This window comes from Dipteris shenzhenensis, chromosome 25 (assembly GCF_047967505.1).
Source record: "Dipteris shenzhenensis isolate YYH24624 ecotype China chromosome 25, Dip_SZ_1.0, whole genome shotgun sequence".
In the NCBI taxonomy this organism is placed as follows: Eukaryota; Viridiplantae; Streptophyta; class Polypodiopsida; order Gleicheniales; family Dipteridaceae; genus Dipteris; species Dipteris shenzhenensis.
This window is the reverse complement of record NC_141620.1, coordinates 37784680-37856768: the sequence shown is the minus strand read 5'-3', so window position 1 is coordinate 37856768 and position 72089 is coordinate 37784680. Positions and strand designations below refer to the sequence as shown.

At 41.3% G+C, this 72089-nt stretch overlaps 1 protein-coding gene across 1 annotated transcript; it reads right to left on the bottom strand.

Moving 5' to 3' along the window:
• Positions 1 to 36823: 36823 nt before the first annotated feature.
• LOC147885853 (paired amphipathic helix protein Sin3-like 3) lies at positions 36824 to 63806 on the bottom strand. Its single transcript, XM_087396453.1, has 23 exons — positions 63093 to 63806; positions 62749 to 62898; positions 62467 to 62641; positions 62241 to 62339; positions 58411 to 58566; positions 57967 to 58288; positions 57635 to 57768; positions 57405 to 57480; positions 56899 to 56928; positions 56481 to 56746; positions 55747 to 55901; positions 55496 to 55623; positions 55129 to 55383; positions 53778 to 54434; positions 53548 to 53627; positions 52699 to 53400; positions 52473 to 52573; positions 52170 to 52308; positions 51929 to 52081; positions 51658 to 51818; positions 39307 to 39418; positions 38937 to 39122; positions 36824 to 37695 (listed from the first exon to the last, which is right to left on the bottom strand). Exons 1-22 carry the CDS (start codon positions 63161 to 63163, stop codon positions 38964 to 38966), a joined length of 4281 nt encoding a protein of 1426 aa, XP_087252579.1. The 5' UTR covers positions 63164 to 63806; the 3' UTR covers positions 36824 to 37695; positions 38937 to 38963.
• Positions 63807 to 72089: the final 8283 nt, after the last annotated feature.

Sequence of the window (72089 nt, the reverse complement as noted above, 5' to 3'; positions counted from 1 at the left end):
ATGCATATAGATAGTATAGTATAGTACTTTTAGTATCTTGAATATTAGATGCATATTGTATAGATATTATAGTATAAGTACTTTGAATCCTTTTTAAAATGTTTGCATACTACGTAGTGTTTGTGAATAGTATCGAAATTCAATTTACACATATGGAAGTACTATGAACTCTAACTAGTACTAGTATTGTAGTATTGTGAATAAAAAAATGAGTGCGGTACAATGAATATTGACTAATAGTAATATTGCAATACTAATAATACTAAGTAGTACTTGTATTGTTGTAGGTTCTCCATGTCCTTCATTGACTATTTTGGTGTGTGTAAACCCTTTCAAAATCTCCAAAGAAGTCAATTTTAGTAAGTACAATATTCATGACTAGCATGAATGTAACTGAGGTAGTATTAGTTCACACTACTGTAGTCATAGTTTTATTTACAATGCTGCAATACTTGTAGGAGTTAGAGTTTACAACATCATCATATGTGTGAACAAAAATAGAGCTATATGATACATATAGTATTCAAGGCACTGAAAGTATGTATGCATACAAATAGAGTTCATCTAATATTCTAGATAATAAAAGTATGTATGCTATTCACAAGTATACTCCATGTATGCATACTGTTGAGATATCAAGCTCTACCCCCGATATATCTCCTGGATGACTATCATTTATGTCACCGCCTATGTTAGTTGTACTCGTGGTGTAGTTAGACTACCATGTATGTTTTTGGTTTGGGTTCACATATGAACCACGTATTCTAGGTTTGACATATAGGGTATTTCCCTCTTCTATTGTATTGTTGTTGTGTGCAAAAGTGAACAAAGGCTTCACCCTCCAACCTTGTGTCCTCTCTCTTGTGTGTTGTGAAGAAAGCTGAACTTGAGTCTCCTATCTCTCTCCCTTATTCTTTACATGGTATCAGAGCCTTGTTCGTGGTAAGGAGCTCAAGAAAGCAAGCCAAGTTTGTGGTGTCCTGGTAAGAGGACCAGTGTAGCTTTCCTATTTCGAGTTTGGGAGCAAATCTCTGCAGGTAGCACAGCCAGAAGTGCAGGAGTGCACTGATTCAGATTGAGAGGCCCTTCACGGTGTGGCGAGAGCGCAGTATATGCTGCGGGAGAGGGCAAAGGGCCCGTTTTGAAGGCGGAAGTTCTTCGCAGGCACTCAGAAAAAGGCCCTGTTTTTCGCTGTGCGACCACTGCGCGGCTAGTCGGTGGAAAGGTGCCACAGAAATTGCATGTGCAGAGATATTGGGAGTTGCAGATTCATGCCTGTTGCCTGTTGATGCAAAATCATCACTAGGAAGTGACTGTGTGGTGAAATACCACTTTCGTCAGTGTTGCAGATCTGCCCCTGTGAGGTTTTTTGCAGAAGTTTTGCTATTTGCCCTTGTGAGGCATTTGCTGTGTTTACAGGTTGCTGTTGCAATTGCTGTTGCAATTCGTGATTTGTAAAATGTCTGAGAATCTGTCTACCATTGTCAGTGAGAAGCTTGACAAGAACAACTTCCAAGCATGGAAGTTCAGGATGACAAACTTCCTTATGGGAAAGGGAGTTTGGGAGTACATCAATGGTGAAACTGCAGAACCAGTTTTGGGTGCTGCTCCCACTCCTGCTGAATTGAAGGCCTTTAAAGAATGGCATGAAAAAGCCAGAAAATGCTTGTATTGGCTATCAGTTAGCATTTCAGATTCTATGATTGTGCATATACAAGATGTAGAGACGCCTAAGGAGGCATGGGATACATTGGTGAAGCTGTATAGCACAAATGCCAAAGCACGAAAGATGCAGCTAAAGCAGGAGTTGCACAATGTGCAAAGGAAAAATCTGAATATAAATGAGTATTCCTTGAAGGTGAAAGGCCTTGCAGATTCTCTTGCCTCCATTGGAGCACCTGTTGATGATGAGGACTTAGTGTCCGTGACCTTGAATGGTCTTGGGAAAGATTATGCACAGTTTCGGACATCCATTGGAGTCCGTGAAACATTTCCTGATTTTCAGGAACTTATTGCTCTCTTGCTGAGTGAAGAGCAAAGGAATGGTGGTTCAGCCACCTCAACTTCTCAAGAGACTGCTTTCTACTCGAATACAGGTAGAGGCAGGGGTAGAGGAAGAGGCCGTTTTGGTGGCCGTGCAGGAAATCAGAACCAACAGCAACAATAGGAAAACCAGTCCTATGGAGGAGGACGTGGTAGTTCTAGAGGCAGGGGGAGCCAAAGAGGCCGTGGTTCATGGCAAAGGAACCAGCAAGTAAATAGCAGCACAGAATGCTATTATTGTGGAAAGCCTGGACACAAGGAGAATACATGCTATAAAAAGCAGAATGACATCAAAAGTGGGAAGTTGCAGCAAAGCAACTATGCATCATCAAGTGGGCATGGTGACGACAGAAATGAGCACCTTTTTGTGATGCAGCATATGGTAAACTCCATGTCAGGAGATGCTGCAGCTTACAATGATGTTTGGTATGTTGATTCAGGTGCCTCTAACCACATGACCAGTCATGGTGAGTGGTTTCATGATGTTAGAAATTTGGATAAGCCAGGTTATGTTGAAACAGGTGATGATACTGCGCACCCAATTACGCAGGTTGGTAAAGTGCCATTGGCTATGCAGGATGGCAAAACGAAGTACTTGGCAGATGTACTTCATGTTCCAAAAATCACTAAGAACCTGGTTTCAGTTGGCCAGATGGTTGAGCAAGGTCTGCAGGGTTAGATTTAATCCTGATGGATGCTTTGTTGAGGACTTGAAAAATAAGTGCCGCTTGGTTGCGAAAGGCAACAAAAATGGCAGAATGTTCACCTTGGATGTTGATATGCTTGAGGTGAAAGCTGCTATGTTTGCGCATGGGAGAGGTGTCATTGCAGATATTGAGATATGGCACAAGCGCATTGGGCACGTGAATATACAAAGGCTGAAATCTATGCAAACGAAAAACATTGTTGCAGGTTTGCCTAAATTCACAGTTGAGGGAATGCAAAAGGTATGTGAAGCATGCCAAATGGGTAAGCAGGCCAGACATGCATTTTCCAAAAATGCTAAGGTGAGCAGAAGACCTTTGGAAGTGATCCATTCAGATGTTTGGACAACCAAAGCTGCTTCTATTGGTGGATGCCATTATTATGTGACGTTTATTGATGACTACACTAGGAAGGTGTGGATTTATTTTATGAAGCACAAAAGTGAAGTGTTCAGCCATTTCAAGGCTTTTAAGGCCATGGTTGAAAAAGAGAAAGGTGTGCATATTAAAGTGCTAAGATCTGATGGAGGGGGAGAGTACTTTTCAGAAGAATTTTGTGAATATCTAAAAGAACAGGGAATTCAAAGGAAGTACTCATGCAGGTCTACCCCTCAACAGAATGGGGTTGCAGAAAGGAAGAACATGCATATTGCAGAAGTAGGACGGGCGATCCTAAATGAGAAAAACATGCCTGATTATTTTTGGGCTGAAGCAATAGCAACTGCTGTTTATATTATGAACAGAACCCCCACTGCAGCTGTCCATGGCATGACACCTGAAGAAATGTATACAGGCCAAAAACCAGATATTTCTCACTTGAAGGTATTTGGTTGCATAGCTTATGTTCATGTTCCTGATGAGAAGAGAACAAAGCTGGATCCAAAGGCAGAAAAATGCATCTTTATTGGATATGCTTTGCACCAGAAAGGGTATCGCTGTTATAACCCTTCCACCCGCAAAATGCAAGTGAGTAGAGATGTTGTTTTTGATGAAATGAGCAGCTGGTATGCACCAACTGTTATGGTAGGAGATGCAGATGCAGGAAATGGGAATGCTGCAATAAATCCAGAGCAGCAATCTCGAGCCTTGAGTGGACCCAGAGAGTCCTCTACTAGTGGATCTAATGCATGGACAGGGAGATTGAGATCTAGTGAATCGTCACATGGCAGTCCTGATAGTGTTGTGCAGGTATCACATAAGGGAAAAGAAAAAGTGGACCATGCTCCAGTGTTTGATGTGTCTGCTGGTAGCTCTCATGTTGGGGAGAGTCAAGTGGCTCTGAAATGAGCCTTGATGAGGAACTTGGGATTCCTTCTGTTGTTACACCTGGTGCAAGGAAAAGCAATGATTTAAAGACTCCTGCAACTGATCCAGTTGTACGGAGGTCCACTCGTATTAAGTATCCAGTTGACAGGCTGAGATATGATGGGTATACAGCACATCACTATGCTTATATGGTCAAGGTTCTAGAGGAGCCAGAGCCCACATGTTTTGAGGATGCAGCAGGGCATAAAAATTGGGAAGCAGCTATGGATGAAGAGATGGCTGCCTTGGATGCAAACCACACTTGGGATTTGATGCCTTTGCCGCATGATAAGAAGGCTATTGGCTGCAAGTGGGTTTACAAAGTAAAGCACAATGCTGATGGGTCTGTTAGCAGGTACAAGGCAAGATTGGTTGCCAAAGGTTTTGCGCAGACATATGGAATTGACTATGAGGAAACTTTCAGCCCACTTGCAAGGATGGCAACCGTGAGAGCAGTAATTGCTATGGCTGCTGCAAAGGGATGGTCTTTGCATCAGATGGATGTGAAAAATGCCTTCTTGCATGGTGATTTGCAAGAAGAGGTTTATATGATGCAGCCAGAAGGTTATGAGGATAATTCACACACCGATTTTGTATGCAGGTTGCGTAAAGCCTTGTATGGCTTAAAACAGGCGCCGAGGGCATGGTCAGACAAGATAGGGCAATATCTTGTCACTATTGGATTTCAGATTTCCAATTCAGATTTTTCACTTTATGTGAAAAGGACAAACAGAGGGATTGTGCTTGTAGTCATCTATGTTGATGACTTGATTATTACAAGTGATAGTGATGCAGACATTAATGAAGTGAAGCTGCTGTTGAAGCAGAAATTTGAGATGAAGGATTTGGGAGAGCTGCGTTACTTCTTGGGCATTGAGGTTATTAGATCCCCGAGTGGGATATGGCTGTTGCTACGGTTTGGACATGCTGTCCAAATATGGGATGACAGGCTGTAAGCCTATCTCTGTTCCATTGGAGCAGAATTCTTGAAGATATTACTATGTACAGGCGCATAGTAGGTAGCTTGATTTACATGACTATAACCAGACCAGATTTGAGCTATGCTGTGGGGCTGGTGAGTCAGTTTATGCAGGCATCGAGGAAGCCACATTTGGATGCGGCTAGGCGCATACTGCGGTATGTGAAGTCCACATTGCACTATGGATTGTTTTATGAAGTTGGGTGTGCATTACAGGTACATGGATACATAGATGCTGACTGGGCTAGTAGTGTCTCAGACAGGAGATCTACTAGTGGTTTTTTTTTTCCCTTGGGAGTGGTGCCATCAGTTGGAGCAGTAAGAAGCAGCCAACAATTGCCTTGTCGAGCACAGAGGCTGAGTACAGGGGTGCAGCAATGGCTGCATGTGAGGTAGCTTGGTTACGGAAGCTACTTGCAGATATGGGACAGTCAATTCATGTAGCAGTTGTCATTCATTGTGACAACATTAGCAGCATCATGCTTGCTAATAACCCAGTTTATCATGCTAGAACGAAGCACATTGAGGTGCATTATCACTTTGTGAGAGAGAAGGTTCTAGCTGGTGAGATTGATCTTGTCTATGTCAGCACTGAGGAGCAGGTGGCTGATATTTTTATGAAGGCATTGGGTACCGAGAAGCTTCGCCGATTTAGGAGCTTGCTTGGTGTACGTGAGATGGATTTGAGCTTGAGGGGGAGTGTTGAGATATCAAGCTCTACCCCCGATATATCTCCTGGATGACTATCATTTATGTCACCGCCTATGTTAGTTGTACTCGTGGTGTAGTTAGACTACCACGTATGTTTTTGGTTTGGGTTCACATATGAACCACGTATTCTAGGTTTGACATATAGGGTATTTCCCTCTTCTATTGTATTGTTGTTGTGTGCAAAAGTGAAGAAAGGCTTCACCCTCCAACCTTGTGTCCTCTCTCTTGTGTGTTGTGAAGAAAGCTGAACTTGAGTCTCCTATCTCTCTCCCTTATTCTTTACACATACAAATATAGTGCACATAATGTTCAAGATACTAAAAGTATGTATGATATTTGCAAGTATACAAAATGTAGGTAAGCTACTTAAAGTATGTACTCGAACTATTTTAAGTAAGTACTATAGTCACAAGTATTGTGTAGTCTGGCGATGACTCATGTGTCATGGGGATCTTGCAGAAGCACTAATGGACTACTCCTCCAAGCTACTCTAGATTGAGATCAATGCATGCAAATGCCATCCACGAGTGTCACTCTGGCAACTCTTGGATTTTTGTGATCGTGAATCCATAAGGAGAAGACAAGGGAGCGGAGAGAGAAGTGGAGAAGGGAGAGGAGGAGAAGAAGAAGGGAAGAGGAGAGAGAACATGGCATTCATGAAAGAAGGGGTTTCCATTTTTTGAGCAAAAGCCCCCGATCAAAGCCAACAACAATATATTGTGATAATGAATCGGCTCAAGCATTGGCCAAAAATCTAGTATATCACTCCAAGACAAAGCACATTGATGTTAGAGAGCACTTCATCAGAGAAGGAGTGTTACTTGGTGACATCACACTGTAGCATTGTGATAGCAAAGAGAATAGTGCAGACATCTTTACCAAACCACTCGGTAAAGAGCTTTTCAAGAAACACCGATTAGCTCTTGGTTTGACACAGAGGAAGGACATTCCCATTCAAGGGGTGTGATGGAATGTAATGCTCAGTCCTTCTTCGATTCCCCAGAATCATCATCTTGAGGGAAGGCCTACTTCATGATGTTGATCTTGAGGGAAGGTTTTGAGAGTTCATCTAATTTTGACAATAGTCTTCTGAGCCATATAGCCTCACATGCACCTATAGTGAGTGCTCTATATTCTGCTTCAGTCGAAGACAAAGAAACAGTTGGTTGTTTGTTTGACAACCATGATATAGCACCTTGACCAAGGAAAAATGCATATCCTTGTGTCGACCTCCTGGTCTCATGATCTCTGGCATAGTGACTGTCACAGTATCCATGCAACTGTGGATGACTTCCTCTGTATTCTATCCCAAACTGTCTTGTACCTCTGATGTATCTCAAGACTCTTTTGGCTGCATTCCAGTGAGACGCTTTTGGATTTGCCATAAACTGTGCTAGTGAGCTTACTGCATAACAAATATATGGCCGTGTGATTGTCAGATATGTAAGAGATCCGATGAGCTACCTGTAGTATCTATCATTGACTATAGGCTTTCCTGAATCTTTAGTAAGTTTCAAACTTTGTTCCATGTGAGTGGTTGCAATCTTGCAATCTACCATATAAAACTTCTTCAAGAGACTGTCAACATACTTGAGCTGACTCATGAATGTGCTATCTGAATCTCTCCAAAACTCAATTCCAAGATAGTGCATAAGTCCAAGATCTTTCATGTCGAACTCTGCAGATAAGTCTTGTTTCAGTTTTCTGATGAAGCTATCCTTGCTTCCTATCACAATCAGATCATCTATGTACAAAAGTGCAATAGTAATGTCTTCCCCTTGAACTTTGTAGTAGAGAGTATGATCTGCATTGGACTTCATTAACCCAGATTAGCAAAATACTTGTCGATTCTATTGTACCAACTTCTGGGGCTTCTGGGGGCTTGTTTAAAGCCATAGAGACTTTTCTTGAGATGGCAAACCTGATTCTCCTTTCCTGGTTCAACATAACCTACTGGTTGTTGCATGTAGACTTCCTCATCTAGATAACCATTGAGAAATGCATTCTTGACATCAAGCTAATACACATTCCATCTACTGAGTGTTGCTAGTGATATCAAGAACTGTATGGAATCCATCTTTGCTACTAGAGCATAAGTCTCATCATAGTCCTGACCATATTGTTGTGTAAATCCTTTTGCAACTAATCTGGCTTTGTATCTCTGAATATAGCCATCTGGATTGTACTTCACTTTGTATACCCATTTGTTTGCTATTGCCTTCTTCCCTGGTAGTATTATTCTTATACAAAGCATCCATTTCTTCATTCATAGCAGTTTGTCATTCTGGCTTGTCTACTGCGTCTTCGAAGTACACTTGCTCTTCTATAGCCATGACGGTAGTCATAAGAGCATAGTTCATGGTTTCAACCTAAATTGCTTTGCCTTTTTTAGCATATGTCAATCTGGCTGGAGGTTTGCTTTCCCTAGTAGACCATCTAAGCTGCTGTGGCTTTGCTTGGGGTGTTGCTGGCAATTCTTGCTCTTCTTTATCAACCTATTCTATAGATGACTGTGAAGTCGATGCTTCTATCTCTTGTGTATGTGAGGTTTTTCATTCTGATTCCTCATCAAAGATTACATCTCTAGAGATAATGACCTTGTGCTTGATGGGATCATACAATTTGTATGCTTTGCTTTCTTCACTGTAGCCAACCATGATGCATTTGCGTGACTTTGCATCCAATTTCCTGCGATGATCATCATGTATGTGGGCATATGCTATGCGACCAAATATGCGGAGATGCCCAATGTGTGGCTTTTGTCCAGTGAATGCTTCATAAGGAGTCATACCCTATATCGATTCGGTAGGAAGCCGATTAAGCAAGTAGTTTGCAGTGGCTATTGCTTTTGCCCAATACTGATTCGAAAGATGCTTTTCACTAAGCATTGCTCTAGCACTATCTGCTAAAGTCCCATTCTTCCTTTCAGCTCTTGCATTTTGCTAAGGAGTATCTGCACATGTGAATTGTCTTTGAATGCCATGATTTTTGCAAAAGTTCATGAATGTTAAAGACATGTATTCACCTCCTCTATCTGATCTCATGACTCTCTCATGACTTTGATCTTTCTGCTTGTTTGGTTCCTTGAATTCTTGAAATTTGGAAAACACTTCAGATTTCTCTTTCAGAAAGTAGACCCAACAATATCTGCTGTAGTCATCGATGAAAGTCAAGTAGTAAAGTGAACCATTGATGCGGTGGGTCTAGTCATAACCCCATACATCTGTATGTATCAAATCAAGAATACCTCATGCATGAGAGGTACTTTTGACAAAGTTGGTTCGCTTTTGTTTGCTGAAGCAGCATGCTTTGCAAACTTTTCCAACAAACTGTAGCTTCGGAATCCCAGTTGCCATATTCTGATTCCTGAGATCTAATAAGTACTTGAAGTTGACATGACCATATCTCTTGTGCCATTTTGCAGATAGTAGCATCTGTTGTGGTTGAGCTGACACAGCATGCTTATCTAGTACTATAGCTAGTATCCTGTATAAGCGTCCTTCCTTGACACCTTTTGCTACTAGCTGACATCTTTTGGATTTGTCTCTGATAGTGCATTCATCACCGTCGAAGATGACTTTGTAATTGTGTTCTGTCATTTGACCTACTAACAAAAGGTTCTGGCTGAGGTTCGAAATATAGAGCACATCTTTCACTAATCCTTTTGTACCAGTGAAATTGTTCATAGGGATAACGCTTGTCCCTTGACCTGAATTCGATGTATTATCTGTTGTGTAGATGACATTTTTTTAACCTTCTAATGGTTTCATCTCTGTGATCCATTCCTGATGATTTGTCATGTGAGATGATGCACCGCTGTCAATGTACCAAGGATCTTGTTCCACTTGTCGACTTCATAGCTGTAATCCTCTTTGGGATTGAAATTAGTATCTAGGTACACTGTATCAGTCTGATGCAATTCCTCGCTTGCAAGAAACATATTTCCATGTTCATTTGCAAAATGATTGTGACTAGAATGTCCACCACGATGATTTTCTCTATCTCGGGAATTCCCTCAATTACTGCTGGATTGACCACCTGGGTCATACTGCTTCTTGCAGCAATCTCTTTCATAGTGTCCAAACTTGTGACAGTAGTCGCATTGAATGTTTGACACATTGGTGGATGCATTCCCTTGTCCTTGGAATCTTCCTCGATTGGAATGATTTCCTCTTTGCTGATTCTGAGCTGATTCTGATGTTGCTAAGGATGATGCTGATGCCAATGTTGATGCTGACTTTGATTTTGTTGCTGATGATGACCACTTTTTTTATATGATCTACCTCTGATTTTGCCTCTGCCTCTGCTTTTGTTTGAAGATGTGAATGTCTAATCATTAGAATGACCTTTACGTGCTTGAATGGCCTGAGTCTTGAGTTCTTCACCAAGTAGGACTAACTAAATTTCTTCCAGTGTCAGAATTTGTGGTTGAATGGCAATACTCTGTACTAGATTCTCGTATCCATCTCCTAGTCCATTCAGAATGACTTACACCATTTTTGCGGGGTTCATAGTCTCTGGTTGATCTGGTTTCTCAGGGTGAGAATCCTAGATGTGTTCTTGGACTCGTAGAGAGCTGCGAACATATCCCATGCTTCTTTTGATGTCTTGACTATGTTGAGCTATCCTAGCATGACATCTTGCACATTCTACTTGATTAGGTGATAGGCATACTTGTCTTTCTTATCCCATTCTACCTAAGCTCGGGCAATGGTAGGATCAGCTACTGGTGTGAAAATTGTTGTGTAGATGTAGATCCCGTTGTGGATCCCATTGCTGGTGCTATGACAACACATGGAGTAGAGCTACTTGTGGCTGGATTGTCCAATGGTCTAGGTGTAGACCCATCAACATACTCCCATTTGTCTTGAAGTACAAGAATGGTCTCCATTTGGTATTTCCATGTACCGTAATTGGAGTTGTCTAACTTAGCAGATGCCTCCAGATTGAGGTTTCTAGTCATAGACATGGTGCAAGAAATGTAATCAAAAGTGTCGTGAAAATATCTGTATGCATCAATTGCAAATACACTGTCTATGCCAAGTGAAATCTCTGAACTGTCGGTGAAGATCGAACTGCAATATATAAAATCTGATCTGTATTACAAGGCTTGTGGCAATGATGCCAAGAATAGCCGAGGCTTTACAAGGCTGAAATGATGTGCACGATGCCGTGAGATAGCCAATAGGCTTTACAATGGTGGCATGTGTGTGTGAAATCAAATGCTATCGACCCACTGAAACAATCTGCAATGCCTCTGTACTCTGAAGTCTTCTCACTAAACTGATGCATGTAAGGTTTCAGGTAATGTAATGATGTGAAACTATATGTGAGCGTATGGGCTGACTCCGAGTAGGTACTAGTCAGGAATTTCAGCCATGGCTTAGATTGGCAACTTGGGGAAATTCAAAGCGTCCCCTCTATGGCGATCTAGTCTACTTTGATCTAGATCTATACCAACCATCGATCAATGAAAGAACAACAAATAATTCCTTTTCTTTTGTTCTTTTTAAGTGCTGGGTCAGATGCATCGATGTAGAGGCAAATGTGTGTGAAGGAAGTGGTTTTGTCGACGAGGCTCAAATGTGAGTGTAACTTGCGCCGAAATGTGCACGTGATATGATGAGCACATAGAGCACAAAAACGAGCGACTTTCCTTTTTGGAGTGCCCTCAAATTCTTCCTGGATCAAGAGATACGACTTGATCTAGGTGGAGGGGCAAAAGGAGTGCAAATGTGCTCAATGATGATGTGTCATTGTGAGTCACATGTAGTGATGATGTGGCACTATGCCTAGCAAGAGGTGTGCCAGTGGAGCCTGTGCTGAGGTGGCAAGAGTGGTCACATGAAGTGACTATGGAGCACTGTGAGTGCCTGGAGAGGTGAGTGCTGATTGGATAGCTGAGGTGGCACACATGATGATGTCAACAAGGTGACATGGCAAATGCAAGAGGTTGCTGACGTGGGAAGCTGAGCGGGGTGATTATGTGGTACATAAGCGTTCTTGTTGATGTGGCAGATAATCTGCCACGTGTTAAATCATTGACCACTCCTAAGTTGAGTGGTTACCCTCGAATAAGGTTGCCACGTGTCATAATGTCGCTTGACGAAATCTATGAAGATTCCATCTTTGTGTCTGTCAAGGCCGTGAAGACTAGGAGCTGTTGCTGGGTCTGTCGATGGGAGTCGCGCTTTGGTCGAGATGCAGGAGCCTTTTGCTTGAGGTCGTTGGAGTGAGGCCAATGACAGAGCTGTTTTGTGGAGCCATCAAGCTTTGAGAGGCTTGGAGTGGTGCGTGATGCACAGGAGAGCAGTCATTCAGGCTATGGCAGCTGAGCGTAGGCTCGTCTCATATGCTCTTTCTTTAGCTTGCGAAGGTGGCAGCCTTCTCACTCTCAACTTTGTCCTGCTCCAACGAAGTAGCAATCGTGGTCTCTTGAGCTTCCTTGCCTCCTTTGCCAATCTTGCTACAATCACGTGAGGTCGTGGGCTACCGTCTCTCCAAGCAACTGCCTGAATCAGACTAAGATAGCCGAGTGAGAAGCGCATGGGGCCAAGGTGCAGTGAGTGAAAGAAGAATAGGAATATTGGGATTAGACCATTCGGTCCAAGAGGCCAAGGCAGTAGAAAAAGTAAGGCAGCTCTACTGAAGTTTCGCTTGGTGCTTGTAGAGCTTTGGAGGTGATGTTGGTAGAGCACCTTTATAGTCTAGTGGAGTCAAGGCAGTCCTGTTTGAAGCGTGTTTCTTGAGATAGACTCTTCCATGTTTCTGAGAACTAGCTCTCTCTCTTTTTCTCTCAAAGTCAGAGTTTCCTCTTTGAAATCACGATCTCAAGGAATTCTCCCTATCTTTCTCTCAATGGACTCTTACATATCTCTCTCTCTCAATCAGAATTCTATCAAAGCAATCAAAGAAAACACTCTAGAAATCTAAAGAGATTAACGAAAATCTCTCTATCACTCAATGGACGGAAATTCTCCAACTGAGATGAACTCTCGATCACTCTCACAAGAAAGATGGCGCCTCAGTGGAAGGGACAACCATGCTCTGATACCATGACAAAATATGAAGAGGGGAGAGGAGAAGAGTGGAGATGAGGAGAGAGGGCACAGCTAGAGAGCAAACCACAAATGACTAACTGTACACTAGATTTAGTTGAAAAAATAGAATATATACAAACCCATTTAGGGTTAGGGATAGGGGATCTAACCCTTTCCTTTATAGCACTCTATAAGGTTAGTGCTATGCACATATGATCATGTGATGGTGCTATGCACACATGATCACATGATGTTGAGCATGAACTCTCAACAACCTGCCACTACTTTTTGCAAGAATAAGAAGATTGGTGTAGTGATGCGGCTTTTGAAAAAGAGCCATTAACCTATGTCTGCAGCCATAGCCATTGGCTTGTAGCCATGGCTTTATTTCTCAATAAATAATTTTATTTCTCTTATCTCATTTGCTATCCTTTTTCATTTTTCTAGACTATCTTCATTGACCTTTGTTCTTCAAGTATGCATCAAAATGTGGGTAGGTGGTATCCTTTGAACCATTTCCAAGAAGCTTATAGTGCTTGATCTTAATGGCATCCTTTTGAAATGTTGGTTCCACAAAGAAGTACCAATTTTGCAACAGGGTCAATTGCACAGAGTAGGGCAACGCATTGTGTCCCTAAGGCCTGGCTAGTTGAGTATGGTTTTGAGCTACAATAGCATTTTCATGTGGGAACTTGGCTATCTATGATCATGGAGAAGAATGGTGTACCTCTTATCGACCTCATCCACAAGTTATCCCAATAAGTGGGAGTTACACTAAACTTAAGTTTCACCTATTTCAGTCCAGTTGCATTCAAAAGGAAGGGATCTACCGCTTCTTGAATTGCAACTCAGAGTTGTTGCTAATAAAATTTTTGTTGCGTTTGATGAAATGAGTATCACCTATGATCCCGAATATAAACTGGTAATGGATGGAACTTGGGAGAAAGGGTTGTACAACCCTCCACATACATGTACATGACAAACCTATGATGGAGCCTATATAGATGACGAGTTGGTACTCATCAAAAGGCCCGCCTCATGGAATTGCCATAGTTTCCTAACACAATACCAGAGTTTATGGAGGGTCAGCCATATGAATATTTCATATTTGTGGTTTGCTGCAAAGGTACAAGGCATACATCCCATGGAACTTCTTCAAAAGACATTACTTGGTCGAGAAGAGTGCAAAGACAAATATCTCCAACAAATGTTTCATTTGCTTTTTGTAGACCCTCTACCGGATGAGCGGAGCAAGATCAACAAAAGAATAGAAAACCTTTCCCTTAGTGTTCGGTAACATATTGGTACAAAACTTTTGCAGATACTTTGTAGGTACATGTATTTATCTCAATACAATAAATAGCCTTGTAGATACTTTGTAAGTACATGTACATTTCTCAATACAACAATCTTGTAGATACTTTGTAGGTACATGTGTTTTTTCTCAATACAAAAACACAAATTTAAAAAAAGCTATTGGCAATGGATGGCCTTTTGCCCTTTTGAAAAATATTGGTTCTATGCCTTGTAAATAGCTACAATCATAAGTAGAGGTGCGATGTAGTCCTTTGCAAAAACCTTGTGAAGACAAATTTCAAAAAAGCTATTGAAAATGGTTGGCCTTTAGGCCCTTTGGGAAATCTTGGGTTTTTGTCTTGTAAACAACTACAATCATCAATAAAGGTGTATTGTAGAACTCTTGCAGAAAATTGTGAAGACAACATTCCAAAAAGCTATTGGCAATGGTTGGCCTTGAGGCCCTTTCAAAAATATTGGTTCTATGTCTTGTAAATAGCTATAATCCTTAGTAGAGGTGTGCTATAGTCCTTTTAAGAAAAGTATTTTCATATAATACAATGTCCAATTGATGTTTATTGTAGAAAATGTGACTCTCCAATTGATGTTATGATTTTAGCTATGCATGAATTCTTAGAATTGTACTATTAACAACTATTTACATGCATCTCTTACCTAATCCAATACATCTTTGGTTCTATGCATCCATGTGTATGATGATCTTTCATAGTCTCATAGACAATGTGCACATATCCAAATTTCTAATGAAGAGTTGGTTAACGGTGTGAGGGGTTTGCAAAGTAGCAATTCAATTTATTGATTAGAAGTAGCAATATCAACTATGGGTATGATTGTTGAATTGTTGTTTATCTAGATTGAGGACCAGAGTTGCAAAGGTGATGGTGACACAATCTGTAAAAAATCACCGTTCAATTTTGTTTTACAAGAAGAAGATATTACATCTTGGATAATGTTACTTATATGTGGGAGTCATGTATATTTAAAACAAATCTTATAGATTTAAGCAAGTTTAAGCTTTTTTTTAAGGATACTACAAGCTCTACATCACAATTGGCAACATATAACTTTTAAGATTTCTTAAGCCTAGAAATTATAGTGTTGCCTTTCATGAAAAAAATATGTTGCATTGTATTGTCTTAAAGTATTATATTTTATTCAACAAATTTGTACAAGGAAAAAGCACGCCATGATGACCATACAATCTTTGAATAGAAGTTAAATCTATCTTCATGTATAGTATTGTTTAGAGTTGCAATTATCTTCTTCCTCTCCCTACCTCTTTCTCAATTAAGCCTACTACTAAGGAGCAATGCTTCACTGATAAACAAATAAATACCTATACATATCTGAATAAGTATTTCCTATTTTTCATATAGCTATGGTAGTCAGATTCCAGATGGAAAGGGACATCAACTCTTAGGTGTATCCCCTCTAACCCGTGTGTGTGAGATATGTAGTTGCTATGAAAACATTTTGATGAATAAATTATTATTGCCTCTAAGATTATGTTCATATGTTTGTAATTTTGCAATAATCTGTGTTGTATTTGTATGGTATTGTTTTTTCAATATGTATTGTCTTGATGATGTTTTTGAGATGATGCATTCTTGCAATATGCTTATGGTATGTTCATTAGTTCCTTCTTCTTTTTGAGCACTGAGAGTTATAGGAATTCCTATCCTAAAAATTTTTTAGGGTCCCGGATGAACCCCAAAACACTAGTGATCCTACTATGCATTTACCCCACCAACTCTAAGTCCAAAGTGGCCAATGATGATGATGTAAGCATGAATTGATGGTCAACCATCGAAGTTTTGTTGCAAAAGTATGGAATTGATGAATCTGGTAAAGGTTAAAATGATTGTGTTTTTAGCATCCATGGATCAAATCTGATGTTGTTTGGCTTTTGATCATCCAAAACACATTTCTAATATTGCAAGTGGAATGAAAGCAAGAAGCAACTACCTCATATCAGACTTTGTAGACCCCAATCAGGATCTATTGCTTTGGCATCATCACCAATATAAAATTGCAAAACAATGATCCATTGAGTGAGGAGGAAATCCATATGGAGCCTTAGGGGTGGCCAAAAGCATCCCAATAGTGCCTCCGGATGACGTTAATACTGTTGTTCCAGTGTGATTGAACTTTTTGTTCCTTATCAAAACTATGGCCTTGGCTGAGTGGCAAACCAATTTTCAACTATGGTATGACCCACTTCAAGTCAAAGTGTTTGGACAAAGCAATCCAGCCACAGAATGAAACTTGATAATGAGGAAAATTGTATGCTGGCAGTAGCAGAGGGATTTGAACCCATAATCAAGGAACCAGCAAAAGAATCCAAAGAGGAACAATGGTTTGGTAGCACTCATAGTAGCAGCCCATAATTTCTACCTCAACGGCACCTCAATCACACTCTAAGAACTGCTAGAACCACACAAGCAAAGGTGTAAGGCCAAACAACAACATTTTAGATGATCTTATCACCGAAAGATTCATTAGCACCAAGCAAAATATAGAACCCACTTTGAGAATTTAATTTTGGACAACCAAATATGATAATATCATTAAATTTTGCAAATCAAAGAAATTTGGTAAGTCAACCAAACCCAATAACATAGTTAGATTTGGTAAATCAAAGAAATTTGATAAGTCAAAAAACCCCAACAATACAAGTAAATCTGGTTGTGCAATATTAACTAGAAAAGAATTCAATGCATGAGGCTAGATGCTAGGCATGGCGACGCTTGAGGGCCATGGAGGAAAGGGGAACATGAGGGAAGAAGCATTAACATAGGTGGGGAAAAAAGAAATTAAGAGGGGTGGGAATTAAGAGAGGGACTATGGCACAAGGGGGAAGGAAGAGGGGAAAGAGGAGCATGTACATGATGGGAGGTGGAATGTAAAGATGGAGACATCAAGGGAAGAGAGTCATGCTTTATTGGAAAGATGGGGGGGGAAATCAAAGTACTAGCTAGGTGGCTTTACAAGAATGAGTGTGTTCCATCAAGGAATAGCCCCCTCCTTTTATAGCCAAGAGAGGGGGTCTCTCCCAATAAATGCATCCTCCCACATACATGGTGTGTGTAAAAGAGTGTCCCATGTGGGCTAGGTAGTTATGCACTCTCAATTGTGTGCGACAACCCTTTGCCTCATTTTTCCACATACATCAACCCCCATATCCCAAGTCTAAGATACTCCCTTGGTCTCTTCCCAATTTTATAACACGTTCAAACATCTAGGAGGACAAGTGGAGGGTTGGCACAAGGAATCTTGCCACCTCATCCTACTTTCCCATATTTAACTTGCATTCTTGGACCTTCTACACCCCCCCCACATGGTCCTATCCTACATGGAGGGAATAATCCAATATAATATCCATCTCCACCTATTTTATATTACTTCTCCCATGGTCCTTGGGCCATATCTCACTAAATGCAGGCGTGGGACTGCCTAGGTGGAGGGGTGGTGCATGGAGGACCCATGCCACCTTATCATTTTATATTATTACTACCATGGATTATGTACAACACACCTTATGGGTCCTCTTGCATGGAAGGGTGGCACATGGTCATGCCCTGCCACCTCAACCCTAGGCCTTATGCACACCATATTTTATTATACTATTACAAGCACACCCACATATTTATGCCTTTTACTTTGGTCAAATTTATCCATAACAGTTCCCCCCCCCAAGCAGAGAATGCATAAGCATTTCCATGCCTGGGACCATCACGCACAAAGAAGGGCTTGAGACAATGCTTGTTGATTACCTTCTTGCCATATGGCTCATGCAACTCCTGAGCTTGTATAGACCCATTGCTACATTCCTTGATGACTTTGTATGGACCAGTCCACAATGGTAGGAACTTCTTATCCATTTGGTGGTCCAATCTATTATCAAAGCATAGCACAACATCCCCCTCAGCAAAGTGTCTTTCCCATCCCTTGTGAATTTCATCATCTAAATGGGCCTTTTGTCGATTCTTTTGGATCTCTGTTTGATGTAGTGCAAGGCATCGGGTTTCATCTAACTTTTCAAGTTGTACCAACCTGGCCTCTACATGTTCATCTTCTATCATCCTCTTTCTCGTGCCAAGAATCTCTATCTCTAGTGGTAAAACTGCCTTAGTACCATACACCAACTCAAAAGGAGTGTGACCTATAGACATTTTATGAGTGATGTTATAAGCCCAAATAGCTTCAGTGACCTTCTAATCCCACTGGCTGATGTTCCCTATGGCCATTTTTCCCATGGATTTACAAAGGAGGCCATTGGTCCACTCCGTTTGTCCCATCGATGTTGGATGATAGATGCTAGAAGTGCGGTGATCAATACCCATGCGATCCATGAGCAACTCCACTGCTTCATTTAAGAATGGACTCCCATGGTCAGATACTATTTCCATGGGTGTCCCAAACCTTGTGCAGATACGTTCAAATATGAAATTTGAAACTTCCTTACCATTTGCAGCAGGGAGGGCAATAGCTTTAGCCCACTTAGTGACATACTAAGTGGTTACCAAAAGATACTTCTTTTTGTGGGCAGTCATGGGTAGAGGCCTAACAAAATCTATTCCCCACTTCTAAAATGGATGGATGGACATCACTGGGTGATGTTGCCTAGGACGCAAATCCTTCCTACCAAAGAATTGGCATGGTTCACAAGTTTTGTAATACATAGTGACATCCTTGAACAAGGTCAACCAATATTACCCAGCATGTAAAATCTTCTTAGCTGTATAGTCACCGGCATAGTGGCCTCCACAAAATCCATCATGATAATGCTTCAATACTTTAGGTACTTCATTTGCATCAATGGCCCATCTTAGTACCCCATCGAGGCCTTGACGGTATAACACTTCATCAAAGAGAGTGTAGCGCCTACTATCTCTATGGATTTTCTTTCTCTCATAGCTAGTACTTTCTGGAAGAAAGGAGAAAGCGGTCATAAACCTGTAGATTCCACCATACCATGGATCCCCTTTTACAAATTTGAAAGAAAAATCATATTCTTGTAAAACAGCCAACCATTTGGCCAACCGGCACATGGGATTTGGTGATTGAAGAACCTGCTTTGCAAGACCATTGCTATAGATTATAATGAAGGACTTTCCAGCAACATAATGCTTAAATTTCTCAATGTAGAACACCAAATACAAAGCATGCTCATTGCGTGTCAACAGAAGGAGCTATTGTAGATTTGGGCTGCTGAGGTGCAAGCTTTTGCTATTGTCGACTGGTGTTGCAAGCGCTGTCGTTGAGCACAAAGCTAGGTTGTTGATGGCATCGCTCGTGGGCTGTTTGTCCATAGGGGCGCTAGAATAATGGGTATGAGGATCACTCTGTCTCATGCAATATGTCGATCAATAGGGTTGGTTCATTGAGAATTTGGTGGCTGCCATAGATATCAGGGATGTCCTGGGTGACAAGAGTCTCTCAGAGGATCTTGTTCTTGACGACTAGTTCAACTCCTACCATCCAGTCTTGGAGGACTTTCATGTTGAGGCAGGAGGACAGGAGGTAATCGGAGAAAGGAAAATTGTCTTGTGTCCTCAAGAGGTCATCAGCAACCTGGCAAAGGAGTTCGAGCGCTTGGCAATCAGACACTTGCTACTACCACTCAGCCTATGACTGATGAAGAGCGATGATTCAGCATTGCTCGAATCGACTCAACAAATGGTCATCACTCATCGAGCTGCCTGTAGAATCTCCTCATTGCTTCAAGCCCCATGGAGACTGCATCTCATTTCTCACAAAGGAAGACCTTAGGATCTCATAAATTGATGCATGAAAGATAAGCTTAAGACAACAATTACCTTGGGTTAAATCTATGGTTATATTAAATATTACCATGGTTTGGTTCAAGTAGCTAGGGGTTAGCCAAAGGAGTGTTACATGGCATAGTGCCACCTAAGCACATAGCTTCTTGCTAAGCACAGTGTGAGTACAGCATGTGAATCCCTCTGCCACATCATCAAAAGGCCTCTTCTTCACAAAAACTTCGACAAGTCATAACTTGCAATCCAAGAAGAATTTGCACCCACTCCAAAAAGAAAAAGTGATCGCCTTTCCGAGCTCTATGTGTCTGTCAAGTTATAATCATTGTTAGAAATTAGACACCACCATTGAAGCAAAACAAAGCTCATGGTAAGACTGTTGCAACAAATGGAAAAGGAACGCATGAATGCAAAAAGCATGCCAAAAGCACAAGTGCATGAGATGACCATAGCAAGAAACATGGCATCCACACATAAAGCATTTAGGCACATGGAAGAACAAAGCATCATGCATCATGCTACATCAAGCAAAGAAGAGAACACCATCAACATCAAGCATTGAGAAGCAACCACCTTGCAACCTTTAGCCCACATGTTTGTAAATCAAGCCTAACCACCTGAGAGTAGATATGAAAACACCCAGGGGAGGATTTGATCTTGTAAAAGCCACACTTGACCACCTTATGTAGCAAGGTATGCACTAAGGGGAGGTGATGGAATGTAAACTCACATCTGACCACCTTGCAGTAGCCAATGGATCATGACACCAAGGGGAGGTGTTGAGATATGGTGCCATGTGCACATGAATTAGAGGCAAAGGTATAAGCTAAGGAATGTATTAAAGTAGCCACCCTAGGATGTGGACTACATGATGTGGAGATGTGGATCGAGGACATCCACAAGGAGATATGTGGATCAGAGGATCCCACAAGTGTGGACTATTCTAAAGGCTCTCTCTATAAAAGAAGCCTCTCATTGTATGGTCTACATAGATTTGAAATAGATTGATTCATAGTTGTTCATCATCTCTTTCATGGAGTTTCTTCTATGGTTTGATACTCCTTGATCTTTTGCTAGTTCCACATTGCACTAGGAGAGAACAATCCGCACTTTCTCAAGAGGAAGATTCTAATATGGGTTAGATTTGGATATAAATGAATCCGATAGTGATATGGGTGAAGACATGGAATTGGATAGTGATAAATCTGATAGGATGAAGACAATAAATCAAAGAAAAGGAGAAAACACAATAAACAAAGAGTCAAAGAAATCAAAAAGAAGAAGAAGAAACTGAAGAAGAAGATCAGTGAAATGGAGAAGTTACTAGGAGAGAATATCAAAAGTTTGGGAGCGACCAAGTTAGTGTCCCAGATTGGGTATGCAATTTGCACAAAAAATTCATCCAATCGAGGTGTGTTAGTAACCCTAATGCTTGAATGAATCCTACGCAACAAGTACCCTGAACACCAACAACAAGAGCCAATCAGATGGTGATTGATCCAATGATAGCACAAAATGTGGCACAGATTCAACAAATAAATAATTGGAATCCCTGAATGCCAATAACATGAGCCTAATAGGTGGAGATTGATCTAGCAATGGCGCAAAATGTGGCACAAATTCAACAAAGAAATAATTGGAATTATAGAAATAACTAGAATCAAAGAGGTAACAACAAGCTATAGATAGCATGGGGATAGAATTCCAGTGTTGATAAAGGTTGTAAGTATTGTTTGTAAAATGAGCATTGTCAAGGTCTGGATTGCCCATTGTGGTGCAAACATTGAACAAAACGTGGATTGGAAATCACACATTGGCAACCGAGGCATAGACCACCTCAGCAAGAGCATCCACCACAACACAAACATGCAGTGTTGATTGAAGAATGGGGGATACATCCATATGTCAGATCAAATCAACGGCTCACTTGTATGTGTTGCAGCAATGTGACTACTCGACATGCACTATGCAAGAACCGGTACATTATACCCAACCTAAGAGAATTAACGTATATGCAGTAACATGACTTAAAGGTCCCTTCTGAGATGTTGTATCGGAAGCACCACCAAAAAAGAAAAAGCATCTGAAGTGGAAGGACCAGGAAGAGGTCTGTATGACAGCTTTGAAGAAGATTGAAAAGATGCAAGAATGCAATAACCAACAAGTGGAATGGGGGCTTGTTACACATAAAGCGGCACCAAATTCTCTCTGATTGAGTGCAACACCACAAATGGATATGGAGGTAAGACAATAACTCATGTTGATATTAAAGTCTTGAAGGGGAGAATTTTTTAGAAGGACTATTGACAGCTTTGAAGAAGTCAAATGTGAAAATCACAGTAGAATAGTTGTTACAGATGGTCCCAGAGGTCAAGAAAAGGTTAATGGGAGAACTGATGTGGCCCCACGAGTAGTTTAGACCCCGAGAGTTTATACCACCAAGAATCCTATATGAGAATGCTCCAGATTCTCCTATTGCATGCCAAGCAAATCCGAATGATGTTGATTATATGGTACTAGCAATGAAGGTGCACTACAATGGCCAAAGTTTGGTAGGCCTGCCCCATTTCACGTATGAATGATGGATCAAAGAAGGATTGAGCCACCAATGGGCATCATACATAATCAAGTGGTTCATATGCAGGGAATGGTGTTTCGTATCAATTTCATGGTTCTTCAAATGGAGGAAGAAGATGTGCGGTACCTGATGCTATTGGGTACGCCATGGTTCAAATACGCTCGAGTAAAATAGGACTAGGGTTCCTCAGTGATTATAATTAGGAGTGAAAAAAAGAAGCTGAAGATGCAAATGATCCCAAATACGGTCTTGAAGAAAAGACAATGACCGGTTGTGGCGCAAGGGGTGAACATGGGAACACAATGTGATGATGACAAGGAACAAAAGTTCCTATATGAGTGGTTTCATTCTTTGTCGAAATAGATATGGCAAAATTGTTTCAATATCTCATTTGGAGGAAATAGCCCACTACTAGTGTTCATGCAATAATAGTGGAAGATTCGGTGCCAAATGAGCCAGCCAATCCGGAATATGTTCAACCCACCATGTGGATCTAGAACCACATGGGGGAAATTGTCCTATATTAGAAGTACAAAGAAGAGTTGATCTTGAAGGCTGAATTGGCATATGAGGAGCAGATGCAAAGGACATCTCACATCAAAGAAGATGACTTGGAGGAATTCAACTTGGGAACAGAGGAAAACTCAAAACTAGTAAAGATCGGTGTATATGCTACATGAGAGTTCTGGCTGGAGTGGTTGAGCTATTGCACGAGTACAGAGATAATTTTTGCATGGGAATACACAAATATGAAAGGAGTGGATCTGACTTTGTTTGCTCATATCAATTTGAAGAAAGATGCCACAACAATGCTATCGTATGAATTTGAATTTTGCGAAGCAGGTCAAAAATGAGATTGACAAGCTGTTGATGGTGGGATCTGTCTATCAAACAAATAAGGTGGCTTGGTTGTCCCCAATAGCCATTGTTCTAAGGAAAAATTATAAGCTAAGAATTTTGTGGAATACTGGAAGTTAAATGTGGCAATAATCACGGATCCATTCCCTCTGCCATTTTGTGATACTTTGCTAGATGTTATTGCTGGGCATGAGATGTACAGTTTTCTAGATGGCTTTAATGGGCAAGTATAATCAAATCCACATGGCTGAAGAAGATAAATGTAAGATAACATTTGTTGTGAATGGGGGGTTTATGATGGTAATGTGATGATGTTCGGATTGAAAAACACACCATTGACATTCTAGTCCGCGATACAAAAGGTGTTTGGACCTTATCTTTTCAGTTTCATGTGGGTGTTCTTGGATGATTTCAGCATCTTGGGAAAAAAGACTAAACATTTGCATCAATTGCATCTATGCTTCTTGACAAATGTCGGATTGCTCACTTAAACCTAAATCTGGCCAAGTATGCCTTTGCAGCAGTGAAGCGGGGAGTACTATTGGGAAACATCATTTCTGAAGAAATAGCGAGTCATGAAAAACAACAACGAGTCATGAGTTGTCGTTTGCAACAGGCTATTATGATTTTTCAGTAGTCTTAAATATTGATCAACTTTACAATCTTTAGGAGACATTAATGAGAACTATTTTCATAACTTTTACAAAATAAGCATAGTTTCAAACTTCTTTTGAAAAATTTACATATTACGAATTGAAAGATGAAAAAGTTTTTGCTTTTCACATCAAATGACAAATTGAAAAAAACAAGATCAATGATACGATCTAATATTCTTTGAAACTACTAATAATTCATGCATGTCTACGTAAAGTATAATACATTACTTACTTAGAATTACATAACTGTGCTTTTTCTTCTACGAAAACTTCATCCCAATCATTGAAGTTCATCTTATCATTGAATTAGAGAATATATGTGGTGTTAAGATAAGTAGGTATATGTCGTCCATAGACAAAGAAAAGGCTTGTTGAAGAAAATATTTCGATAGATGTAGAAAGATAATCAAATATCTGAACGTTCAAATTTTAGACGATTGTGAGTAGTACAATTTAGTGGTTTACTTTATTTTCATCTAAATATGAATCATGAAGATGAAAACTACTATCCTTTTTAAAAATGATGTAAATATAGATTCTGGAATCCACTTTGTTGTTTGTGATAAAGTTGAACGGATAAAAATTTTCGTCAATGAAATCCGAAAAAATGATAATTTCTAACATGAGTGAATGCAAATGTCGTTCTAATATAAAGAAAAATATTTCATCATGTAAAACTTTCATCGACAAAAACTTTTCGTCGACGAAATTTTTTTTCGTTGATAAATTTTGAGATTCCAAAATCCAGTGGGACTCTAGAATCCCAAATTTCATTGACTGAAAATATTTTTTTTCCCCATCGATGAAATTTGGGGGAAAATTTTTTCATCGATGAAATTTGGATTCATCAATGGAAAAAAATCTCGTCGATAGTTTGAAATTTTCATCGATGGAAAAAAAATTCCATCGATGGAAATTTTTTGTCGATGAAAGTTTTACATGACGAAGTTTTTTGAACAATATTTTTGTTCCTTCATGAATCAATATTCATATTTTTTCATGTGAAATTTTTATTATGAATTTTTCAAAAAGACAATTGCTAGCATACTCATGCTTCCAAATGTAGCCTTTTTATACTAAAAGCTATATTTTTGCAAAGGCTAGAGCTCTGAATTGAGCCAATAGACCGAAACACAGTAAATGATAAATTGTACTAATCAAGACCGTTTACAATTTTATCATTTGAGATGTTGGGCTTTTATCTAAATTTAGAGACATACTTGCTTTGAATAAACCTCTTCTATGGTCGTGAACTCCATATATACCTACCCATCTTAATGTCAAAATATATTAAAATTGAACCATTTGATCAATTGTGTTTAAAAAGAAAATTTGTTTTGTTAGACAATGCACTAAAAGTGTTTCATCAAATTGTATTAGATCTTAAAGTCACATCATTTTACGAATTATCAATTTGTGGATAGCATGCTATGTACAACAAGTATTCTAGAAATGTGTACTTATCCGTGAGGGCAATGTTGTTACTTTTGTGGAAGTAAATTCATAAAAAATTCTTTCAACCAATGGACTTCATCATCTAGAGGTGCTTAAACAATGCGATAAAAGAAAAAAGAAAAGGAATTCATTGATGTGTGGACGTGCTTGATTTATAGGATGTAGAAATCCTTGTATATGGATTTGAGTTAAAAATATATGGGCACTTGCACGAAAAACAATTGGTATTTTAAAGCAAAAGATATAACGACTCTCTTAGTTGAATAAAGGAGTTTCTTCTTCTTTGTAATTTGTCGTGTTTTCTAAATTAAAGAAGAGAACACTTTTTTCAATTGATAATACTAGACATTTTTGGGTTCTAGAGTAAAATGTAAGTAACATTTTATGCATTCTTTTTTCATAGAAGTACTAGTTTTTTAAAATGTTTGACATGAAGTGTATATTTAGTCCCTCTAATTTTGACAAAATGCACATTTTTTGGGATTTTTTCCAAAAATGGAGTTGACTTGTCATTTGCATGATTTTGTTGTCATTTTTTATGACTCGGTGTTAAGAAGAAATAGCAACTGATCCCCATAATGTTAAGTCCATCCAAAAGGCTAAAGTTCCTAGGAATTTTAAAGAGTTATAGAGGTTTGTAGGCTAGGTAAAGTGGCATAACCAATTTCAATGCTATCTACCATATGTCTGCCAACCTCTTACAAAATGGACTAAGAAGGATGTCCCATTCGTTTGGGGAGAGGAACAGGAAGAGCCATTTTGGCTACTCAAAAATATTTTGGTAGCTGTGCCAATATTATAGCCATTGGATTGGAGCCTAGACTTTCATGTTTTCATTGATGCATCAAATATTGCCATTGATTCGGTATTGATGCAAAAAAGGTAGAAGGGCTAGTATCAACCAGTCTATTATGCAAGTTGTACATGCACATGTAGAACGGAATTACTTTCTGACAGAGCAGGAATGTCAAGGCATGATTTATTCGTTGGGTAAAAGTTTCCATTATTTGCTAGGTAACAAGATTGTATTTCATGTGTATCATCAAGCATTGTTGTATTTAGTAAACAAGATGCAATTGATGGGTAGGTTGGGCAGATGGATTCTTTTGTTGCAAGAATTCGATTACACAGTGGCGCGCACAATGGGAAGCTAGCATCTGGTGGTGGAATATTTAAGACAGTTGGATTTAGGGGGGAACCACCCTTAAAGGGCACTTTAGATGGTTTACTAGATGCAGATCTATTTGAAGTGGAATCCATTCATGGTACATATTGGTATGATCGGATGGTTCAATTCCTAACGAAGATGTCCTTGATTCAAAGAAAACAGATGGCATTGAAGAGTAGACCTTTTATTGTGATTACTAGAATGTTGTATCAAAGAGGGACCGATCAGGTGTTATGATGATGTGTTAGTTTTGCACAACAGCAGTGGAATAAAAATGTAGGCAAGAAGGCAATCGAAGCCTATGAGGAACAGTTGAAGGGACCTTGAGAGTGAAAAAATATGTTTTGGAAGAGCTTAACTTTGGAACAACAGGCAAAAGCCACAACCAGTGAAGATTAGTGTGCACACAGGGGGGAAGTTCAAATCAAATTTTGTACACTTACTAATCAATTTCAAAGACATGTTTGCATGCGATTACATAGATATGAAATGGATTGATCCTAACCTATGTATTCATCAGATCATCTTAAAAAGGATGTAATATTGGTTGTCCAATAGAGGCATCATATGAATTTCAATTATGCAAAGATGGTAAAATAAGAAATTGATAAACTTATCAGAGAGGGTTTTATTTACATGGTTGACAAGGTCACATGGCTATCTCCGATCATGATTGTTATATGGAGAATAACAAAAAACTGAGGGTGTACATGGATTACAAAAAGTTAAATTTGGCCACAATCACAAATCAAACTCTCTTCCCTTTTGTAACACCATGGTGGATATAATTGCCAAAAATTAAGTCTAGAGCTTTTTAGATGGGCTCAGTGGATATAATTAGACTTGAATGGCTGATGAGGATAAAGATAAAATGGCCTTTGTAATGGAGTGGGGCATGTTTTTCCAATAATGTAATGAATTTTGCTTTGAAAAATGTACCTCCAACATTCCAAGGATGGATAACAAAAGTATTCGTGCCCATATTTTTGGCAACTTTCATGAGGGTGATTCTAGATGACTTCAACGTGTTTGGAAGGAAACATAAGCACATTGAGCATTTGCGACTCTTTTTCAACAAATGTAAGGAATCCTCACTCAGACTCAATCTGACAAATTCCACTTTTGCAATAAGGAGGGGTGTTCTATTTGTACACATAATCTCTGCAAAAGGGATGGTGATAGATCTGAGGAGGTTGCAGCCATCCAAGCAAAGGCACCGCGGAATTCAAAGGAGGTCATGTAGTTTATCGAACAAGTGAATGGAACACTAGCTTCCTAAGATATCTTTCATACATCTACCAACCACTAACAAAACTGGTAAAGAAAAATGAGTGGCTCATTGGGCGAGAGGAGCAGAAAGGGCATTCCAGTTTTATTAAAGAAAATGTTGGTCATAGCAAATCTTAGTTCCACCAGATTGAAATTTGGCATTTCATGTGTTTGTGTATGCATCCAACATTGCAACCGGGGTAGTTCTAATCCAAAAACATAGGTTTAGGTGGTTTCAACTGATATATTATGCAAGATGAGCATTGTCACCAATCGAGAGGAATTACATAGTCATAGATTTATGAGCTATTATAGGTTACAAGACTAAAGGACAGTCTACAATGCAAATCGAAGATTGAAGAAAAGTTAAAAGCCTGGTCTACTGATATTAAGAAAATATTTTAGTGGAGATGCAATAGTTGGCTAACCAAAATAATTAATAGATGATTGAGAATGTGCTTTTGAAGGAGAAGCTAGTAGCCTTGACTCGCATGGAAGAACAACTAAAATCCATGGTTGATGAGAAGTCAGTGGACATTGCAAGAACTATTATGTCTAACAGAGTTGACAGAGTTGCAGAGCAAATTAGCAGAGTACATGACTGATTTATGGGCCCAACTTCAAAATAGGTTACTTGCAGTTGCAGAGCTAATCTTTGGAGGTATTGGATCAATAGATGGAAGGCATCTCTGTATTCCTATTGTAGAGCAAAGACCAGTTTACAGGCATCTCTTTAGTCATGGAAGGCCAATTTACAAAATAAAAGTATAAATGGGAGAAATTGGTTATAGAATTGAAGGAAAGGCTACAACATAAATCGAAGATTGAAGAGAAATTAGAAGCCCACTCTAGTGATATCAAGAAAATCTTTTTAGTGGAGATGCAACAATTGGCTAATCAAAATAATTAGCTAATGATTGAGATGTGGTTTTGAAGGAGAACCTAACTCGTATGAAAGAACAACTAAAATCCATCGTTGATGAGGAGGAGTCAATGGATGTTGCAAGAACCTTTCTATCTAATATAGAGTTGACATAGTTGCAAAGCAAATTAGCAGAGTACATGGCTTATTTTTGGGCCCAACTTCAAAATAGATTACTTCACTTGCAGAGCTAACCTTTGAAGGTATTGGATCAATAGATGGAAGACATGTCTTTATTCCTATTGCATAAGGAAGTGCAAGATTGCAAAAAGAAGTACATGTGTTGAAGTCCAAAGTTCTAACTTTTGAAATCTTAGATTAGACTAGATCATTATTAGAAGATAGTTCACATCAGTTGGGTCCAAATGAACTAGAAACATCATCTATCAAATTTGATTTCCCATAGAAGTCATGTACAGTATTTTCTTGAGATTTTCAAAGAAATGTCTTTAAAGTTAAGGATGCATTGGAGAAGTCAAGAACTGTGGCAATACATTGCTATAGAGAAGGATGTTGTAGACACTTTGCTTATGGCATGTAATGACACAAAATCAAAAAAAAAATAAAAAACTTGATGATGACACAAAAACTACAGATACAATAGGGAAGAATTTAGATGCACTAATAGAGAAAATAGTCAGGCGTGTTGAGGTCTCTCTCTCTCTATGGATGAAGGAGCCATAATTAACACACTGTAGAAGCCATTAGTACAACTATGCATATTTGGACATCAATACAGAAGAAGCTTCCAAACCAAGTGAATTTCCTAAGAAAGAAGATCACACAACAACAGTCTACTGAAGTTATTCCAAACCCTTCTTGTGAAATAAGCTAATCAATCTTGAAAGTTGAAATTTTATCTTGAGTTTTATTGATAAACTTAATTTTCATTTGTTGTAATATTTGTGTAACCCTAGCATCATTTTGATTAGAAGTTTTTGCTTAAGGATGTGGTTGGACAACTATGTATGGAGGCTGCTTGGTACTGCACCAAACTCTACTAACAATCAACCACATAGTCTCTGACTGGTGAGATGTTCCACTAGAAGGGGATTTGGCTATATTTCATACTCTTATTCCAAGAGTATGAAATGAAATTTGTGTAGTGGGTTTAGGTCCAGGAAGCTTAACCAAATTCCTATCCACTGTGTGCGCCAAAAGTGTTACCCAAACATATTATCATCCAAGATTAGGTTTGAAATGTGTAAGTTAGAACAAATCCCAAGATGTGAAAGGGTACCTTTGAAGCATTGTATCTTTTTGTAACTACCTTTTCGTAGATATCTGCACAAATGTGTAAGTTTGAACAAATCCTGAGATATGAAAGGGTACCTTTGAAGCATTGTATATTTTTGTAACTACCTTTGTGTAGATATCTATCTGCACATGATGTGTGATAGATGTAAACATGTAAAAGATTTTGAATAGAAGAATTTGAATGTTAAGTTGCTACTATTGATTCAGTATCCAGTCTCTGTTATTCATTGCAGTTCTATTATTTTTTATTGTCGTTCTGAGTTTTAAAATGGGAGAATTGAAATGATTATCTGTTTAGTTCATGCTTGAGTGATCTGTGAGTCATTTAAGAGAATATTATGAACAACTAAGCCTTGTATTATAACTTAATTCACTCCGATTTCGCAAAGCACACTTAGTCCAAACTGAATGTCAGAGTCTTGAACCCTGATGACACCTTCATGCACATCTTAGTCCCTTCAATGGAATCAATATTTTCATTTCCATATGAATTGCAAGAACGCTATCGAATAAAATGATGTGAGATTTTTGGCAACGTAGATGATAAAGTTCTTTCAAGATCTCATTTTAAAGCATAATTTTCATACTTTCAAATCAATGTGATACTTGAACAAGTCTCAAAACATCTAAACAAGTGTTGCATGGCAAAACTTATCTTCACACATGATTCATTCTTATTCTGATTAACATAACATCTCTCAGCAATTCCATGTACATAGATCAAAATTGCATCAGAACAATTACAAATTCCGTCATTTTAGAGATATGGAATAAAGAATAGAAATAGTAAACTTCAATGAGACATGAACTCTATCTATCTAATTTAGAATAGTAGGAATTTGCATTATTTGTTTCAAGTATAACATTCTCTCTCTTGAAAATAAAATCTTGGAACTCACTCGTATTTCCTAGAGAGCTTCTCTTACAATTGTAATGTGGGAATAAATAATCGACAAGTCGTACCTATTGATATTTGAAACTCCTATTGGATATACTTATGGATTATTATCCGAATATTGGACGTGTGTTTAAGTCACCAGCACACCCAATTGATTGGAGTTGGGAATTTTTCCTAACTTGAACGCACCACTTAGTGTTCTAATGGAAATCAGGAAACCCTCTTCATGGTGCAACATCTCCCCAATCTGAAACCATGTTGAAACATAGAGTGAGGAGCCTATTGGCACTACCAAGGGTTCAAACTATTTCAAACATAGCTCTCTGCAACCCAAAGAGACAGCACTAGAATAAAATGCCATAATATCTTGAACAACTTAAGGAAAACTTATAAGCTAAGAAATATATATGATTTTTATTCGATACACTTAATCTATCTGTGTTGAAAAATACAGTGTGAACAGGAACTGTAAATTGGTAAAGGCACATGTTTATGCCACACAGTACCCAATAGTGAAAATTTCAAATAAGTTGGGAACAATTGCAATCACTTCAGTTATCCCTGTATTTATTTCATGGAGAACAATATGATTTAATATTTGATTTCTTTCATGGATCTTCCTGCTGCTTTATTGGGTTGTCAATTTCTTTACTTATATCTATTCCTACCGTAATGTCATCTTGGGAAGTTTTTGTAGAAGTATCATAATCAAATAGTTTCAACACCCAAATGTCCTTGTACTGGATCATCTTCTGTAACTTTGAGTGCTACATACTTCTCACAAAGTATTGTATCAAACGAATGTATCTAGAGCATGTTCTACTTTGCTCATATGTATAGACTCTTCTTCATCAATAGTATATGAGGTTTTGGGTTGTTGATTGTCTGTTTATAGCAAGAGTCCCTACTGTAGTCACCTCTTCCACTTTCACATTCTGCATTTCACTCTCTCTTTTGGACAAAAACATGCAAACTTGTCAAATTAATCAACATCATCAAATACCATTTGTTTTTCATGGACTGGCCCTAAAGCCTATTCTGCAAGATAGTTATTTGGGAGAGATTCCTCCTCTCTGAAATAGGCTTCAAAAGTTATTCTAACAAGAAAAACGTGGTGAGAACCCAGTTAAACCTTAGTTGGGAAGACAGGTATCATAAATACCCCTCCCTTGTTATCAGAGTCACAATAAAAATAGAAACTTAACTTATATTGCTCAATGTATACTTACAAGTGCAAAAAAGGACGATCTATTTAGGGAACCAAGTTAATTTGAAAGTAATGTGTATGGGACATTTAAGGGTAGATGCAATGAAAAAGAGGGGGGTTATGACTTAGATATGTGCATGTAAGGAGAGTTCAAATAAAGAGGAAAAAAGAGACAGTTTTGAAAAATGGCAATTATAAGACAAAGGAGAGTAAGATTAAAGGAAGGAAAGAACCAATTTTAGTCATGAGACCAAAGAGACAGGGGGGGAATAAAGAGAAACAAGCTTATTCATAAGAAAAAATCAATATTTGTTATAAGAGAGAATCAATGGAGAAAGAGATAAGGGGGACTAGGAAGATAAGGGATAGAGAAGCTCGGACGAATGGTTGGAATACTGAATATAAGTACATAGAGCTAGAGAGGCTAATAGATTAATAGAGATGCTAAATAGAGAGACTAGACGTACGATTATTAAATAATAGAGAGGTTGGTAAGTTAGGAGATAAGAAGTAAAAGCGAGGGGTGGGGTAAGTACATAGAGGTAGGGAGGTTAATAAGTTAATAGAGAGGCTAAAAGAGAGAGGTTAATAGGTTTACATGGTTAGAAGGGGAATAGGTTTAAGAGAGAGGTTAATAGCAGGTTAAAGAGGTTAGAAGGGAAATAAACGTCCTTTGTAAAGGAAACATAGAGAGGAAGTCTTTTGAAAACAGAAAAAGAGAAGGGGGGGGTGAGCAAAAGAGGGTAATTATGAGTAAGGGGGATGGGGGTGAGCAAAGAGGGGGGGGAAATTGAGAGAAGGAAAAAAGAAACAAGAAACACTTGTGAAACCATAATAAATGAAGGCGGTCCGGCAGAAGTTTGTGGCACAGAGTTCAATGAGGGAGGAGTAAACTGAGTAGCGTAATAGACAAAGCAAGACCAGGGTTCATGGGACTAGAGAGGCGGAGGGCGAAGGTTGTGGAGGGAGAGCCGTGGAATGGGCTGTTGGTCACAATGGAACAGGCCACTGGTTGTGACGTGACGGGGGAGAAGGCACGGATGGGGTTGAGTAAAGAAGGTGGTACGAATGGCATGAGGACAGCAAAAGGCGAGCACAAGGCTGCATTGACAGGGAATGTAGCGGGAACGAGTGGGGTGGCAAGCCAATGTGGCAGCAAAGCGCAGGAGAGTGAAGTACGGGTGAGCTTTGGAGGTGGGAGGGAGAGGTTTAAATAGGTGATGGGATAAGAGGAGTGAGGCAGCGGGAGAAGTCACGGGGGTTGACGAAACTAGCAAGTTAGGGAGTTAGACAATCGAAGCAGTAGGGGGGTTAGGGTAGTTGCGTTAGGGAGTGAGGTTAAGTGTGTAGTAAAAATAGAAATAGTTTAGAAATAGGGGGGGGGGGAGAGAGAGAGAGAGAGAGAGAGAGAGAGAGAGAGAGGGACAGAGAGAGAGAGAGAGAGAGAATAAAAGGAGGGGGGGGTGTTGAGAAGCTAGGTTTGGAAAAAATTTTAAAAGAGAGGATTTAAAAAACCAGGTTTAGAAAAATTAAAGAAAAAATTAAGGAAAAGGTGAAAGTTTAGAAAATTAGAAAATATTATAAAATTTTGGAAAAATAATAGAAAAATTTAAGAAAAAAAGGGGAAAAAACTATTGCGGTCAGGGAAAGGGATTAAGATAAGTGTGATTATAAATGAATGATTAGGAAGGGGGGATTAGTGAGAATAATATAGGATAAAATGAAATAGGGAGGAGAATCAAAAAGTTACTAGGAAAATTTTAAAAAAGGTATAAAAAGTTTAGGAAAAAAGGAAAGGAGAAATAAAGGGAAATTTTATTTTAAAATCAAGGAAATTAAGAGAACAGTAAGGAAAATAAGAGAATTGGAGGAGATGGGGGGGGGGTAAAGGGGGGGGAGAGAGAGAGAGAGAGAGAGAGAGCAAAGGTAGAAATTACAGGAAAATAAGGGAGTTTGAGGGGGGGAAACGGAGAAAATAAGAGACAAATTAAGGGGGAAATAAGGGAATTTGAGGGAAAAGAAATTAGGGAGATTAAGGGACAATATAGACAGAGATTAAGGGGAAATTAAGGGAGTTTAGGGGCATTAGGAAAAAATAAGATACAATTTAGGGTCACAGGAAAAAAGGGAAAGTATGTGCGTGCGCACGTGTGAAGTGATTTGTGTCTCAATGTATTTAAAGATAGCCTCTCAATATCCAAAAGACAATTCCATTACTCTTTTTATCACAAAGACAACTCCATTCCTCTCTTTTTTCTTTCAAACAATCAATATATCTATAGTGGTAGCAGTTTTTTGACAATTATGATGCAAAGCACCCTATGTTTTCATTCCCCCTCCCTCCTATTCTCCCTCCTCTTCTATAGCCATTTCTGACTCCCTCACAATGAGTATACCTCGCCTTCGTTTCCACTTCTTGCTTACTACCATCTTCTCCACCATTCCAATTCTTTTTTGGCTTTCCTCCGTAGCCCTCCCCTCCCTTCTTCTATTTTGTTCACCACAGTACTTGGAAAGAAACAATACCTCCCTTCTATTCTCCCTCCTCTTCTATAGCCATTTCTGACTCCCTCACAATGAGTATACCTCGCCTTTGTTTCCACTTCTTGCTTACTACCATCTTCTCCACCATTCCAATTCTTTTTTGGCTTTCCTCCGTAGCCCTTCCCTCCCTTCTTCTATTTTGTTCACCACAGTGAAAGAAACAATACCTCCCTTCTAAGGGTCTCACCCTCCTCCACTTCATGAGTTATAGTTGGGGGATGCAACGATACCTCTCCCTTCTTCTCAACCTTACAATGGTTGGGGGATGCGCCTCTCTCCGCTATTCCTTGTTCATGACGTGCTATCCGAAATGGAGCCCAAACGAGATTTCTTAGCCCACTCATCTCGCTCATTGTGGCGAAGCATGCTAGAAACTGTGTCTGAACCATCCATGATTGTGTAATAAAAATAAGAGTGATGGAAGGGTAGTGCAATGCCCAACCCCTTATAGTGTGGTCATTGTTTTCCACCTCTTGCTCAACATCGCAATCTCATGTGGCAGTCGCAACAATGATACAATATATGCATGTGTGCTTTATCACTTAACCTTACAAGAGAATTGGCTTATTTGAACCTTAGATCTTGTGGTATCGACATGGCTAATGGATAGGATAGAAGCACAATTTTCCAACTTGATCATGTAGCAATGGATGAGAAGGCGGCAACCAAATATTGAGTTGGAGGGTCCTTTAGTTCAAAGTAGTGGTTGTCAATCAAACTTCACAATCCTTCCCATCACTATTAGTTAAGGCTAAAGCAAGCACAAATTAAGGCTAAAGCAAATTAAGATAGTTATTACCAACCAAACCTTATAGTCTATCCCATTGCTCTTTGGTTAGTTACAGATTCCTCTTTTTTCTTATAGTCTATCCCATTGCTCTTTGGTTAGTTACAGATTCCTCTTTTTTCCTTTTTGTTCTTCGTCCATGCTTGCATTTTTGGTTTACTAACGCTTCTAGTTTAAGTCCACATATAATATGGCTTATATTTCAATTGTGTGCATGTGCGCATGAACATGCATCCATGTCCACGGGTGCTTGTGGACATGTGTTTGTGTGTGTGTTTGCGTGTGTGTGTGTGTGTGTGTGTGTGTGTGAGAGAGAGAGAGAGTGTGTGTGTGTGTGTGTGTGTGATTGAGATATACTTCAATCCCAAAGTATAATTATTTCTTCGCCTAGTGTCGATATTGGGCTCTTTCGTCATTGTATCGTGCTTGTTACCATTTGACCGCATGAGCACTCTTCACTGAATGCCTTCCTATACTTTCAAGCTTCTTGCTTTTATCTCTACAAAATGCCCATTCCTATTTTGATACTATTTTTAATTATAAATAGGGCTATGAGCTTCAATGCTTTCTTAATGCAAAATTTCTTTTACCCAAAAAAAAAAGTGATTGCTAGAGAGAGAGAGAGAGAGAGTAGTATTTCATAGAATTCCTTATAAGCACAAGCATGCATGTACATATGTGTGCACAATTTCTGAGTTGACATCTGCTTGCCATTCTCGATGGCAAAGTACTTTCACGTGTTATTAATTTCTGGTGCTCCAAAAACTATTGGAGTTGTCAAAAGCAAGATTTTCAACATTTCAAGTTTGCTATTGGAGTTGTCAAAAGCAAGTTGGAGTTGTCGGAAGCAAGATTTCAACATTTCAAGTTTGCTATTGGAGTTTTGATTTTACAACAAAGATCGATTTCAAGAATACATATGTAGAGATGCAGCAAGATCAAGAAGGTCGATCGTCAAAAGTTTCAAGGCTCATCATTGTATTAGTGGGAATACATAAACTCTTGTAATGGAAATTTTTGTACGTTTTACTCTTTTGATTTTTTATCCAATTGTGCACTCCCTCACCAAGTAATATCTGTGTCATTCAAGATGTAGCTTTTTAGCCACCTAATACGTATTGTTACACTACTATTTCCTTTAACCCATGGAAGTAGATCTAATAAGCTGCACTAATGACACCTTTTAGGCTACGGCTTTTACTGGAACAAAATAGAGATTGGATTTGTTTATATCCAGAACCCTAGCAACACTATAGATGTAAGGAGATACTTTACGATGGAAATTGGGGAAGATTATTTGAAGGCGTTCTTGAATCTACACAATGTGCAGACAGAGGTAGGGATGGAAATCTTAAGGGAAATCGATTACAGAAATCTGCTGGTGGAATGTATGCCCAATGATATACAATTTGCATGAGAGCCAATTAGGCCTGTCAAAAAAGGATCTGTCAGAACGAGGAAGAGCCCTTGCCACCATTTTATTTAAGTAGCATTTCGACGCCCTTCCAAAATCCAGCAAATCTGCCTTACCTCGTTTCTTGGACATAAGTCTAATTTTGGCAACCAAGGAAAAAACTATGCCCATAGTAAACATAGATAGTTAACTTACATCTTATATGCAACGATAGCCCCGACAAAATTTCAGGGAAATCATTAGGAGCGATTAAACTGTGACAAAAGTCACGCACTGAAGATTTTGCCCCCCAAAAAAAGTCACCCACACATTCAGAATGAGCTGAGAGTCATGAGAGATCCAGATTAACCTGAGCCAGAAATCTAATCTGTAGATGCCATAAAATTAATCAACAGGCTAAATTTTTGAACCCCACCTCCGTGACTTTTTCTTTACAAGGTAGCCCATTCCCGGTTTCCAGCAAAGCCTCAAAAGATGTATTCCAGTCGATACTAAGAGGCGTTCCTTGAGCCACTGAGAAGTACCATATTAGGCATTCAACATTGAAAAAGGGACAGGCTTGTTTTTTAACAAATCTGCCTGTAGGAGCCTACGAAAGAATGGGATAGCCGAAAGTGGCCAAGCAAATTCCTCTTGAAAGATTTCTTCTTTTGGCCTGATCAGTAACTCCTATTCGCTCCAACAGGAGCTACTTTTATCATCTCGGGATCCCATGTAAACTCTTCAATATATGTTACAAAATAATGGGATCAAAAAGCTTACTGCACCGGTATCACTTGCAGTAAACTTGTGTATGTTCCTCCCTGTTGAGAACAATAAAAGCATAAATCAATATTTAAGACTATCATCAGAATATATGCAGATTGGAGCAGAAAGATTTGACAGCGCACTAAGTCACCATTAAAATAATCTAACAGTGCAAGTGTTGTAGTTAGCAGAGCATGAAGTTAGACCATCAGATTGAAAACAAAAAGACTAAAACATACTGCGCAGTGTTTAGACTGAAAACAAAACGCTATAGCATATTACACCACATCCCACTACTACAACCCTTTTGCTGGTTCTAAATGCTGGAGTTGGCAAAGTGTTAAGTTTGGCCATTAAAAGGACTGCAGAACATCCAATGCATATGGCTTTATATTTTATTTTGTGAGGCCTGAGGTAATATGAAGTCTTCAACTTTATTGACAAAGCTACAAATCATAGACTTCTCTAGGTGCCTGATGCACACAAGCCATGGCGTCCTTGCTACATATCATTCTAAGCAACAACGAAGGATGAGTTGGAAAAAAACAGAGTGCAAAGTCAGTCATACTGAAACTTCCATAGGCACGCATCGGTGCTGGGCATATAAGAAATGATGTATCTCCTGAAGCTTAAAAACCTCCAAGTATGCAGAATCGAAGGGGGGCACAAGCAGCAGGAAGGAGGGTAAAAAGGCAGAAAGACGGGGAAGCAAAGGGACGGGGCTCAAGTTAGACAAAAATGTCATACGCCCCTGGTTTTGGTTTTCTCAAAATTCTTTCATGCCCAAGCGCTTTCTGAAAAGGTCCCTGCAAGGCCTTTTGTGAAGACATCCACCACTTTATCCTCTATGGGCATCACATAAGGTCGGCATGGCAAGCATGACAGATGGGATCCTTCATAATGGCAATGTAACTATGTAGATGGGGCTTCCACTTCCTGTGTGACACCAAAATGATAACGAACTTCCTCACCCACATATCCCACACAGGCTGCCTTCAACCGGAGGATAGCAAGATCCCTTGCAGCTTTGTATTGAGCTCAGAGAAACACATTGGACTTAGAACCTCTGTCATCAACATATCTTGCCCAATCTCAACTACTGAACCCATGGAGCCAATCAAAATTTTGGTTAAAGATAGACCGCAACAGTCAATAACCAGCCATTTCATTGCAAAGATTTTATTCGAAAATTCGATATCTTAAAAATTCGAACAGTCAACTTTCTCAACATAACGGGAAACCAGAAAGCTCAGAAAGTAGAAACCTTAGCAGGTAAGAAAATGGGTATGCCACGTACCAGTGGTAACATTGATATACTTTGACACTAGCAGTCCAAGTTCCAATACGAGTGACTATCAACCCATTCGTGAAACCTCAGGATCCTTCTGTGAATGAGATTACCAGAAGGATAGGCATCATCAGGGAGCCCTCTTTTCCTCTTCCTTCGGTGGAGGAAGTCTTCTGTGTCCAGCACATACGAGACCTATGCAAGCACCAAATAGAATGTACAATGAGCACTGAAGTCAGCATTAAGTGTGAAACATTCGTGAGGCATCAAACGTGAAAGAATTCATTCCCCATTCAGTTGACTAATAATGTGCCCCCTCTGCAACCCCCCACTAGAAGTAAATACTTTTATACATCAAGAGAAATTATGGTCACAAAACCTTCAATGTGCGGCACGATATCTTGTACTCCAAGCCATTGTCAACATGCACATCCTTCAAAGCCTTTACCATTGCCGTATGCTCATCTTCTTTGGCATAACAAGGCTTGTTTCTGTTTAATACATTATACAAACATCTACATCAGTGGCAAAAATCATGGAAACCCAGTGAAATCCAAATCTACATCAGTAAACGCATAGAAGTATGTAGCTATGCTGTTGCACATCATAGACATGTGTGGGACGCATACGCACTATAATCATGCAGCGTAAGCGAAGCTATGCAGAGCCATGTTGGTATATACACTATACTTCATAGTGATATCAAGGTGGGAAGCTAAAAGTACCTTTAGAGGTACTTTCAAGCTGAATGGTCAGAGAAAGATTGCTCAAGAATACCTGCAGATCTGAATGTTCATGCAGCATGCAAACAGGCAGTGTAATTGTTCAATATGTAATATGGCAGGAAATGACTTTTAGACAGTGCTGTCTTGGATGTGAAAGGAAGGAGGCATAGTCATTTGATAACACTCCTCCTGGCCTGCTTACAGCACGCCTCCTAGTTCCCTTCCTTTACACACCCCTCGTTGGCTTGCTTTGCTCCCTCACCTAACATTTTTACTTTGTCCCTAGCTCTCAATGGCTCACTCTTTCCCTAACCCCCTTGGCCGATTTGTCATCCTTGGGGCATTCTATGGCGGGAGATAGACTATCCTCACTCTCTCCTGCCCAATACTAACTGCAACTGCAAGATGATGCACTCAATACACAGTGAGCTGTGGATGTGAGTGAGAGAATCAGAGGGAGAGAATATAGTGGACCTCCGAAGAGGAAATAGATACAACTGAATAATGAATGCCCAAAGGGCTGAATACAACTGTATGGAGGGGCTGAAACCCTCACTGCAAAACTAGAAGACTAGACTACCTAGAGGAGGTGAATCCTCACTAGATCCCTGAAGAGGCTGAGGCTACCCTGCTGGTCTGCTGCGGGGAGGCCTGACTTTGCTGCTCTGAAGGCTTGAAGGCCTGAGGAGTGGATGAAGAATGAGGACCAAAGGCTGCCCTTTTATAGGCTGATAGGTCAGCCTGGCCGACTTGGTCAACGCAGACCGTTGACTTGGTCGGCTGGTCAACGCCGACCATCGACTTGGTCGTGCAAAAAGTCCACGTTGACCAAAAAGTCAACGCATTGCCTTTTGATAAAAGTCAGCGCGTTAACTTTTGATAAAAAGTCAACCCCGTGCTTTTTGACCTGCGATGACATGGCACTGACTGCCTGTTGACTGTGTGCTGATTGCTGATTGCATAGGGCTGCCTGAATGGCTATACGGATGTCTACGTGGTCGTTGACTTGGCTGCCTGCGCTGGCACTAGCTAGCATGGCCACAGGTGTGTGGATGCTCATGACACATTCCCTACTCACCCTCCACCAAATTGTTCACCTCTCAAGAGGGGTTTTTGTCCAATAACCTTTTGGTTTGGCTGGAGGGGCTCTTATGGCACCTTCCTCGACTACCATTGCCACTAGAGACTTTATTTTCCTTAAGGGCAAGCAACAAGTATTCAAGAGATCCTAAATAGTGAAATAGTAGAGCTCGTTGTCAGCCTTGAACCCTTTCAAGAACTTCAAGACTAATTCAAGCAAACCTTGGACTCCAAGGTGACCACATCCCGAACATCAACATCTATGAGCAAGGACTTTACATGTCCAACTCACCTTGATAGAGACTCCTCTACCCTTACTCTAGAGTAGTCCAGTGTATCCTAGTTTGCACTTGCTTTGCGAATACCTTGGCACCATGGAAGGTGAGCAACGTGGAGACCAAGCATCACATGCACTACTTCTACATTCTGATTCCTCGGATTACCAAAGAGAACTTGGACAATTCAAATCACATGCATTGCTTATACATTCTGATTCCTTGGATTATCATAGAGTACTTGGACATTTCAAATTCTCCTTTTTCTTCCTTGCCTCCTTGATGCGGAAGAGTCTCCTTACCCCACCACCAACTCCCGTTAGACTTTTGGTGGAAGTCCCGACAACTACATGGATTGTCCACCAACTTATCCCCATACCCTAGAGGCCACTCTCCTAATCCTTGGCCACATAGAAAGAATTGATCAGGGTAGTTGGTAGTTATAACCTCGCAGTGTCACTAGCTACATTACCAAATGATACATCACTCAGGAAGCTTGAGTTTGGCATTTCGGTACTAGTAGCATGGGGTTATATAATAGGTTGCATGTGTTCATGCTTCTTGTGCTACAAACTCGCTACTCTTCCTCTAAACCCGATCCCCAAAGTGTAGCAAACCAAAGTGGTGCGGACAAATTGGGCTGCAGCTCACGACTCTTCGCCTCAATGAACTTGTGGTATGTTGGAGGAGCCTCCAACAACCTCTTTACTTCTCTAACCAGCACAAACATGATCATCATTTGCAACGTTTAGACCACTTCTATGTTGGAGATTGGGCCATGAATCCACGAGCATTTGAGACAAGGATCCTTGGAGTTAGCCACATTTCTCTTGCATTTCAAGCAGCCTTCTTTATTTCTTTAGCCAGCACCAACATGATGGTCTCTTGCAACGTCTAGACCACTTCTATGTTGGAGATTGGGCCATGGATCCACGCTCATCATGGCAAGCATGACTATGTTTGATTATAGTCCAGACCTCTTCCTGCAAATGACCATGAAGGAAAGCTGTCTTAATATCAAGCTGATGTATCTGCCGAGCAAAGGCACTAACAATGCGAATAGTAGTGATCCTGGAAGTGGGAGCAAAAGTCTCCTCAAAGTCAATGCCATGCTGCTAAGCATAGCCCTTAGCAACTTGCGGTCCATTGAACCATCAGCTTTCCGTTTGATTTTCTAAACCCACTTATTTCCAATGGCATTCTTGCCATGAGGCAAATCACATAACTCCCAAGTGTTATTCTGATGGATAGAATCCAATTCAGCTTGCATCGCCTTCATCCAACAATCATTCTGAAAGGCATCTTGATGACATAAGGGCTCTTCACTGCATGCTATAGCAACCAAAGCATAAGCAACAAAATTAGCATGCTCTTTCCGAACAGCTGCTCTCGTACGGGCATTTCTCACTTGCTTTGATCTCTCTCTCGATAAAGCGAGTATGGGATTCGCACTCCTCTTTGCACTCGGGCTTGGTATTCGAGAATTCATACTCATTTGCTCACACTTGGCTTTCAGAACAGCCCTACAGAGGCTACCCTTTACATCCGCAAGCGTGGGACAGATTTGCTGATTTTAGTCCTTTATGTAGATGACATGCTTGTGACTAGGACACATGCTCAGCAAATTGCAGATTTTAAACTTGATTTGCAACAGACGTTTGCTATGTCTGATCTTGGTCTTCTGCACTACTATCTCGGCATCCAATTTTCTAGCAATGAGGGGGGCATTTTGATGTCACAATCCAAGTACATTGGACAGATTTTGCAGTGTTTTCAGTTTGAGGATTGCAAGCCAGTATCCACACCATTAGAGACTGGTTTTCACGAGGTTGTTCGATTTACCTATGCCATACGAGACCTGATCTACAGTATGTTGTGTCACAGTTGAGCAGTCATATGCACAGCCCATCTATGCACCATTGGCATGCCGTGAAGCGTGTTTTCAGATATCTCAAAGGCACTCCGCATTTAGGCCTTCTTTATGGGGCTGATACTTCACTTGTCATGCATGGATAGTGATTGGGCTGGTTGTTCTGACACTCGTGTGTCACATAGTGGCAACTGTTTTATGCTTGGTACTTCATGTGTTTCTTGGTTCAACAAGAAGCAGAGTACAGTTGCTATTTCTAGCTGTGAAGCTGAGTACAGAGCAGCTTTTATCTTTGTGCATGTCAGACTGCTTCTACCGTCATCTTCACTGATAGTCAGAGTGCTTTGGCTGTTGCACAGAATCCAGTTTCCATGCTCGTACAAAGCACATTGAGGTTCACTATCACTATGTCAAAGAGCGATTATCAATAGGTCATATTGAGTTGTCTTATGTTCCCACTGAAGACAACTTGGCAAATCTTTTTACGAAGGCTCCACCTCGACCTAAGTTTGAGGCTTTTCGGCAAGCTTTAAACTTATACCTAGTTGAATCCAGGAACATTCCCAAACTCATCCCCTAAAAACACAACATAGTGCAGTTTCAATCTCATGATAGTCAATCACAAGCTTTAAACTTAGTCCTTTTGTAACTTGATCTGTTGTACTCTGTCCTGTCATAGGTTGCTATATCCCTATGGGACGAAGATGTGCAACCATGACACTAGATATTTAGGTATCTTGAGCCATGTCCAGAATACTTCAGCCCATACCATGGAGGGGGGTTTGTACGCCATCTCATGGGCTATCCATAGATGTACCGTAGTATGTGCCTTGTAGGCCTAGTTATAGTCAATTAGGACTATTGGTACAGTTAGTTTATGTACCATCTAGGTCAATTAGGACACATAGTCCAGTTAGGACAGTTAGCCCTAGGGTTTTGTTATGTTGGCTCTCCCTTGAGCCTCCACACTTCAGTTTTGCAGCAATCTATTACAGCATCTCGTTTTTCTTCTTCTTGCTTCCATTTTTGAGCTTTCATTGCTTCCTACACCCAACAGAGTACTGTTAAGAAAGATAAACAACCTTACCCTTGCATTGACATGGTCCCAGAGCTGAGACATGGTCTCGGCCTCCTTCTGCTCTAGGATGCCAACGTTGGACGCAAGGGGATCAAGCCTAGCAACTCCCACCAAAATGGAGTCTGCCAGATCATAGGACTTTCACACAGACTCCATCATGACCCGCCAAACTCCATAATTGAGTCCATGAAATTGACGGTCGTTGGGGAACGTGGGAAAAGCTGGAATTTTTGCCTTGCTCTCTGCCATCTCGGACAAGGTCACCATGTCGGAGTGAAGAGGGAATAAAACTAAGAAGAGAGGTGGATGGCATCGAAGGAGAGAAGGGATCGATGGAAAGAAGGGGAGAGGGGGCTAGATGTCACCACCATGTAAATATCCTAAGTCAAAGTATAGCTGACCATTTATTTGATCATAATTAAAGAGTTTTATATGTGTTAATTATGGTCAAAGAGTTATTTTAATGGTCAAAGGATTGACTACGGTCAAAGATACTTGACTCCAGTCAAGTAAACCTGACTGCGGTCAGAGAGTGTTGACTTCGGTCAACAAGACTTGGCATGTGCCAAGAGGGTTAACCCCGCTTAACCAAGATGTGCCAACTTCGGTTGGAGAGACTTGGCTATAATTAAGGTGCCTTGACCTTTGGTCAAAGCTCTTTAATTATAATCAAGAGTGTTGACTCCAGTCAACCAGAGAAAATATATATATTTATTTGTATATATATATTTGTTTAGATGTGCACGTGTTCAGTGGGGACGCCCACCGTGACTAGGATTAGTCCACAGTGTGTTATTTGCATGCAAAGCGCTAACAATTAATGGGTACCATGGTGGTGCGCTTTAATTAATTGTTGCAGGTACTAGGAAGGATTATTTTTCCTAAGCGAAATGGGAGCCTGACAAGCATCTAGGAAGCGGTTCGTGTGACCGAGAGCTTTGAAGACTCCATAATGGCCCTTAGTGGCTTGTAATAGGATTTAGTCTAGATTTTAGACAAGTGGCATGTTGCCAATTTGAATGGAGCTTGAAGCTCTTGTAAAAGAAGGGATTTTTCACGTTTTGAAGAGAGAGAGTTTACGAGACAGCTCTACGCTGAACTTCTGTAACAGATTTTCTTGAATGAATAAAGACCTTCGGGGGGGTCCAGCCCGACAATTTGTCCTGGGCCCTAGTGTATCTTCAGAGAGAGGGAGTGAGGGAGAGCTTTTGGAGGGTAAAAATTCCGTCGTTGTAGTGAAGCCATAGCTGTTTTTCACTCACCAGTCAGTCTGGTTTTATTGGTATCAGAGCATGGCTTCACAGTTTCCTTAAACTGTGACGATCCAAGAGACAAGGAGAGAAAGAAAGCATAGACCCATCGTGACCTTGTATAGTACGGGGTAAGCGTGACGTGCAGGCGCAAGTATACCTGAGCAAAGGAGGTAGTCACCAAATTTGACAAGGACCATTACGACAACGACGCATAGCTTGTTGGCGAAGGCAAAGTGCGGTGATTAAGCGTCAGCAAACAAAAAAGCTGGACGAGAACTGGAAAGCCTGAGCGAATCTGGTTTCAGTAGTACAAGCAATCGACGCAAGAACTAGTCACGGGATTCTATTCGGAGGTCTCGTCGTGAGCAGAAGATTTTGTCCATCGCCTGGAGCTTCCGATGCTATGCGTCAAGTTGCAAGTATAGATTATCAGGCGATGTAAAAGGTTCCATGACCACGAATTAATGAGCAGACGGCTGCGTGATGCCCCTGACGGAGAGTAGGCGCCGATGGGAGCGATTCTGGTGATTCTTGGCCTCCTAATTGGCGAAGGAGTATCAGGGAGGTCGCAGGATGGTATGCCCAAAGGAATTCGTGGAGATCCTTGAAGACCTTATGAAGACAACGCACGGTGTGCTATTCTGTTGTCTGACAGAGAAATTGACGAAGACCTTCAACAAATCTTCGTGAAGGCTCAGATCGACGGTCACCAAGGTGCAGCGGGCGTGGCTCTATGCACAGATACACTGACACGTGTCAGATGACGTGGCAACCAGTCCAATAGATGACGTGGCAGGACATGTGGTAGTTGACCTGGAGTGCCAGCTAGACAGGTGGCTGAGGTGGCAGACCCTGGGTTTATCCAACCTAACCTTGGTTAGTGGACTGGTTAGAGGTCCAGTTAGTTGACCCAACCAGACCAGTCTGGTCACTGCAACCAGACTGTGACCAGTCCAGTTGGCCCAGTTGCAAACTAACCAGACCAGAACCAGTCAGTCTGGTTAGAGTAACTAGCCAGTTACTCTATCTGGTTACTGTTCTTTTTATTTTTATTTTTATTTTATTTTTTTTTTAAAGAACAGTTGCAGAGACTGTTTCTGCTAGCAATTTTTCACCTGCTTGTCAGACTTTTACTGTCAGAAAACAGCAGAAAAACAGAGGAATCAGAGATTTGCAGAAAAAGAGTATGCATGCTTTTGAGCAGAAAAAAGAAGGGGAAACAGATGCCTTTTGAAGCCATCTGCAGCAGCCAGAAAAGGGCAATATAATTGTTGATGCTTTGGCAACTGTGTGGGTATATGCCTTGAATTGACAGCCAGTACTGGCATAGATTGTAAATGCAAAACACCTCTTGTTGAGGTACTTTTTCTGTTGAAAAAGCAAAAGCAGAGTGCATCAGTTACCCGTACTGTGTGAGAAATCTGCAGATCTCAGAATATGGGTCAATCACCCATCCAGTGGGATTCACAAGATAGGGATGTACACCCAGGACAGAGAAATGTGCCGCAAACTCAACAAGAATTTGAACAGATGGTACGCACTCGTATACAAGAGCTGGAAAATCTCAAAAGGGATCCTAGGGCTCAGTATTTGTTTCCAGCAGAAGCTATGCCTAATCCAGTATATGACATGCCAATGCCAGAGGCACACTCTCGTGTACAGTCTGAGAGAGAGAGATCTCATAGATCTCATAAGAGACGGTCCCATAGTAAAAAGAGATCGAGGCATCATCACCGATCTCCTAGTCCATCACCGTCTACCTCGAGTTCGACTTCTGTGTCTTCTTCTTCCTTATCAGATAAACCATCCAGGAAAAGAAGGAAACACGAGAAGTCTGGGAAGAGAAAGTCTTCCAAAGCGACCAGGGAATTTAAAGAGGGAGGAAAATCTGTCAAGTTTATGACCTACAATGGACAATATGGTCATACAGACAAAGCATTGCAGTTTATCAGACAATTTGATGCTGCATTCGGTACAGAGAAATTTTCAGAATCCTCCAAGTTAAGAATGGTCAGTCTACACTTAACAGCAACGGCTAGTGCATGGTGGAGTGCACTGACCACAGATGGGTCAGCCCCAAGGAAGTGGAAGGGCTTCAAGAAAGCCTTCTACCAACAGTTCATGCCTAAACAGTTTAGAGACCATGTTCTACAAGATTGGGACAGCTTGCACATGGATGCAGGAGATACAGTGGATGGGTACAACCAAAAGTTCTGGGATGCTTATTTGCAGGTTGTACCGTTCAAAAAGATCTCCAAAGGCACCCAAATGAGGAAGTACAGAGCAGGTCTCACTCCAAGAATTCAGGCAGTAGTGAATGCTTTGGGGGCAAAGAATATTCAAGATCTTATGCATTCAGCTTCAGTAGCGAGTCTTGTGCCGCTACAAGATCCATCTACAGTGCCATCCTTGCATGCAGGACGTGCTGATAAAAAGAAAACTGATTTTACAAAATCAGAAAAGAAAGAGTACCCCAAGGCTGAAAAGAAAGGGTTTCAGCCTCAGAAGCCGAGGGGTACTCAGTTTTCAAAGACTTATAAGGGCAAATCTCTATTCACCCCTGAACAGATAGCGGAATTCCGTAGAGATGGGAAATGCTTCAGGTGCGGTAAAGAGGGGCATGTGGCTGCCCAGTGCCCAGAAAAGCCTTCAACATCGAAGGGAAAAGAGGCAGAGAAGCCACGAGGACCGCAAAAGCCAATGGCACGGGGAATTCCTGATATACTGGGTCATGCTTTGAACCCAGAAGAACGAGAATTACTGCTATCATGGGGCAAAGTTAGAGACTAGCAAGCGCTAATTTTATTTGATCCAGGGGCTACTGATAATTTCATATCAGAGGATCTAGCCCTGAGGCTGGGAATAAAGACGGAAGAGTTAGGCAGGGCTTTGGATGCCGATCAAATGTTTTGTGGGAATCCTGTGCCAGTTACTCCCTTGATGGGGAAGCTCCGTCTACATGTTCAGAGTTATGTGGATCAGGAAGACTTCTCCACTGAAACATTATGATGTAGTTTTGGGAATGCCTTGGTTTCACCGCAAGGCAGTGAAGTTGACCCTTCCTGAAAGAGTGCTGGAGTTTGTGCATAGGGGGAAAAATCAGCGTTTAATTGCCAGGAATAAAGGGGACACTATCCCCATTGTATCTGATGTTTCATGCAGTAAAGCAATAAAGTCTGCAATTTCTGCGTACATGGTTTTTGTAAAAGAAAAAGAGAATGATATGCATGCTGAAATGAATGATGCAGACAAAATTAAGTTCCAGTTTCTTGTAAACTTTAAAGATTTCTTTTCTGATGTTTTGCCAGGGGAATTACCCCCAGAGAGACCAGAAGATCATCAGATAGAATTAATGCCTGGTAGTGAGCCACCAAACAGACCCCCTTATAGGGTCAGTGCGACTCAGAGAGAGGAGATTATGGCTCAGGTACAGGACTTGCTGTCTAAAGGGTTGATTCAGCCCAGCTCGTCTCCTTTTTGTTCCCCTATACTGTTAGTACAGAAGAAAGATGGTTCATTCCATATGTGCGTCGATTATCGCGCACTGAACAAAATGACCATCAAGAATAGATTCCCTATTCCGCATATTGATGATGTCCTGGATCAACTAAATGGAGCTTCAGTTTTCAGCAGGATAGACTTAAAGAGTGGCTATCACCAAGTGAGGATACAACCTCAGGATGTACACAAGACAGCATTCCGCACTACATTCGGGTTGTATGAATACTTAGTGATGCCTTTTGGGTTGACAAATGCTCCAGCCACATTCAATAGAATGATGGATCGCATCTTCCGGAAGTACAGGCATTTTACGGGTACTTTCTTTGATGATATCTTAGTTTTTTCTAAGACAGAGGAAGACCACAGAGAACATCTTGCTATAGTGTTTCAAGAGCTGAGAAATCATCAGCTCTATGCCAACAGCAAGAAAAGTGAATTCTTCCTGGAAGAAATCCACTATCTGGGGCATATAATATCTAAGAATGGGATACAAATGGATCCAGCGAAGATCCGTGCCATTCAGGAATGGCCAGAGCTGAAAACTGTGCATGAAGTTCGAAGCTTTTTAGGCTTGTGTTCTTACTACAGAAGGTTTATCAGACATTTTGCTGATATCGCAGCTCCATTACATGACCTCACTAAGAAAAATGCAGCCTTCACATGGGGATTATCACAGAAGAAAGCATTCAATACACTCAAAGAAAAGTTGACTACAGAGCCTATTCTGGTAGTTCCGGATCTTTATCAGTCTTTTGATGTGGATTGCGATGCTTGTGGAGAATGTGTTGGGGCTGCATTGCATCAGAATGGTCATGTAGTAGCCTATGAAAGCAGGCGACTTCACGATGCGGAAAGATATTTAGGAATCTATGAGAAAGAGTTATTGGCTGTAATTCATGCCATCCATACATGGAAACACTATCTTTTGGGTGCAGATTTTACTGTCAAAACAGATCACCAAAGTCTGAAATACTTTTTGACTCAGACCAAGCTTTCAAAGAAGCATATGAAATGGGCAAACATGCTGTCAACGTATCATTTTCAGATTGTCCATACTCCAAGAATTCGGAACAGAGTGGCAGATGCCTTGTCCCGAAGACCCCAGGTCAATAATGTAACTATTGCTTATCATCAAGACCTGGAAAGCATGAGGGAGCAATATGCTCATGATTCTGATTTTGGTGAAATTTTACAGCAAATGCAAGAGGGGCAATCCACCAGTCACTATTCCCTGAAAGATGGGTATTTAATGAAAGATGATTGCCTATGCATCACCCAGGAGATGAGGAAAAAGATTTTGGGGGAATGCCATGCACCTCCCTATGCTGGACATAGAGGAATTACAGCAACAACTCTAGCACTAGAGAGGTATTTCTTTTGGCCAGGAATGCGGAAAGATATACTTCAGTTTGTTACTGAATGCCTTACGTGTCAGAAAATAAAGTACGATAGACGGAAGGCACCTGGCCTACTTATGCCTCTTCCCGTGCCTCAGGCACCATGGGAAAGTATTACAATGGACTTTATTTTTGATTTGCCGAGATCAAAGTCAGGGAATGATGGGATTTGGACTATCATAGACAGATTCAGCAAGCAAGCTCATTTCCTTCCGGTTCGCAAAACCATAAAGGCAGATCATATGGCTAAGCTGTTCATGGCACAAATCTTTAAACATCATGGTATGCCTAAGTCCATTGTTAGTGATCGAGATCCCAGAATGACCAGTCTATTCTGGAAAGCTTTATTTGATAACATGGGGACGAATCTGAATTTCTCCTCTTCTTTCCATCACTCAGGTGTTCGTACAGTTGACAATCAGAAGCTGAGCAATTTCTATGTGGGCTGCGTACAGACATCCAATGGTATGTCAGAAATTTCAGGCCACGGGATTATGAGTGTGCATATGAGCTTGCTCAAAACTTTGAGCTCATGCACAAGGGTCAAGGATCCAAGCAGGTCAACAATAAGAAGTCCCAAATTTCCACACCAAGCAATGGTGGGAATGGGCAGCAGAAGAAGAGCTAGATGGCAAAGGACAGTGACGGATATGGCGGGTACTTGGATGCAGTGACACAAGCACTCTATGCCAAAGAGAACCGATGCTTCCATTGTCATGTGCCGCGCCATATTCAGGAAGATTGCCCGCATTACCAAAAGCTTCTAGCAGAAGGAGCCAAGTCAAGTGGTTCACCTACAGCTTCAACTCCTACAAGGACAACATCAGTGGTCATCAAAGACATTGAAGCTCAGCAGAAGGGGGAGCCTCGTCAGTTACCCAACATGTTTCAGCTCTATGGACAGATTGGTGGGCAAAAGGTCGTTATCCTGGCAGACTCAGGCAGTTCTGAGGACATCATTTCCACCAAAGCAGCTAAGCAGGCTCAATTGCCGCTTATGCCGCCTTGAATGGTGCATTTTCAAATATAGATTAGTGAGTGGGTAGAGTGCTCTGAAGATTGGTATGTGTAGCAAACCTAATCCTAGATGCATACACTACTAATGTACATTTAAGAAGAAAAACAAACCTTGTATGTGTGTGTGTTGTTTTTTCCTACTCTTGTCCCCTCGTCTCCTTCTAACAATGTAATTATAATGCTAATCGACAATCCGGTGAGCTGTTGCAAGGTGAGCCTGACTGCTGGGTCAATAGCCACAAATACTCCAGTGTATTGTGAGCCCAATACTGGTGTTGTAATAAAAGACTCTGTTACCTTTTCATGGGACTATTGAGGGCCATCTCTACTCTACCAAAGCTTGACACTGGTACTTCCTCAGTGCAAGGCCCAAAATACCTTCAATTCTTAGAGACGCTGCTCAAAAATCAAAGGGATACTAAAAGTGCACATATACTCACCTACACTAAAAGGTCAGGTTTCTATTGCTTCGACAAAGGAGAAGTTGCTTGAAACATTTTAAAATGCTGACCTACTGTCAATCATCATCCCTACCTTGTCAGGAAAACGGGATGTCGTTCTTGAATGTTGGGAACTGCAAGCAGAAACTCATTCAGATATTTTGAGAAAGTAGATTCCATAGCAGTGCCAGCAATGTCCAATTTCTCAGGGCCATCCTCCACAAGCTGTATAAAAAGTTGACTTGGTTCCGATCTCTGAAAATCGATACATAGAAACACAGCATAGTTAGCATATCCAGCTTATTAAACAGCTTCAATTATCATGCAGAAGTGAAGATAATTCTTACTTCTTGACAGCCACTTACATACTCAAATCTGTACATGTTTTCATTGTGCAAAAGCACACATGCATTTGCATGATATACTGCATCTATTAGACCATCAGGAGCACGAGACTTCTCATAGGAATGTAAAGCAAGTAACTTGTTGGCCATCTCATCAGATGCAATTGCTTGAAGCTGCAGGAAATAGACAGGACATGTTAAGGCCATGGGAATCGTTATTTGACTATACAAGCCTCTCAAACAGCAATTCAAAATAGAGCACCTGCTTGACAAGTCTGAAGATTAGCTTGTCCAAAGTGAAGAGAACATATGACTGTGTTCCAATAATAGCTCTACAGTCATCCTCAAACTTTGCATTATCCACAGATCCATCCAATAAATTCTGCAGAACTTGCATAAATCTAGACGTCCACAAAACAATGACATTTATTTTTTCCCGTAATCACGATTCATCCAACAGCTGTGATAGATGTTCTTGAGCTCATCCAGAAATTATTACTCAACTTCAAGATAAGCAAAAGGGGAAGATTTTACGGAAAACAAGCTATGCTGCTTGATTACTCACTCTTTATACAGGTCAGGAGAAGCAGTTTCCTTAGTGGATTTCCACCTTTGTTCTGCTGCTTTAGCATTGACCTTGGCAGAATGTATGCGTTCGTACAGTGCCTGCAGACATGAGCAATAATTTTTCACAAGACTAGCTCAAGAATGCACTAAAGTTAGGCCAGTGATAACTTTCACAATGACAGCAACTCTGTTCAGTATTGCTTTACCGAAAGAGCATAGATCACCTGGTGAAGCCTGAACAACGTATATATGGAATCATTGCCATAAAACACTATGGAGTCTCTGTCCAAAGCAGCATCAGGAAGAAAGGAAGGACCATGAACCGCCAGGGGCATGCACAACACTAGTGCCCTATTTGAAGATGCCAGACCAGTCTCATCCCCTTCACCATCACAAGTATCTGCCATTTCTTCAGCCTCACCTTCACTCTCATTCTTCCTTTCATGTTCCTCGTCATCGTCATCTTCGTCCTCATGATCCTCATGTGAAGTCTCTCCATCCCCTGACTCGGAACCGGAAGCTTCCTCGGCAGCCTCTGAAACATTCTCACTATCACTCAGCTTTTGTGCACTTTCTCCTTCTCCTTCATCATCTGCATCTGCATGATGTTCATCACCGTTACATTCCCCATCTTCTTCCTCTTCTGGCCGACCACCAAAAGTATGGTAAGGAACACCATTTTCTGATCTCTGTCGTGCTGATATTCTGCCAGCCAGAGATGAGAGATTGTCTCCACAGCCATAATCCGAAGCCTGTCTTTCCTCCATCTCAAATGACGGAGACAGTTCACCCTCTTCCCTTTCCACCCTTCCTAAAGACCCATTCTCAGAAACTTCATCCCTGAAACAAGTCAATGCTGAAGGAACAATCTTTGACTCTGGCATTTTGATCTCTCTCCTTGACACACTTAGCCTTCTTTCTAAATCCTGCAGTAAAGCATGATGGAGAAGTCCAACTTTAGATTCACATTGAAATATCCGACATAAAGACAGTAAGCAACAGGATACTGGTCATTAGCAGAGCTTGTGAAATTTCATGTTACCATTCCAAGAATGGATTATAAAGAAACCAACCTCCCCCATAAAGCAATCTCTCTCCTTTGTCCTTAAAATATGTCCTCTACCAGAATTCCCATGACAGGGCCTTGATCTCACTGAAAACAAAAACAAAATCAACTTTAACATTAAGCCTAGAAAAAGGTGATCGAGATAATCACAAAGAATAAGACCAGACTGTTTGGTATCCCCTCCCCATAAATTATGAAGCTTACTATGTTTTCAAGCAATACACAGCTTTAAAGTACCTGCATGTGATCCTAAAACTTCATCCTTTTCTCGTTGAAGGCACCCTGCTGTTGATGACTTTCGCTTGTGCACACCAGGTCCAAGGTTAGCAATCCTCATATCAGTAGTAAGGGATGTTGCCAAGGTAGTATCTCCGTTTGTAGAAGCAGCTAGATTTGAACCAGACCTGTCCCTTCTTCCAGCTTCACTTTTGAGGCAGGCTTTGCTAGAGGCTGTGGTAAGATCATCTCCATGAGAAGTGATATGTTTCGATTTCACTGCTAAGCCCGACTGCTTCTCATACTCATCCCCACAAACAGCACCACTGCTACCCTTACGTCTATGATTGCGTCGCCTGTTTACTTTTCTTTTAGAATGTGTGACATTAACCACATTCTCAGAGTTCTCTGCACCCTGAGGTCGAGAGTGCATGCCAAAAATGGGCTCAAGGAAAGATGTCCATAGCCGCATGATTTTATCTGACTGTTCAACAGTACCGCACATTTCATCAGCTGAATACTTGATAATCCGATACAGATCATTATTTATGCCAGGCTCAGGATATTCAAATTTCAAGTCATGGATGAGTGGCCGCCTGTTTCCAGCTGCAATAGATAGAATAGCATCATCTTCTTTCCTCTTTCTCTCATTGATTTCTTTGATTTCAGCCAAGAGCACTGTCGGACAGAAAACAATCAGACCGCTTGTCAGATTACTATTGTATACTAAAAGTCCTAATGTAAGGTTAGAAAACCTTAGGCTTTTACTAAGCTTTCGTACATATCAGCAGTCCATGTCCAATAACTATGTCATTATTTTCAGCCTTTGGTTGTGATTTCCCTACAAACTTCTAGGTCCAGTCATCCTTGGATCTAGTCTTTTGCACCAACTGGTGCCTTCCTACCACACGGCTCTATTTCTGATTGTCATCCTCAACATGAACTTAGAACTTGAAAGCTAGTACAAATCAAATTTTGTAAAATGAGTGAAAGAACAAAGACAAGAGTTACAGAAACAAGGGAGGAAGGGCAGCTTTTGGCTTTCTAATAGTCAATTCAGTTTGAAAGACAACTCCATTGTGATCAGAAATAACTAGCTCCTCTAGCAACCATCCCACAACATTTCATCAGCACCCGACCAATGTCATCCCTATATATATATCTCACACATGAATGCATATCCCCATTGCAGACACATGAGAAGCATTTATGCCATCTCTTCATAATGAGTTTTTCTCAGACTGTGGAGATGAAGAGAACCAAGGAGAAATTTAATTATTCAAGAACCAAGGAGAAATTTTATTGCCTATAACAATTCATGAGAATGCAGAAAAGTAACCTATGCAAGTAAAATGTAAAAAGACTCAAATACCTTTGGTGCTTAGGTTTTTTTTATCCTGTTGCTTAAAGTAGAAACTGCGGTGATCCAAAGACTTATGATAATTTTTGGCATACACTTCTGCCCAGAATTTGTTCATGTCTGCCTGACATTTTGACCACTCATCTTGCTTCTGCTTGAGACGGCTCAACATGACAGGCAAAGCCACAGCTGCATTCTTGCGTAACAGCTCAATGATGTCGAGCCCATGGTCTCCATAGATATGCTCAACTCTGCGAAGGTTGATTGCTAGAGTTCAAACAAGTATGTCTTAGTTTCATGCTTGGCTGCTCAAACAGAATAATCACAAACAACAGCTAATCCCTTTGAATGCCAAGCAGAACCATCTTATTAGCTATACCTGTGAAATACTCTTCAACTCGAATCTGAAGGTCTTGCTTGGATTTTGCATCCCGCATCTTATCCAATAATTCTTCCATACGTTTTACAGTAGCAGCAGTGGATTGCAGAAGCATATCCAACTCGAACCTGACATTGTGCAAGTACAGACAGTAACTTTTTAAGAACATGAGTGAAAGCACCATGCTGACAAAAAGAAGGGCCAACGTCATTTCTATACTATTTGGTTCCAAAGGTCAATGATGACTGTACCTATCATCTTCACAACGGAATAAGCTTTCTTCGTACTGGTTTTTGCGCATATGCTTGAAAGAATAATCTTCACTACCAGATGTGACAGCAACCCATGTATCATTCAAAACAGCATGTCCCAAATCTGTGCGATGGCTGACTGTTGGTTTTGGGTACTGCACACAAATACAAATGCATGATTAACCTGCAGAAAGAGTGTTGACGTTCAAATTTAGCATCCCATTTATGTTTACTTGACTTCAACAATTCAGGACGCAGCACTAGTTCCTCCACATGCACAATGGATGTAAACAGTCCTATCTACCTCATTGTAAAGGTAAATTAAGGTCCCTAGGCACATACACAGGTTTATGGACACAAATTTCAGATAAAAAATACTTCCACCCTTGAAACCAGGAGCTATACACCATTTTGACAAGGAAAGCCCAATGACGCCACCATAGCATACCCATAAAACATGTTCAAAAGCATACAGACAATACTTCAAGAAAGCCCCAAATATTCAACTCCAGCAAAGTGCAGTATGAAGCTACTACATCCCTAATCATAGCACCAATACGAAATTACACTGCTTAAACCACGCCGTCGTCTTCATAACGACCATTCACATCAATTTCACATGTTCTAGACAGTAACATTTTTAACTCTCCCTTATTGACCATAACACCAGTTGCAGCAGACAATGAGGTTTGCTGTTCCAACACACACAATACAATGGTCTTACAATTACTTACATCCTTGGGTAGAAGTCGATAACTGGGAGTGCACCGCTCACAATTTGAAAGATCTAGCTCGGATATTGGTTTACTCATATATTTTTCTCTGCTTGTTGGCAAGGTAAATTTGTGATCCCTGGAACGATGAAACAAACTCTTGTCTTTCTCTCTCTCTTTAGCCCTTTCTCTTTCTAGTTCCTGTTCTATGTCATCCCTGCCCCTGCCTCTTTCCTTGTCTCCTCCTTTTGAAACCTCAGCTTTCAAAAGTGAGCCGTCAGCCAGATCTGGATAACATTAGCAATTTCAAGTGAGATAAAGAAGGCAAATACCGATGAAGCTTCTAAAACGGTAATTCACTTTGAAACGACCATTTGACTCAGATGTTATCCTTTGCTGATGAATTTTGAAAAGTAAAAGGAGGGACTTCTTGACTTACTTTTACCGACAACATTTGCAAGGCATCCCTCTGCAACATGACAAAGAAAAGTATATAAGGTCAATCCAGATTTAAATGGGCAATTAGTCAGTATGAACCATATTTGGGCAATTATGTGAGATGTCTATTCTTGGGATGGTGGTGTTGAGTTGAGAATTTGTGGTGTGAGTTGTGTGTGTGACTGAATGATGCCTTCCAGATATCCTTTATGTGCCAGGGATTAAGAAGAATTTGTTATCATCTTCCTCTTTTGCCCATCGTTTGGCTAATCCAAGGGCTTGATCCAATGATTTTGATTTTTTAGGAAAGAAATATTTTAGTCATCAACAGGATCCTCAATGACCAAAAATGATGAGTGAAATTTTTAGTTTTCATTCACATGAGGGTAGGGAAGGGCCAGAGTGGGTCAGGCGCCCGCCCCTCTACAGTCATCCCTCAAATGTCAAAACTTGAATGTTCAGATGACACAAGTAGAATCCAGCAAAGCAACCTATAGTTATCCATACCGTTGCTTTCACAATAAGTAAGAAAATCCTTGAAACCTTCAATAAGATCTGGGAACTTCCCAAAGAGAGCAGCGATCTGAAAAACAAACTTATTTTTTAGTCCTTGCAGGGTAGCTTGTTTGGAAAAGGGGTAAATACTGAAACAGCTTCAAAAGAGAGATTATTAGAAGCAAGCTGGAGCCGAGCATTGAGCATATTTCAAAAGCAATGATAAAAATATTGTAACTCACCAGACTAAGTAATTGTGCTCGAGTGATTATTTCCCCAATGTACAGGTTTAAGCACTTCAGAAATTCTTGATATGTTTCACGATTTTGCAATCTGCCCTTCACCTTCTCAAAAAAGGTATGCTGCTCCTGAAAACCTGGAACATAGGATAGAATGACAGGAAAAATATTGACACCAAGAGTTGCACAAAGCTATCCTTTGCAAACAAAGAAAATAATGTCAAAGTTCAGTGTCTCGCTTAGATCAGTTTTAGCTTACCCATGTGAATAACCTACCATCTCAAAATAAACAGAACATAATTGTTAATTTTTTAGAAAAGCTAACTAGCACGTACCCTCTGTGACTTTCTTTTCCTCCATTGAAGATTTAGGGGGAGAAGCATCCATAAAAGTGTCTTTTCCTTCCCCAACCTGGCGTTGCTTGGGAACCAACTCATCTGCTCTCATAGCTGACTTGCTTTTGTTTGGCCCCCACTTCTCTGCATCTAGATCATTCCCCCGCTCTTGCTCTGAATCTTTCTCCTTCTGCTCCCTGTCAGATTTCTCCCCTTTCTCTTTCTTTTGATTCTTTGGCTGCTTTTCGACAGCCTCAATATCAGCATGGTCATGCTGCTGTTCGTCCACAGGTTTCTCTACAAAACTGGCCATTTTCTCCCTCTGAAACACAGCCACAAGCACATTCAAGTTCATTGAAAGGGCAAACCACCATCTCTGCATAGATTGTCAAACCTTCACAGTACATATAAATGAACGTACACCATCTTAAAAATTATTTCAACCTGTAGTCTTTTAGCCACAGCCAATCCAGAAGCCTTATCATCTGGCACAGAGTTTCTCATTACTTTTGGAAGAGGATGCACACCACCACTATAACCTGGTAGAAAGTGGGAAAATTCCTCCAATAGATCACAATGATCCCTAAAAAGAGCTGCCACCTGGAAGCACAAGAACGTAAATGAGCAGTGGAGGATGCCAATGTAAGCCTTCTCATTTCATGCACCTCTCTCTCTCTCTCTCTCTCTCTCTCTCTCTCTCTCTCTCTCTCTCAGCACCAAGAGACTGAAAGGTACAAAAGTATGGATGTCAAATGATATCACGCAAGCTCAACTGAAGTAGGAACCAATGGAGCTAGAGCAAGTCAAGCAAGCCAAGAAAGCTGGAAAATGGTCATCTACTGCGAAGGGAAAGAAATCATCAAAGATTTCAAGGATTTCATAAACAAAACTGTTATATCTAAAGACAGTCAGGATAACACTGTAATCAAGATTCAATTGTGCGGATTACATTATGTGAGCATTAGATGATAGGATTTTTAAAAAGTTGGAGAGGTTTTATGCACTGCTATGAATATGCTTTATGCAATCCCACCAGATGCTTCTGATGTGACTCTCTCTCTCTCTCTCTCTCTCTCTCTCTCTCTCTCTCCACACCAATGCCTCATTCCAGATCATCACATATCTTGACCAAGCTCAATAGAGGGCTCTTTCGCCATATACAACTCACAACCAAGAGGCAACAACGGTGTCGGTCTGTGAGAGTCACTAGATGGTTTCACTCACATGGCCTGCTTATTGACCGGCTACCCCCTTGCCAATATTCCCTAGATGATCCTCTCTTACCCCTATCATAGCAATGGGCACACCAGGTCATCAGAGACAACTTACACGGGACAACTTACACGGGTCAACCCCCCACCTATGAGCCCCCCCATATGATGGGGACAAGGGGGGAAGTCCGACTGGTATACAGGAGGGACAGATATGAGGCTATAATGTGGGCATCACACAGGCTGCCACATGGGCGGTAAGAGTTCTTTCTTAAAGATATATATAAGACCAACAATGTGCTGGCGCTGGCTGAGGGGGAGTCTGTCAATGACCATCTGGTCAGGGTCAAGATTCTCAAGATCAAATGGCAGCAGTTGATCAACAGGTAGATAGCAGTCAATTCGCCATGTTGTTTATAAGCAAGCTTCCATGCAGCTTCAATGGGGTGGTGATTGCCCTGACAAGTAAAAGGTTGAAGGTTGTCACCTTTAAGGAGTGCTCCAAACATAAGGTTGAAGTTGCAGGACAAAGGGGGTGACGAGAACGTTTTTATCACTTCCAACACCGGGAAGGGCAATGGGAAGGGCAAGCCGGAACTACTGTGATCAGCCTGGACATCTTGTGCAAGATTGCAGAAACAGGAAGGCAAATCAGAAAGAGGAGGACCAGCCCAAGGCGAAAGAGTGTGTTTGTAAGCAGACCGCACTCAATTGGTATTCAAGAGAGAGCAGTTGTTCTTGGTGATTACACTCAATATCCACGAGACTTGCTTCATTGATCCACGTGTGACTATGAACATGTTCAACATACGACTCAGGAGTGGTCAGAAGATCCAGATCCTTTTGTGAAGGTGAAGGACAACACATGTTGCTCAGATCATGCTGAGAGCAAGGCTGTTGTCACCAAGAAGGAAGAGAATGAAGAAGGCCAACTTCAAATGTAAGACACTTGACAAACTGATGGATATCCAAAGACACATGCGTGTCCATTTTGACGTGTACTTCAGGGAACTACCTGGCTTGCTGTGATAGTAAGAAAATTGGTGGACCAGGGTACACTCTCTCTATGCATTGATGATGACTTCAAAAGCGTGATTGGTCACACTGTTTGTCTAGGTAGGGTAACAGATTTCCAAAAAACAGAGAGGGAGTTCTCAACATAGAAGTATTTGGAACTCTTCACTCGTCTTCTTGGAGCTGATAGAGTCACGACTGTGTCTAGATGGTGATGGTGATGGTGATGTTGATAATGGAGGTGACAGATAAGTTCCAAGAAAATCAAGGACATGATGCTGGACACGTTTGGCAACCTCATTTGCTCCCTGATGACGACGACACCTCCGGCATGTTCCTGAGAACATCTCAATGAGCATCTCTTCAACAGCGTGGGTGTTGGCCCACAGTGGCTCGTTGAGAGCAGGTGATGGAATATAGGGGTCAACTACTCACCTGTGAGCCCCCATATGAGGAGACACGGGGGACTTAGGCTAATAGATAGGAGGGACATAGAGAGGATGCAGCACAGGCTGCCACATGTGCAGCAAGAGTTCCTCCTTGGATTTGATCGACCGGGCCCGACCTTGCAGGCTGAGCAATCCAACTGGGATTGCCATGGTGCTACCCTTATTTGGGGGCAGCACATGGCCTGTAGGAGCGGTCAATGGGCTGAGTATGTGCCCAGCAATAAGCCTGGAATGGGGAAATTGGCTGGGAGATCCCACCAAAAGGTACCTAATTCACGTACATCTCACTTGATGGAGTTTAAGGTGAATATTTTCAAGTTGCATGGTCTACCACACAGGAAATTGCTATTACAGAGAGACAAAAATCTCAGTCCACCTTCTGGAAGAGTAATCCACCCAAACGAGAACCAAACTCAACCCAAGTTCTGCCTGTCATCCTACGGATGGACAAACTGACACTCAGAAGTCATGGGATAGATGGCTGTCTTGCAGCATTTTGTCATATTTCACTAATGATACTACTAATGGAATGTCACTTTTTGAGGCTCTTGGTGAAGCTGACATCCACTATGGTCAGCTTCAAATCGAAGTGTTGCGAATGAAGAGGAAATGATGGATGGCATCTTCAGCCCAATATGGCTAAGGCTGAAGATGCTGATCAGAAAAGCGATGTGCAAATGATGGATGCCATCTTAAATTGACTACGACGCAAGTTAGAATGAAGCTGATCAGAAAAGAAGAGGTGGAATTTAGTCTGCTCCCAAGTGACTGCAATGTCTTTGTGCGCTAAGCTTTTATCTCCCCGTTTTGTATATGATGGGGCAGAGTATTACTGATGTAAAAAAGCTTTAACATAATATAAACCCTCTTTCTGGGGGCAAAAATTTAAAAAAGGAAAAAAGAAGTGGAATTTCAAAAAAAAAAACTGATAGGTTTACAAAAGCATAGATATGCTTCCATCAAATATAACGCTGGCACGTTGGTTCTATGGACGCACAAGGTTGCTATGCTTTGGAACTGCCTGCCTTAGCTAAGATCCACCCGATGTTTTCCTCTTAGGAAGCACATAGGAGTGGTGTCCATGCAGAGGCCTCTCTCTCTCTCTCTCTCTCTCTCTCTCTCCACACACACACACACATATATGCAGATGTGTGCCCAGAGATATACATATATATTTTTTATATCCAAATCCATATCCATTTAACTGCACATGTGTGTGTGTTTTGAAGTCAGAGACAGAGACAGAGAGAGGAAGAGAGACAGAGACAAAGAGGAATTAGTTACTGTAGTAGATTTCTACATCCACAGAGACCAAATATGGTTTAGGAACCCAAAACAATAAAAGATTTATCGGTGCCCCTCCCCATCGAGGAAATGCCATGCTTCTGGCATGAGACAGAGACCAAATATGGTTTAGGAACCCAAAACAATAAAAGATTTATCGGTGCCCCTCCCCATCGAGGAAATGCCATGCTTCTGGCATGAGTAACGTGCACACAAAGAAGCACGAGATGGAAGGTCATAATTTCCTCTGCAATAATCAGTATTTCAACTTTTTGAAAGAGATAAAAACAAGGTAGAGGTCACCCAATTTCCTCACCTCTTGATACACTTCATTGATGGATTTGTTTCCGTTCCGATACATATTTAGAATTTCCAAAAAGGCCTTGTAAACTTGTTCATCGTGTTGAAACCTAGTCTGCGAGCAGGTTTAAAAAAAGAGTTATTGCAGCGTACAACTACAAAAATCAAACCGCAGGCATCCTTCTAAGAATCGGCTTATGAAGACGAAAGGAAGATCGGAATGACAAAGGGCAAAAGGTCACCTTGATTTTGTTGACGTAACTTATGGCGTGGTTAAACTCTGCCTTTTTACATTCTTCATCCTGCGCAAGATCAATCTCAAAGCCTGGTGGAAGAAAAGTATTGAAGCCTAGTATGAGGTTACGATGACCCTTAAACAATTCCTTCGCTCTATTTACGACCAGTTCAGTATCGATCCTGCACAGTTCAGACATAGTAACATCAATTTGAAAGATCAGAAAGAATATCTTCTTTCATTAGGATCGACTAGTACACGCTGCTGAAACGGATGATTAGATGCAAACCTCTGGGCTTTGAACTCTTTCATGACTTCAAGAAACTCGTCATACTTCTCCTTCTCATCCTTGAACGCTTCTTTCACTGCTTGAAGGTAATTCAGGGCGTCACTTGTTGTAAGATGCTGAGATCCCCGATTTGATTTTGGTAGTCCGAACCTGCGTTGCAGCTTTCAGCGTCAGACCAATAGACGAATAGGAGCTTCAATGTAGAAATGTCTTCCAGCACCTCCTTGAAAATCTTGCAGTCAAATACAAGGGACAGAGATGTCCTGGCAAGAAGCACGATGGAAAGGGAGCTTGGAGACAATCCAAACATCGATAGCACGGAAGAAAATAAAAGGAACACTCACATCTTTCCACGCGCAGGTGCAGGCCGTTTCGATTGCGGCCCAGCCGCACTTTCCTCTCTGGCGCGCTTCATCGTGTCTCTAACGATTTTCAGAAGGAACACCCAGTAAGGTAGAGCGCAAACCTTGCAGCGATTACTTCTCTCCTTGACCTGCTAAAAATCGCAGATCAAAGCTTTCTTTGGGCACGTCTTGATGTTTTGAGGATGACTCTTGTAATCATCGGATTGAGCATCTAGATGCCATCTCGAAGGTCCGTCTGAGAGAATTTTCCAAGCTAGCAGTAAAAGATGTAGCAGGAAAATCTAGCACTAAAAAGATGTAGCAGACGATCCTTTCTGCAGAGCTCTTTCGCGTGTTTTAGCGATAACTTATACGGCAAGAGGTCGGGGGATCGACAAATACTCGTAAGAAGGAACAGGCCGACTGACCGACGGAGAAGAAATGAAAAGGGGGCAGAAAACAATCAGGTACGAGCAAAAACAAAGGCTGGATGGGATTGATGAAAAGGCAAGCAATAACGAAACAGGAGGCAAGCGCGATTGAAGACAAGAAGTGAATTTGAAGGCAGGGAAGTGTCGAACAGGCAGAGGGAAATGGTTAATGGAGCTTCGAAAATCGTGAGGAAGAAGAAGCTGGGGAGGTTTGTGGTTGTTTTTATTTTTTTTAATGGTTGCAAAAAGCTTTGCATATCAACAGAAGAAGAAGAAGATGATGAATTGTCCCAATGAGAAGGCCCTCACTCGGTCATCACACATCGATCCTCTAGACATATATATATAGGTCCATCGTGGAGACATCAACAAAGCCATATACAAGATCGACATAGAGAGACAGACACCTAAACATAGAGATACAGAGAGAGAGAGAGAGAGAGAGAGACTGTTTTTTTTCGTCAAAGATGTTTAGTGATCTTCATTTATGACACTGCAAGAGAGATACACACAGAGAGAGAGAGAGAGAGGCTGTGTGTTTTTCCGTCAAAGATGTTTGGTGATCTTCATTTATGACCTCATGGTGTCATCAGACGTCAATCTTGGGGCACACCTAACAACAAGAGTCACTCTTGTAACCAACAAGTTTGCTCAAGAAGAGCGGTAGAAATGTTGGTCAAGATGAGACTACACACACACACAATTTGCATCAAGGAACAAACCAGGAGTCAAAATGACTCATCAAACGTCAATCAAGGATCGAACACACGCAACAACACGATCCAAAGCCTCAACCGCCAAGAGAGAAAGAGAGAGTGAACGAGTGAGTGTATCAAGGTACAAACCAAGAGCAGAAACGACTCATCAAAAGTGTCAAACACTAACACACAACAACACAATCCAGAGCCTCAACCACCAAAAGGAGAGTCTCTCTCTCAATCTATTTATCTAGCTATCTATTGTTGAGATATCGAGCTCCACTCGAGATATGCCAGGGTGACCGTTGTGTACTTATGTCACCGACTTGTTAGCTGGAGATGCGGTTGGTACACCGCCCACGAATAATAGCTGGATGACAGCTATCCTTATCTACACTAGTTCGTGGCTTAGTTAGTATGCCACCTTAGTTAGTTGAGTTTGGTTTGAGACCCACATATAGGGTTCTTCTATTTCTTTGTACTAGAGTTCTTTTGGCTTACACAACTAAGAAGAGGAAAACTGTTTTCAGCCTCCACCTTTGTGTGTATTCCCCCAATTGTTTATGTGAGAAAGCCGCAAGTGAGACTCCTTCCCTCTCTCCCATAATCTTCACATGGTATCAGAGCCTTGTTCGTGGTAAGGAGCTCAAGAAAGCAAGCCAAGTTCGTGGTGTCCTGGTAAGAGGACCAGTGTTGCTTTCCTATTTCGAGTTTGGGAGCAAATCTCTGTAGGTAGCACAGCCAGAAGTGCAGGAGTATACTGTTTCAAATTGAGACGCCCTTCGCGGTGTGGCGAGAGCGTAGTATATGCTGCGGGAGAAGGCAAAGCCCTCAGTGACTTTATTTTTCTGATTTGAGGCCGTTTCGGGGCCCGTTTTGAAGGCGGAAGTTCTTCGCAGGCACTCAGAAAAAGGCTCTGTTTTTTGCTGTGCGACCACTGCGCGGCTAGTCGGTGGAAAGGTGCCGCAGAAATTGCATCGTATGCCTGTATGCGTGTGTGCGTATGCCTGTGCGCAGAGATATTGGGAGTTACAGATTCATGCCTGTTGCCTGTTGATGCAAAATCGTCACTAGGAAGTGATTGTGTGGTGAAATACCACTTTCGTCAGTTTTGCAGATCTGCCCGTGTGTGGCAAAAGTTGTGTTTTTTGCAGTGACAGAATATTTTGCAGTGTTCTGTAATGGCATCTGATTCTCTTTCACAGATTGTCACTGAAAAGCTTGACAAGAACAACTTCCAGGCATGGAAGCTTAGAATGACGAATTTCTTGATGGGAAAAGGCTATTGGGAATTCATTACAGGAAATGAAGAAGAACCTGTTCTTCCTAATGTTCCCAGTCAACAGGAAATGCAGGCATTCAAAGGATGGCATGAGAGAGCCAGGAAAGTTATGTACTGGCTGTCTATCAGTATTTCAGACTCCATGATTGTGCATATTCAGGATGCAAATACGCCAAAGGAGGCATGGGATACTTTGGCAAAAATGTATAGCACAAATACGCAAGCCAGGAAAATGCAACTCAAACAGGAGTTGCACAATGTGCAGAGAGAAAATTTGAGCATAAATGACTACCACATGAAAGTGAAGAAAATTGCAGATGCACTTGCTTCCATTGGGTCGCCAGTGGATGATGACGATTTGGTTTCTGTGACCTTGAATGGTCTAGGAAAGGATTATGCACAGTTCCGGACATCCATTGCCGTCCGTGAAAACTTTTCTGATTTGGAGGAGTTGATTGCTCTTCTAATTTCTGAAGAGCAGAGAAATGGGGGTGCATCTTCTTCAGCAGGAACTTCAAAAGAAACTGTCTTCTACTCAAATGCTGGCAGAGGTAGAGGCAGAGGTAGAGGAGGCCGATCTGCAGGCCGTGGTAGAAATCAGAATATGCAGCAAACGCAAGAAAACCAGTCCTATGCAGGAGGACGTGGTAACTCTAGAGGCAGGGGGAGCCAAAGAGGCCGTGGTGGATGGCAGAGAAGCCAAAATGCAAATAGCAATGTTGAATGCTACTATTGTGGCAAAATGGGTCATATGGCTAAGGACTGCTACAAAAAGCAGAATGACATTATGAATGGAAAATTGCAGCAAGGCAATTATGCATCTTCTAGCAGGCAGGGTGATGATAGAAATGAGCATCTATTTATGGTGCAGCATATGACCAATTCTGTGACAAGTGCAGAAGAACAAAATGATGTGTGGTATGTTGACTCAGGTGCGTCAAACCACATGACAGGTCATGCAGAATGGATGCAAGATGCAAGGAAAATGGAAAAGCCAGGATTTGTGGAGACTGGTGATGATACTGCACATCCTATTGTGCAGATTGGCAAAATTCCTTTGTCTATGCAGGATGGGAAAAAGAAATACTTGTCTGATGTATTTCATGTCCCGAACATCACCAAGAACCTGGCTTCTGTTGGTCAGATGGTTGAGCAGGGCTTGCAGGTCAGATTTAATCCTCATGGATGCTTTGTTGAGGATATGAAAAATAATGGTCGCTTGATAGCAAAAGGAAAGAAGAAGGGCAGGATGTTTAAATTGGATGCAGACATGCCTGAATTGAGTGCAGCAATGTTTGCACATGGGACCGGTGGTCGCAGATATTGATATCTGGCACAAACGCATTGGTCATGTTAATATACAGCGACTTAAATCGATGCAAGCCCAAAATATTGTTACAGGATTGCCAAAATTCAAGGTTGCAGAAATGCACAAGATTTGTGAAGCCTGTCAATTTGGGAAACAGGCAAGGAAACCTTTTCCTAGGCATGTTCAAGAGAGTAAAAAGCCATTGGAATTAATCCACTCTGATGTGTGGACTACAAAAGCTGCATCTATTGGAGGCTGTCACTATTTTGTCACATTTATTGATGACTTCAGCAGAAAACTGTGGGTGTATTTTATGAAAAAGAAAAGTGAAGTGTTTGGGCACTTCAAAGCTTTCAAAGCTATGGTTGAAAAAGAAACAGGCCTGCAAATAAAATGCCTAAGGTCAGATGGAGGGGGAGAGTACCTCTCAAATGAGTTTGCAAGGTTCTTGCAGGAGCATGGTATAAAGCAGCAATATTCATGCAGTCATACCCCACAGCAAAATGGAATTGCAGAAAGAAAAAACAGGCATATTGGAGAGGTATCTCGGGCTATGCTAAATGAAAAAGATCTACCAGATTATTATTGGGCTGAAGCAGTTGCTACAGCAGTCTATATAATGAACAGGACTCCCACTGCAGCAATACATGGCATGACGCCAGAGGAGATGTATACTGGTAGGAAACCAGATATTTCTCATTTGAAGATTTTTGGTTGCATTGCCTATGTCCATGTGCCAGATGAGCTGAGGTCCAAGTTGGATCCAAAAGCTGAGAAGTGCGTCTTTATCGGTTATTCTCTGCAGCAGAAAGGGTATAGATGCTATAACCCTTCTACACATAAGTTCACAGTGAGCAGAGATGTTGTTTTTGATGAGATGAGCAGCTGGTATAAACCAGTAAATGTGATGATTGATGTAGATGCACAAAATGGTAATGCTGCACAGAATGCACAGCAGCAATCACAAAATATCAGTGGACCTGGAGTGTCCTCTACCAATGGTTCACATACTTCGCCATGGACAGGCAGATTGAGATCAGGAGAATCCCCTCAAAGCAATGCAGAGAGTGGTACGCAAGTATCACGAAAAGGAAAAGAGAAGGTAGATCAGCCCATGTATGATGTGAATGCAGGTCACTCTTGTGTGGATGGTGAATCCAGTGGCTCAGAACAGAGCATTGATGATGAGTTGGGTATTCCTTCTGTTGTTACACCTGGAGTAAGGAAGACTAGGGATGTTTTGAGAGCACCTGGAAGTGAGCCTATTTTGCGCAGGTCTACCAAGGTTAGGTATCCTGTGGATAGGCTAAAATATGATGGATTTACAGCCATTCACTATGCCTATATGGTCAAAGTGATACAGGAACCAGAACCCACTTCTTTTGAGCAAGCCATGGGAAATGAAAAATGGGAGAAAGCCATGGATGAAGAAATGGATGCCTTGGATGCTAATGCTACATGGGAATTGGTGCCTTTGCCTAAAGGCAAGAATGCAATTGGTTGTAAGTGGGTTTATAAGATCAAGCACAATGCAGATGGTTCTGTGAATAGATACAAGGCAAGATTAGTTGTCAAGGGGTATGCACAGACATATGGCATTGATTATGAAGAAACTTTCAGCCCAGTTGCAAGGATGGCAACCGTAAGAGCAGCCATTGCTATGGCTGCATCAAAGGGATGGTCTTTACATCATATGGATGTAAAGAATGCCTTCTTGCATGGTGATTTGCAAGAAGAGGTCTTTATGGAGCAGCCAGCAGGTTATGTTCATGCTATTCATCCTGAGTTTGTTTGCAGGTTGAAGAAAGCCTTGTATGGCTTGAAGCAAGCACCTAGAGCATGGTCTGACAAGATAGGACAGTATCTTGTCACTATTGGCTTTCAGATTTCCAAGGCAGATTTCTCACTCTATGTGAGAAAAACAGAGAAAGGGATTATGCTGCTGGTCATTTATGTTGATGATTTGATCATCACAGGTGATAGTGATGAAGATATCCTTCATGTGAAAATGCTGTTGAGGCAGAAGTTTGAGATGAAGGATTTGGGAGAGCTGCGTTATTTCTTGGGCATTGAGGTGATTAGATCACCAAGTGGGATACAGCTCTTGCAGAGGCAGTATGGATTGGACATGCTGTCCAAATATGGGATGACAGGCTGTAAGCCTATTTCAGTTCCTTTGGAGCAGAATGTGAAGCTGAGCACAGATGCAGGTGAGCTTCTGGAAGACCCTACTATGTACAGACGCATAGTAGGAAGTTTGATTTACATGACTATTAGCTATGCTGTTGGGTTGGTAGGTCAGTTTATGCAGGCTCCAAGGAAACCGCATTTGGATGCGGCTAGACGCATACTCAGGTATGTGAAGTCCACATTGCAGTATGGACTATTTTATGAGGCTGGGGTTCAGATACAGTTGCATGGATACACTGATGCTGATTGGGCTAGTAGCATTTCTGATAAACGATCTACCAGTGGATATGTGTTCTCTTTTGGGAGTGCTGCAGTCACTTGGAGCAGCAAGAAACAGCCTACAGTTGCCTTGTCGAGCACAGAGGCTGAGTACAGGGGTGCAGCAATGGCTGCATGTGAGGTAGCTTGGTTGCATAAGCTACTCTATGATATGCATCAGTCTACAGATGGGCCGGTTGTCATTTATTGTGACAACATGAGTAGTATACATTTGGCAAAGAACCCAGTCTTTCATGCCAGAACAAAGCACATTGAGGTGCATTATCACTATGTGCGGGAGAAGGTTTTACTAGGTCTTATTGATCTAGTTTATGTCAGCACAGAGGATCAGGTAGCTGACATATTCACAAAAGCATTGGGCGCAGAGAAGCTGCGCAAGTTCAGAGACCTGCTTGGTGTGCAGGATTTGGGATTGAGCTCGAGGGGGAGTGTTGAGATATCGAGCTCCACTCGAGATATGCCAGGGTGACCGTTGTGTACTTATGTCACCGACTTGTTAGCTGGAGATGCGGTTGGTACACCGCCCACGAATAATAGCTGGATGACAGCTATCCTTATCTACACTAGTTCGTGGCTTACTTAGTATGCCACCTTAGTTAGTTGAGTTTGGTTTGAGACCCACATATAGGGTTCTTCTATTTCTTTGTACTAGAGTTCTTTTGGCTTACACAACTAAGAAGAGGAAAACTGTTTTCAGCCTCCACCTTTGTGTGTATTCCCCCAATTGTTTATGTGAGAAAGCCGCAAGTGAGACTCCTTCCCTCTCTCCCATAATCTTCACATCTATCTCTATCTATTTATCTAGGTATCTAGCTATTTATGTCTCTCTATCTCTCTGTGTCAATGGGTGTAGTGGCAAGATCTAAGTGCTCCACAAAGACGCATCAAAGTTGTAGAAACTTTAGGGGAGATTATGAGAGAGAGACAGAGCGAGAGCACAATCCATAGAGGTTTAGATATGGAGGATGGAGGATGGAGGTGGAAACGTGAGGAGATGAGTGTGGTTGATGGTTGCAAAGCTGGAAGACAAGAGGATGTGTAGTGCCCCTATCTATCGAGGTAGACACTACAGATAATGGTCAGATATATCATACCAGAATACTCAGAGAGACACTCATGTGGAATGGAAATACATAGTGCAAGCAGAGATGCCATAGGAAATCCCATCTCTATTGCGTAATCTGAGATGAATGCATGAATGAACACAACATCTAGAGACTACTATATGAATCCGCACAGATGGACTGCTGCTAACAACTGCTAATCGACTCGCGATTGCCACGCTCTACACCTGTATTTGGCCTCCCAATTCTCTAGATCTACTACCTCACCACCTTTACCTTTATCCATTGTACCCCTGTTGTTGCCACCCGATCTCGTAGTCGAGAGCACCGATTATCCAAAATCACCACCCGTACCACCATAGCGTCCGGTTCTTAGCTCCCCTCATCTAGGTCACGTGTCACCAGAACTACTATGTGGTGCTAGTGTTGGATGTGGTTATCCCATTCTTGATGCACCTCCGCCTGCGGGGTGCACAGTAGATCTTCCAATTTATCCATGTTGACTGTCACATTAGTTGGAAACGATTGCAAGCAATGTGTCAACCCGTTGGAAGTCACATTAGTTGGAAACATCTGCAGGTAATGTGCCAACCCATTGGAAGTCACATTAGTTGGAAACGTCTGCAGGTAATGAGGCGTGTCTCTATTTGTCAAAAGTCCTTTGTTGCAATAGCAGCTCTGCGTTTATGCTCTCGATGTACTCTTCATGGAGCCGTTGGGTAGCCTCTGCTACTGCTTCCACTTCACGTCCAAGGCAATGAGGCGTGTCTCTACTTGCCTCATGCGATCCGACGGAACCCTCATTGCAACATTCTCTCATCTGAGTGTGGCGACCTTGGTCTATAAGTCTACCACCTACTACTATGCGACTTGGTGAGCTAACCACAAGTGTGCCATATCCATTATAAATTGCAGACAAACCTCCAATTGGGTAGGCTATGACGATGTCTACCGCCAGGGGACGCCGAGGCAACTCCGCCATTGTGGTATCGGCTCGTGAGAATTGCTAACATTGTGGAACACGAACAAACCACCTGGGAGGGCATTGTCACCCTCTCCTCCACTAATGTGGTCACCAGTGCTGTGCTTGGGCCGACTGATTGTAAAATTCTCTCCCTCCAATGTTGCAAGCTAGTACCAAAAGGAGAAGAAGACACTGTAATAGAAGACACGGCTGTTGAACTTACCCCCATGCTAGGCCGGGTTGTTGTTTCCATTGTCACCACTGAAACAGATGTTGCCACGTCCGTACTCATAGGGTTTGGTGAGGAGCTAACTTTGAATTCTCCTGGAGATCCCAATATTGTAGGCGGAGGCATCGTTGCTGTGTTGTTCTTCCTACTTTCCTCCCTGTGCCTCTTCTTGTTGTGCCTCGAGGACTATCCTCCCTCCCATGGACCATCGGGGACCAACTCCCGAATAAGTGCACCATTGCGCCTGGGCAAAGAGAAATCCTCCAACATGGGGAAGAGCAGGGAGAGGATCTGCTGCCCAATCTTATTGTTCACCACCAGGTCTTGTGCCACAGTCGATGCTACCCTCCAAGCCTCTACATGCCACTACTCCTTCAAGACCCAAGCCTATGCCACCGGTTACTGCTTTGCCATGGCCATCAATCCTTGCGACCTCAATGAAATAGTATAAGTCTGCCTACAAGAAGACGAACTCCATGATCCACCGATAACACTCCTTAGGGACGTTGTTAACATGGTTTCTAGGCTTATACTCCCCACAAGTGCCCTTG

Bases quoted from the DNA above. Each gene is read 5' to 3' on its own strand.
- LOC147885853 (XM_087396453.1), bottom strand. From the start codon at position 63,163: ATGAAGCGCGCCAGAGAGGAAAGTGCGGCTGGGCCGCAATCGAAACGG. The intron at 57,481-57,634 runs GTGAGTTACAAT...TTTGTTTTTCAG, and splicing joins GAGCACAATTACTTAGTCTG to ATCGCTGCTCTCTTTGGGAA. The intron at 39,419-51,657 runs GTAGGGATGATG...TGTATTAAACAG, and splicing joins CATCCCGTTTTCCTGACAAG to AAACAAGCCTTGTTATGCCA.